Source organism: Henckelia pumila, chromosome 3, assembly GCF_033568475.1.
Source record: "Henckelia pumila isolate YLH828 chromosome 3, ASM3356847v2, whole genome shotgun sequence".
Lineage (NCBI taxonomy): Eukaryota > Viridiplantae > Streptophyta > Magnoliopsida > Lamiales > Gesneriaceae > Henckelia > Henckelia pumila.
In genome coordinates, this window is record NC_133122.1 from 39,971,126 (window position 1) to 40,043,214 (window position 72,089).

Below are 72,089 nucleotides of genomic sequence, written 5' to 3' on the forward strand. Positions count from 1 at the left end.
ATTGATCGAGTTCGCGTACAATAACAGCTATCATACTAGTATTGGGATGGCACCTTTTGAGGCGTTGTACGGGCGACGTTTTCGTACTCCACTCTTCTGGGAAGAAGTGGGGGAGAGACAGGCTGAGGGACCAGAGTTTATACAGCAAGCGATAGACATTGTTGATCAGATCAAGAAACGGATTAAGACTGCACAGGATCGTCAGGCCAGCTATGCTAATATCAAGCGTAGGCCTTTGCAGTTCGATGTCGGGGAGAAAGTGTTTCTGAGAGTGTCACCTTTCCGCAAGATTCTCAGATTTGGCCTTAAGGGCAAGTTATCTCCCAGGTTTATCGGTCCATTTGAGATTTTGGAGAGCATTGGCGATTTGGCTTATCGACTAGCTTTGCCACCGCATCTATCCAGTATTCACGACGTGTTCCACATATCTCTGTTGCGACGGTATGTGGCGGATGAATCTCATATTCTGCAACGGTCTGAGGTTCAGGTGAACAAGGATTTGACCTATGTTGAGAAACCTATTCGTATCCTGGATTATAAGGATAAGGTTTTACGGAACAAAGTTATTTCTTTGGTTTTAGTTCAGTGGCAGCGCCGAGGCACTGAGGAAGCTACTTGGGAGCTTGAAGACAGGATGCGTGAAGACCATCCTGAGTTGTTTTGATTTCATTCTTAAGTTGTATTCAGTTGCAAACTCTGTAAACGTTTGATTTGAATAAAGAATATTTCTGATTTCTGTAGTACATTCAGTACTTAAGATCTGATTTCGAGGACGAAATATCTTAAGTGGGGGAGAATATAATAGCCCGTAACCGCAATCAGTAATTAAGGAATTAATCATAATTACTTGGATAGAGTTCGGAAGCTCTGAAGGTGAGTTCGGAAGTTCCGAACAGGATCAAAAGCTCCGATCATATTACGTCAGGCATGACGTGTGGCAAGATCGGAAGCTCCGATCAGGATCGGAAGCTCCGATCACCCCTATCCGGAGTCAACAAGTGATATTTTGACACATGGCAGATCAGGATCTTCGGAAGCTCCGATGGCAGGATCGGACGTTCCGATCGAGGTTCGGACGTTCCGATCGAGGATCGGAAGCTCCGATCGTTGTCTATAAATAGAAGGCCGAGAATTCAGTTTTAATTGCCAATTCCGGATTTCCTCTCTACTCTAGTCGTATTCGAGTTGTTCTAGCCTTCCTAGGCTTGACCCGGGAGTCGTCGAGGCGTTCGATAGTCGTAGCAGAGTTGTGCCCAAGTTCTGGAGGCATCGACATCAAAGGGCTAACGACGGACGAAGGTATAGTTTTTGCTTCCTATAAATATTTAGGAGTATGCAATAGCTTAGTTAAGGCTTTTAGAGCACTTTAATGATAGTAGTATCATTTGGAAATGTAGAGCAGACTATAGGCATGGACCTAGAGTTGGTAGAGCTTGCACTGTTTTGAGGTACGGAAGTACTGTTCGAGATATCCTGACTGAGTATGCATGTATTATGTGACTGCATAGTTTATATGTCATTGATTTATGCTGCATTCATTTGCATACTGAGCTATCTCCTTCGAGATGTCTGTTAGTAGGATTGTACCCTATCCAGTTAGTGGATGGACTTCCATGGCTTTGGGTCCGGTAAATCCACTGGTATTATGGTATGGGAGCCACCTCCTGAAGCGACGGCACAGCGTGCTACATACCAGGGCCCGGTCTGTCTCTGTTATCTGATCCTTGACCTCGAGTTTATAGGGAGTTCACTTTGCATGCATGTATACTCATACTCTCGTACTGAGTATTTTATGCTCATGTCTCGTACTTTATGTTTTTGGACACTCTATTCCATGAGCAGGTTTGCGATTGGACGAGGCGGGTGGATCCAAGAGGGGCTAGTCAGTGGTTGACCCGCTGGAGCTTCGTCTAGGTTTTTATTTCTGTTGTTTTGAGGTTGATACAGCTATTCGATTTGGTTGTATATTATTTGGATAAATTACAGATTCCTTTACTTGGGATTGTATAATGTTTATGGTTTCCACCAGTTTATTTTGATATCTATTTAATTAAGTTAATTGCATGCCTAAGTTCTGTTAGTAGGTGATCCGGGTAAGGGTCACTACAGTTGAACTGAGCTGAGCTCCCTAAGGGGAGCAAAGTTCTTAGTTAAAAATAAACCAACACCCGGAAGTGTTGAACTGAACTGAGCTGAGCTCCCTAAGGGGAGCAAAGCACTTATTTAAAAATAAACCAACACCTGGAGGCGTTGGACTGAGCTGAGCTTCCGTAGCCGAGCTGAGCTCCCAGAGCCGAGCTGAGCTACCGTAGCCAAACTTCCGACCTGACCTGACATATGTTCTCAGATCGCCTAAATGGGCTTCCGAGCTCCCGAGCTCCCAAACCAAATTGCCTTGATTCCCAGCTCATCTAAATGAGAGCAATGTGAAGGGACTCCTCATAATTACCAAGTGTGTGTTTAATTAACCTGCTAACACCATTTGTACTTGAGTATCTAAAATGGGCTAAGGGCTGAAATCAAAGTGCTGTAACTGAGCTGAGCCCAAAAATCAGGGTCGAGGTGACGTGACTAAGGTAGTAAGCTGAGCCAAAGTCAGGGGTCTAAGAGGCGTGACTAAGGCGATGAACTGAACCAAAGTCAGGGGCCTAAGAGGCATGACTAAGGTGATGAGCTGAACCAAAGTCAGGGGCCTAAGAGGCGTGACTAAGGTGATGAGCTGAGCCAAAGTCAGGGGCCTAAGAGGCGTGACTAAGGCGATGAACTGAACCAAAGTCAGGGGCCTAAGAGGCGTGACTAAGGTGATGAGCTGAGCCAAAGTCAGGGGCCTAAGAGGCATGACTAAGGTGATGAGCTGAGGCAAATTTACATCAATATTTCCGAAAAAGTAACTGCTCATAGATAAAAATCGAATGTAACTTGCATGAATTACAACTTAAAGAAAAATTGTACTTGCAACATTAAGAATAATATTTTCGTAAATTGTAAGCGCTCCAAGGCCTCTTCATCATCTTTCCCTTTAAATCTTCCAGGTAGTAAGCATCCGAACTGAGCCTCATCACCACCTTGTACGGTCCTTCCCACTTAGGGTCGAGCTTCCCTACAGCCACCTCCTAAACTCTCCTGAGCACCAAATCTCCTACCTGAAAACCCTTCCTACGCACCCGACGATTATAGGACCGAGCTATCCTGTTCTTGTATGCCTCCATTCTGATAGCAGCAACTTCTCTCTTTTCATCCAAAAAGTATAGGTCTTCTATTCTCCTTTCTCCATTTTCCTCATCATAAAAAATGATCCGAGCCGACTCTTCTCCAATTTCTGCTGGCAGGACGGCCTCATTTCCGTACACCATACTAAATGGAGTCTCTCCAGTCCCAATTCTCAGTGTGGTACGATATGACCATAACACACTAGGGAGCTCTTCCAACCAATTTCCCTGGGCTTTTCCCAAGCGCGTCTTCAAGCTTTGCACCAAAGACCTATTAGTCACCTCCACCTGACCATTACTCTGAGGATAATGGACAGAGGTGAAGTGTTGCTGAATTTTCATTTTTTTACACCAAGCTTGCACTCGAGCCCCTTGAAACTGTCTCCCATTATCAGAAATAAGCTTCCTGGGTACTCCAAATCTGCATACTATATTCTTCCATAGAAATTTCAGCACTTCCCCCTCAGTAATTCGATTCAAGGCCTCCGCCTCCACTCACTTAGAGAAGTAATCAATAGCGACCAACAAGAATTTCTTCTGAGCTGGAGCTGGAAAGAAAGGACCCACAATATCCATTCCCCACTGATCGAAAGGACACGCTGCCACAATTCCTTTCATTAGCACTGCTGGCTGATGCTGAAGTCTGCTATGTCTCTGACAACTGTCACAAGAAGTCACCAAAGCTATGGCACCTTTTAAAATAGTAGGCCAAAAATATCCTGCTAAGAGAACCTTACGGGCTAGAGAATAAGACCCCAAGTGATTGTCACAACACCCCTCGTGTATCTCCTTCAGGACATAATGAGCTTCCTTAGGGCCTAAACACTTGAGAAGAGGTCCAGAAAATGACCTCTTATAAAGAACTCCCTCCACCACCACAAAGCGGAGACTCCTCTGCTTCAACCGATATGCTTTCTTTGGATCTTTTGGTAACTCGCCCTTCTCCATGTATTCCAAAAGCTCTCTTCTCCAGTCACTCTCTTCCTGAGCTAATGGTGTGAGCTCAGTAAGAGGTGGTAATTCCACTTGCACGACTACGTCTCTGTTCTTCCAGTTATGAAGTGAGCTAGCCATCTTGGCAAGATAATCTGCTTTTTCATTGCTCTCTCTCGGAATTTGTTCAAATATTACCTCATCAAAAAGGCCCCGAGATTCCTCTATTGCCCTCATGTATTCCTTCAACTTCTCATTTTTCACTTCATAAGTTCCATTAACCTGCTGAGCTACTAACTGTGAATCAGAGTAGAGATGCACCCGAGCTGCCCCAGCTTGCTTAGCTGCTCGGAGGCCGATTAACACAGCCTCATACTCTGCCTCGTTATTAGAAGCTCAAAAATCCAACCTAACTGCCAATCTGATCTCATCTCCACGAGGAGAGATCAAAAACACCCCCACTCCACATCCTTCATTATTAGAAGAGCCATCAACATATACTTTTCACAAATCCTCTGCTTCCACATGTCTCGTTTCGGCCAGAAAATCTGCCAATGCCTGAGCCTTAATGGCTGACCTTGGTTCATACTGGATGTCATACTCACTGAGCTCCGTAGTTCATTTCATCAATCTTTCCGAAATATCAACTCGAGTCAATATCCTCCCAATAGGGCTGTTGGTCAGTACCACAATAGGATGTGATAGGAAGTAAGGTCTGAGCTTCCTTGCTGTCATAACCAAGGCCAACGCTAGCTTTTCCACCTCCGAATACCGGAGTTATGCACCCTTAAGGGCATGTGAAAATAAATAGATAGGGTGTTGAGCTGCTCCCTCCTGCCTAATAAGTACTGAGCTGACTGCCCCTTCCAAAGCTGATAAATAGGTGTACAATGGTTCACCAGAAATTGCCTTAGCCAACACAGGGAGTTCAGCTAAATACCTTTTAAGGTCATCAAATGCCTTCCCGCATTCATCATCCCATTCAAATTTCTTGGCTTTACGAAGCACTTTGAAGAAAGGTAGACTTCTATGAGTTGATCTTGATATAAATCGAGACAAGGCTGTTATCCTTCCTGCCAACCTCTGAACTTTTTGCAGATTACGAGGAGCAGGCATGGATCGGATAGCCTGCACCTTCTCAGGATTGGGCTCTATCCCCCTCTCAGTAACCATGCACCCCAAAAACTTACCTCCCCTAACTCCAAATACACACTTCTCCGGATTAAGTTTCACCTGATAAGCTCTTAAAGTCGAGAAAGTCTCCTCAAGGTCGGCCAACAATCCCACATCATCCTGAGACTTCACCAGAATATCATCCACATAAACTTCCACATTTCTGCCAATTTGGGAGGCGAACACTCTGTCCATGAGCCTTTGATAAGTGGCCCCTGCATTCTTCAAACCAAAAGGCATCACTCTGTAACAAAAAGTTTCATGAGAGGTAGTGAAACTTACTTTGTCCTGATCTTCCTCCGCCAAAGGAATTTGATGATACCCCTGATATGCATCCATGAAGCATAAGTACTGATGACCTGCTGTAGAGTCAACCAACTGATCGATTCGAAGCAGTGGATAACAATCTTTGGGGCATGCCTTATTCAAGTCTCTGAAATCGACACACATCCTCCACTTGCCTGAGCTCTTAGGGACCAAGACCACATTTGATAACCAAGTAGGGAACTGCACTTCCCTAATGTGTCCTGCCTCAAGGAGCTCATCCACTTCTTTTTTAATAACCTTATCCTTTTCTGGTCCAAAGTGTCTCTTCTTCTGTTTTATCGGCCTCACTCCCGCAAGAGTGTTGAGTCGATAAACCATAATTTCCGCACTAACCCCTTTGAGCTCTGACACAGACCAAGCAAAAACATCCTTTTTCTTCTTCAAGCAGTCAACCAATCTTTGCTTCACTGATGGAACGAGATCAGCAGCTAATTTAACAATATGAGCCCCCGGGCTTAATTCCACCTTCTCATTACCTTCTTCAGACATCAAAAGCACCTTCTGACCAAACATCCTCGATGTCCGACCTACTGAAACCATTCCTACTTCCCTTCTCTTTTTCTTTGCATCAATCTTCACTTCATTCACATAACACAACCGAGCCGCCTTCTGATCACCCCGAACAACCCCCACTTCTCTTCCACTTGAGAACTTCAACTTCTGATGATAGGTGGATGTCACGGCTCAGAAATCACTCAGGTCAGGGCGTCCCAATATTTCATTGAAAGAGGACGGTGCATCCACCACGGTGAAGCAAGCCATTTTGGTTACTCTCTGCTCTCCATTTCCAAGAGATAATGGGAGCACTATTTGTCCCAACGGTTGCAAAGCATGACCCGTGAACCCATACAAATCCGTGGTGATTGGGTCCAACTCAAATCCTTCCAACTTCATTTGATCAAGGGTTTTTTTAAGATAATATTTACTGAGCTACCAGTATCAACAAAGATGCGAGCCACATCATAATTGGCTATGGTCAAGGTGACCAATAACGGATCATTATGAGGTACCACCACATCCTTTAAATCTTCCCTTCCAAAACTAATGTTCGGATCAGTAGGACAGCTAAGCTGAGAATTTACCTCAAAAGTTTCCAATCTGCGCCCGTGAGCTTTGCGAGCCCTTCCTGAATCACCATCTGTAGTGCCTCCTGAAATCATATTGATCATGCCCCTATGGGTGATTTGCAATTTGTTCAACCCTATCTTCCTGACCATTTCGTGGAGCTCTTCTTTGATGATCAGGTTGGTTTCCCCTTACTTCATTTCTCTGATCCCTCCATTGAGGAGCTCGGCCTTGGCGAGGAGGATTTGCCCTCTGAGTCAGCTCAGCCCTGAGTCGAGCATCCTCAGAAATAATTCTCTGCACCTCATCGCCTAGCCTTTAACAGTCATTAGTGATATTCCCATACTCCTGATGAAAGTCGCAAAACTTGTCGGATGGCGGTAACCGCGGGCCTTTCTCAGCATTTCGAGGCCTCACAAGCGCTCGCTTATCCTCACAGACTTGCATTGCCTTCTCCAGGCTTACCGAGAGTGGTACGTAAGGGTAGGGTCCCTTAGCCCTGTTCATCTCTTTCGCAACACTTTTTCTTCCAACATCTGCCTTCCCTTCTACCTTTGCTCCTATCTTGGTACTTGGCTTACTCCCAGACGTTCCTTCATGTCTCATTTGCCTTTGTGCATCCTCCAAATTCACATACTTCTCAGCTCGACTAAGGAGCTCGTCATAAGTCAAAGGAGGCTTCTTGACCAAAGATTTGAAAAACTCTCCTCCCCTCAACCCTTGAGTGAAAGAGTTTACCAAGGTATCTGCAGTGGCCGCAGGTACTTCCAAAGCTGCTCTATTGTAGCGCTGAACATACTCCCTCAAAGGTTCCACCTCAGATTGCTTCAGATTAAACAAACTAAGAGAGGTCTTCAAATATTTTTTGCTACTCGCAAATTGGTGTAAAAAGGCTGAGCTGAAGTCAATGAAACTTCGAATGCTACCAGGCTGTAAAAGGTTGAACCATTGCTGAGCTGATCTCACCAGAGTAGTGAGGAAGACCCGGCATTTAATTGCATCTGTATATCTGTGCAACAGGGCTGCATTTTCAAACCTTCCCAAATGTTCCTCCGGATCTGAGCTCCCATCATACTCCCCTAAGGTGGGTTGCTTAAAATTCGCAGTGAGTTCTTCATCTAAAATAGCCCGAGCAAAAGGGCTTTCTCTCTGTATCGGCCCAGGCCGACCTCCGACTTGCCGACCCAATCTCCTGATCTCTTCCCACATCACATCCATTTGGTTTGGCTGACCTCCAGGCGGAGGGGGGGAGGTGGTGGATTCTGACCCATGGCTGTTTGCACCGTTTGAGTGATGAACTGGCTGAGCTGACCTACAGTCATGTCCGCCACATTTCCTCCCCCTCCCTCTTCCTCTTCCTCTTCCCGTCATATCTACGCCTTAGCTTAAATTTTCCACAGACGGCGCCAATTGATATACCTCAATAAAGTGATCTTCTTGGATGAGCTAATTAGCCGCGCTAACAAAACTCCTCCAATAAATGATGATCTGTTGCTAACCTGAAACCACAAACAAGAGTGTTAAAGGGGGGGCCGGAAGGTGTTCCGGCATATCCCCTCCGACGCTCAAGTCAGATGCTAGGATAGCGAAATATAGAGAGTGGTGTGTGTACACGAGTGAAAATTAGGATCCAAATAATGAAAGTGAACCTGGTATTTATAGGAGAGGACTCCGAATCTTACGCTTACCTTCCTTATCAGGAACCCGAGAATCCCGGGATTGCAATCCCGAATATATAGGCGGATATATCGTCTGAATCTAGCTTGACCTGTGAAAATATCGACATGTACATTTTATCCGAGCTGGCCTGTCATCACTAAGACTCTATATTGCTGCTCTCCCGGGGGTCATATGAAAAGGGGTGAGTGAGTTATTACTGAACTCTTGAACTCGCCCTAAACATTGATCCTAACATTTTAACTAGCTCACCAAGGTTGTCGAACCCATTTACTAAGCTAACTCCCTACTAATAATGGGGCTGAGCTGAGCCCCCAGCTCCCGAGCTGAGCTCCTGACCCTAGCTGGAAATTATGGTGGGGGAGCTTGGCCGAGCTCCGAGCTCCCGAGCTGATCTCCCGACCCGAGCTGGGAATTATGGTGGGGGAGCTTGGCCGAGCTCCGAGCTCCCGAGCTGAGCTCCTGATCTAGTTCTGGTTGATTAGGGATGTTTTTTTTATATTAGGGTCATCGATAAGGTGAAGTGGTTTCCTCCTCCGGGTATTAATATATATGTGTATTCAACGTGATAATTAATGCATGTTTTTAGCATTATTATTATTATTATTATTTGAATAAAGCATTATTGAGTAGCATATATATTGTTAGTTTTGTCATGAAGCACTAGCAAGTTCGCTTTCATTACCGTATGCAATTGATCATGTTATTGTTATCCTTCAGTCCACTCAACGTCTACTTTTATATACTACACGAGTTCGATTGGTGCCTGGATATTATATATACTTTATCCATTCTAATTATACAAGTTTGTTTTTTTTTTATACACATTAAGAAAATAATTAAAATGCAAATTCTATACAAACTTCATATTTTATTTTTATTTAATTCACTCAAAAAATTATTTTATGTTTTTCAAGACGTAATAATAAAAAGGTGCAATCTATCAAAAAATTAAAAAATATTACTAAATATAATACTGAGTCTAATTATTTATATAGGGCACAAAAAAATATGACATTTATAATTGGAACGGATGTAGTAAACTATTTGTTCTAAATTTTTTTAAAAAAGTAAAAGAATACAAATTAATTTATCATATAATTTAGTCGTTCTTTACGACGATGATCATAATAATAATAAACTAAAAACCCCTAAGAAGGGTGCTGCTCAACAGCTCAAGAATCAAACAAACGACGAATCATATTCTTAACCTGTTTCTATATTCTAATATTCAAATTCCATTACGGGTGACTCAAAAAATTTAGAGGGTAAAATTTTATTTTATATTTTAAAAAAAATTATATTTTATAGTAAAAAAATGACATTTGCCTACCAGTATCAATTCAGGTGTCAATGCATAAAAGGGATTAGGCATGCTTCGTGTTTGGGGTGGCCTTCTCAAAATAGTAATACACTTGAATTTTTTTAAAATAATTTTACAAAACTTAGAAACATAATGTGTCAAATATCGACATCATATTAATTTTTTTCACATAATATTTGGTCTTTAATTTTTTTCTTCTTCCATCCCCTTCATCTCCCATTCTCGCGTACGGGCTAGAACTTTCACATCAAATTTATGTGTTCCTTTTTAAAAAAAAAAATAATTATTGATTTATATTTAAATTTTCGTGCGACATTTATTTTTTTAAAAAAAAAAATTATCTACTGCTATTATTGTTCTATTATGGGATTTCGAAATTAACTTTCATTGTTTATTTTATTTGTAATATGTACGAGGATGACTCTTGATGGTTTGAAAATATATTGATTTTTTTTCTTTTCAAATTTCGGCCTTTACTATAAATATACTCAAAACGATTAATGAGATCCTACATTAAGAGTAATACACAAATCATGTATCCAATAGTTAGTATTTTTACACATAGATGAAATTAATAATATATTGTTGATGTGACAAATCATGAAATATTAGATCTATCATTTTGGGGTAATAATCATATGTTAGGTTGAACTCAACCATTCAAAAGTCAAAACAGGTAAATGTGATCCTACATATACAGGTACTGGCTCAGCCCAAAGAAATATAAAGGTGTAGATTTATTAATACTGTAGGGTTCACTATTTTTAAGTAGACCTCACATATATTGATAAATTTTTACTATTAGATTCATTATTAAAGCAGTGCCTGAACAAATAGGCTGGAATTTTCTCTCAAAATACGCTTCAAAATATGACGAATGATGAATTTCGTAACGATTGTTTTGTTAGTATATTGTGATAAGCAAATTGCTGCAACGTTCAATGTATATTCTATTTTCTTGATATGCATCATAAAAAATTCATTATTTCTATAAATTCGTTTGTAGATGATTGTCGTGATATAGGAGAAAGAAGTATTAAATTTTTATATATTTCGGAAATACATTTTATAATATTTTATGATGGATATTGATTAATTATTCGATCCAAATTTAATTATTTAAACTTTATTGTTATATATAATAAAAATTTGATCTTCCTTAGATTTGTTATTGGCCCCTAATAGTTAGTTCAAACTCTGCCCCTCCCCTGCTATAAACACATTCTTGGACTAGTAAGTTACACTAACATATTTAGCAGGCTATTGCGTTAGTCCGATATTTTACCCAATACGCATCGAAAGGTAGCGACTGGAAATTCCCACGTCGTACAAATATATGTGTGTGTACTAGTAAAGAGCCCGTGAGATTCATGTAAGATTTAATTAAATTTTTAATTTTTAATAGGAATTAAATGTGTACGTTTTTTTTCGAAAAACAAATTAAATGACATTCTCATTTTGCATAATGTGTAATTGCCCTATTTCAACAACTAAAATTAGTGAAATTATTTTTTGTTTTTTCAATAAAATTTTCAAATAAATAATAATGATAATTGTCGATGATGAGAACAAAAAATTATTAACTCAATCGACTATAATATAAATACGGTTAACACCCTTATTTCTTCTTATGTGTCATGTTATGTATTAGTTTAAATGGTTAATTAATATTTTCCTACTAACACATTGAATTCTCCAAACGAAAATTTTGCTAATCCTCCCTCAAATTTTATCTTATATTATTAAAAATTTTATATAATAGTTGTGACAAATGATAATTTATTAACTTCTTCTCAAATTATTATCATAATTTTTCTAGTCAGAAAAATTATTTAAGTCATTTACTTTTGATTATTTTTCCTTCTTATGTGGGTTTTTTTTTCTTTCAAGTGCCCACCTACCATACCCACCACCATGCCCACCAATGATGTGGCACTATTCTATTGGATGTGATAAAGATGTGATAAATTGTAGGTCCAATAGAATAGTGTCACATCATTGGTGGGCATGTGATGGGCATGGTGGGTGGGCACTTGAAAAAAACTATATATATATATATATATATATATATATATATATTTTTAGCATAACCACGTTGTCACATTTTTATCCCCCGAAAATATTTGCACATTTTTTTAGAGAAATCTCATTTTAAGTACTTGCCTCAATTCAAACTTTAACCACTAACCAAAAGGCAGAAACAAATGTCTTTTTTGTTTTTGTTTTTTTTGAATGGACAGAAACAAATGTCTTGTAATAGCAAAGTTGCACATTTCAAACAAGTATAATTTTGAGCCATTTCAGGCTACATTAATGTAAAATTTACTCCACATGTCAAAATATGTGTGCGACCCAAATTAAAAAAGTGACGCAAATATAATTTTGGATAAGTGGGTGAATCGGATACTATGTGAAAATGTATTATTCTTAAATAAACCCTGTATCCCTAGTTGATATGGATGCTTGGCTCTATTGGTGATATCCCGAGAAGTTAAGGGTATCAAGGCTGATACTCGGAAAAGAAGGTAAGAATTCCAGGGTCGAGCCGTTAGCTCGGGGTTGGACGGGTAGCTCGTCTCAGGGGATATTTGAGGAAGAGGGGGCCAGAAAGACCAAGTCATCATTATCCAGTTAACACCTATTTTCAGGAGCATGTTCCCCACGTTGTCATGACCCCCGACATCCCGGCCTGTTCACCCATAAAGCAGGGACGTGGCCAATTTAACCATCCACGATGCAGATCGTGGCCACTACCCAGGAAAAGGCGGAATAGTCATCTCACTCTAAGGCCTATAAATATCTTCCAACAGTATTAACAAGGCACTACAAGAAAAATGGGTTTCCGCGGCACAACATCAACGGCGTTAAATAAGCTCACTTCCCTATCTGAATTTGACTTAAGCATCGGAGTGGCCCCGTCGAAAAACCTTTCGGTGCCCCACTAACGAGCTTTTGGTGTATTTTCCTTGTGCGCAGGTGCATCACGGAAGGAAAGTGGTAAAGCCAGTGTATTACTCATCTTATAATATTTTTAGCTCGGTCAATTAGTCAAGCCCACCTTTTCTACCTTGTTGGCCCGGGCATCTGGTTTATCAAAACCACATCATTGACGTCGTCTGTGGGAAGCTTGTTTTATATACGTAGATATGGCTTCTCATTATCAACCCCCACCCGAGAAAACTCAGCAGAGACAAAATCTTATCATTCCTATTGAGCAACTCGAAGCATATATCTATGGAGTAGTGCAGAAACTCTTAGCATCTATGGCACCACCAAAAGCGAGGGAAGCAGTAATGGAGGAGGAGGAGGAGAATCAGGGTAACTCAAAGTCTCAAACCCTAAAGTAAAATCTAAAGGAGGCGAAGAGGAAGAAATCTCTTGGATACATTCCATGCAGCCCTCTGTGATGGATGAATTACATGAGTTAAGGAGAAAGATACAAAAGATAGAGGAATCAGGTCCCAGCATGGCTCGGCAAGCCAAGGTTCAGGGGTGCCCTTTTTCTCCAGAAGTGATAAGGGAGCCCCTGCCAACCCACTACAAATCATCAAAAATCCGGGAGTATGACGGGAGTACTGATCCCGAGGAAAACTTGGCCCGGTTTGAAAACGTGATCATGTTGTATTTACAAGGACAAAATTAAATGCAAGATCTTCTTGACCATCTTGGTGGATTCAGCCCAATGGTGGTTTGAGAAGTTGGAGCCGCAGAGCATTCAGTCATTTTCCGAATTCAAGCATGTGTTTTTATAGCATTTTCAGCAGCAAGAAATACAAAAAAAAAACTGCCTACAGTTTATTTGAGGTGAAGCAGTCGGGGGAGGATCCTATGAGAGCTTACATCAGAAAAGACCAATAAGGCTGCTTTGGAAGTCCCGACTTGTGCCCAGGAAACAAATATTACTGCATTCACTCAAGAACTCCGGGAAGGGGAGTTTTTCAAGTCATTAGTGAAAAAGGCACCTCGGACCTTTGAGGATTTGTTGGCCAGGGCTGAGAAATACATCAATATGGAGGAGACTCAGAAGCAGAAGAAGGAGATGGCCCGGAGAGAAGTAAGTCGGGATAGGAGAAGACAAGGGAAATCAGGGATTCGATGGGACGATTGTCCCAGTATGCACCAATTGGGGGGCCCGAGACAGGGCCGTAAATGTGTGAAGAGGAAGTTGAAGCACGGAGCCCTGTTCCTAAGATGAATCCTTTGAAATATTGTGTCTTTCATCAAGAAGGCACTCATGACACTTGTGAATGCAGGATGCTTCAGCAGAGGCAGCGGAAACCTTATGTCGGGGATGGTAGGCCGGTCTAGAAAAATCCCCGGGGTCCACCTTGGATCCAGGAGTCATAGGTGTTGGCTTATCTTAGATCTATAATTGGGATAATACTCATATGTTAGGTTGAAATCAACCACGCAAAACAGATAAATGTGATCCTACATATACAGATACTGGCCCAACCCAAAGAACATCTAAAGGTGGAGATTTATCAATACTGTAGGTTCATTATTGTTAAGTAGACCTCATATATATTGATAAATTTTTACCATTAGATTCACTATTAAGGCAGTGTCTGAACAACTAGGCTGAAATTTTCTCTCAACACGTGCTTCATAATATGATGAATGATGAATTTCGTAACGATTGTTTTGTTGGTGTATTGTGTTAAGCAAATTGCTACAGCGTTCAATATATATTCTATTTTCTTGATATGCATCATAAAAAATTTATTATTTCTATAAATTCGTTTGTAGATAATTTTCGTGATATAGAAGAAAGATGTACTAAATTTTTATATATTCAAGAATACATTTATATTTTTTTATGATGGATATTGATTAATTATTCGATCCAAATTTAATTATTTAAACTTTATTGTTATATATAATAAATATTTGATTTATATTTGTTATTGGCCCCTATAATATTTAGTTCAAACTCTGCCCCTCTCCTGCTATATAATATATATATGTGTGTGGTCGTGTGCCCCCAAGGGAATGTTTAGTGGAATATGTGAATTCTTGGCCAGAGGTTATGAGTTCAATTCTCTCTACCAACATCTTCTTGGACTAACCTGTCACACTAACATAGTTTGCAGGTTATTACGTTAGTGTGTGGTCGTGTGCTCCCAAGGGAATGTACAAGTTAGTGGAATAGGTGAATTTTTGGCCAGAGGTTATGAGTTAAATGTCCCCCGTGTGGGACCCACATTAAAAAAAATGAAGCAAATATAATTTTGGGTAGGTGGGTGAATCGGATACCATGTGAAAATGTATTATTCTTGGATAAACATGCATTCTAGTTGGTATGGATGCTTGGCTCTATTAATAAATAGCAGCGATTTCCCATTCTTCTGAGTCTGTATCCCAAGAACTTTGGATATGGGCACTGGCCAAAATTCCTGAGACTGGAATCAAATGATTCTGATTCTCATATATATAGTGCTAGTATTCGCGTCGAGTTTATAAACGTTGCTGGCTCTCATTGATCGAACCATATCTATCTATACTTCCAGTAATAAGCTAGCCCGTGAGTTACCAATCTGTTTCGTTTAATTTCAAGGCAGGATCAGCCATGTTTAATGTGGAACATATATATTCTTGTTTATGTTTTGTGTTGTTTTATGATGATGTATATCATGTTCTATATGTCTCATTAATAGTGCTTCTCCTGATCATTACTTTGTTTGTATGTGTGATCAGAAGAATCATGAACGCCTTAGCCGCGACCAACCGGAACTTCAAACTGGCAGCCCGGCTGTTAGGATTGGACGCAAAACTTGAGCAGAGTTTACTTATACCATTTCGCGAAATCAAGGCAAGCTTGCATGCTCTGATGCTATATATATATCTAACTGATGAAGCTGTTCGTAAAGATGCATGTATGTATTAGTATATAATGCAAGTGGTGCAGGTTGAGTGTACCATACCAAAAGATGATGGGAGCTTGGCGTCTTTTGTGGGATTCAGGGTCCAGCACGACAACGCTAGAGGGCCGATGAAAGGAGGCATCAGATACCATCCAGAGGTGAAATCGAAACTTTGTTAGTTGATTGGATTAAGTGAATATTGATTGTTGATGGTAGTTGTACTGGTACATGGGTCGATCAGGTCGAGCCGGATGAAGTGAATGCCCTGGCACAGCTGATGACTTGGAAGACCGCTGTGGCGAACATTCCTTATGGGGGTGCCAAAGGGGGAATAGGATGTAACCCATCGGAGTTGTCACTTTCGGAGCTGGAAAGATTGACAAGAGTTTTCACTCAGAAAATACACGACGTGATCGGAGCTCACAGGGATGTTCCAGCTCCTGATATGGGTACCGGTCCGCAGACAATGGCTTGGATACTGGATGAGTACTCTAAGTTTCATGGCTATTCGCCTGCAGTAGTGACAGGAAAGCCCATTGTGAGAATCTCCATCAAACTCTCATGATAAACTGATTATATTTCATTGTTAAAGAAGTTTTACATGGTAAGAGTACATCAGGATCTTGGTGGATCCCTCGGCAGAGATGCAGCTACAGGAAGAGGCGTCCTGTTCGCAACACAAGCACTACTCGAGGATTATGGCAAAACCATCGCTGGCCAACGAGTTGTTGTACAGGTACAATATAGCAGGGATTTTCTCTATTCTATTTTGCTTTTGAAAAGCAGTATGTTTGCATGTATGTGATATAGGTAAACTGTGCCGCCTGCAGGGGTTTGGAAACGTGGGATCTTGGGCTGCTCGGCTCATTAGCGAGCAGGGAGGAATAGTAACTGCGGTGAGCGACATCACCGGAGCTGTAAGGAACAGAAATGGACTTGACATACCAAGGCTTGTGAAGCACGCGAAAGAAAACAATGGCGTGAAAGGATTCAACGGCGGGGATTCCATTGATCCTAGTTCCATTTTGGTGGAGGATTGTGACATTCTTATCCCTGCAGCCCTTGGAGGGGTGATCAACAGGTCGAATTTGTGATTCTTTTCGCGTTTAGCATGAGTTTGTACATTATTTCAGAAGTATGTGTTAATTTGTGTTCTGATGAAGGGACAATGCCAAAGACATCAAAGCCAAATTCATCATTGAAGCAGCTAACCATCCAACTGATCCAGAGGCAGACGAGGTAAACACACATGTATATAAATACATGTTTGCTTCTTATCATATTCTAGCATATAATTAACTTATGACATGTAACAACAATACACAGATCTTGTCTGAGAAAGGAGTAGTTGTCCTTCCAGACATATATGCAAACAGCGGGGGTGTGACAGTTAGCTATTTCGAGTGGGTTCAAAACATTCAAGGGTTCATGTGGGACGAGGATAAAGTGAACGCGGAGCTGAAGACATACATGAGAAAGGGATTCAAAGATGTTAAAGAGATGTGCAACACCCTTAGCTGCCATCTTAGGATGGGCGCCTTCTGCCTCGGGGTGAACCGAGTTGCCAGGGCCACGATACTCAGAGGGTGGGAAGCATGAGCATTCATATGATAAACACTGCTGTCCACCTTAACTTTATTTGCTTTTGGACAAATTTTCTTTGTCTTGATTGTTGTAATAAGATCATCATATTCTGTCTCCCCCCGAGTGATCCGGCCCGACAAACTGGATGTTGGTGATAAATTTTTCATATCAATCCGATGTATATTTGAACTTTGGTTCCAAAAATGTGCAAAACAATAATAAGAGCAGAGAATAATAGACATGAGACCCACAAATTTATGTGAGCTTATACCAATACATGGTAGATAATACACCATATACTTTTCACTCGGGATAACATAACATGTACCTCGTGTCATGGTTCAGTGAGTTTTCACCTCTGCTGCAAGAGAGAAGAAATGAATATAATAACCTTTTTCCCAATTGGTCAACTACGATAAAAGCTAGCCATCTGCACCATAACATACACCTGCATATTATTTGTCTCAATTTTTTTTTCCCTCCATTCCAAGTACCTACTATTATCAGGCAACTGAGCGTCGAAGTAATAATGCAAAAGAGGGGAAATTTCGACAAAATCAATTCCTTGTACCATTTTCTATGCACGTCCACATAATGTGCAATGCCATCATCTAGGACAATTACAACAAGAAAATCATCTTTTAAAAATCATAAATTGCACATTCCAGTTGTTCCAACTTCTCACTTTTTTGAAAAACCTTCAATTATTGAAGAAATCCCACCTTCCTAAAATCACCATCTTATCCTTCAAAACATTAAAAGATGATCTGCACCATATCCAACGTCATTATTCATAGGATCAGATACCATATATGTTCTTTCCAACTTGATCTTCATACATTCCTATACAACTGTTTCCGACATTTGTAACCACTTGTACAAACATCAAAGCATCATGAATCTAAACATCGTCAAGAAAACATCACCGGAATCACCGGAAGCTTATGACCATATTTTTCGGACACTCTTTCCATCACAATAACAGCTTAGAGCTCAGCTGGGATCCAGATTGGTCAAACAATGTCATTCTGATTTTGAGAACAAAAAATTAAAATAAGCAGAGGTTCACTTGACATACGTTGCCAATTTCAATGTGAAATGGGGAAGCTGTCATATAATCAAGGGTCAAGTTTAGGTAAAGATCAACCACAATATTTCTCCCCCTCTCTGAGTTTCAACTCTCGCGTCATTTTGCATTTAGCAGAAGCGGAGGCAGTAAATTTTACAGTTACATAACACGATTTCTGAGACAAAAGAGTAGAGAACCTAATACACACATTGGTAATCAAAATCGGAGCCAAATAATATGAGCTTCCAAAATTTGTATCTTGTCATCTTCAGCACCCTGCACCAGTATAGATTACACAACACCTTCAGCAAACGGTTCGACCGTAGCATATTGATGCTATGTAGAGATTTTTGGACCACTTCTCCTGCAAACAAAATCAAAAAGGAATATCAGGCGCTTATTATACCTTCGTCAAGTTTAGGAAATGGTAAAGAACTGATTGGGTTAAACATTGTCAAAATTCTCCAATGTGATATATATTTCCAGGCCAAACTGTTTTCCGACTCCAATCCATAGTGTATCCTAAAAATCTGCAGAGAAATTATCAAACGAGTAGCTATTACCTTTACGTGGGTGCTAGGGAAGGCAGATGTGCGAAGGGTCTCCTGAGCCTCATCCATGATTTTACGTCTAGGTATACTAAGTATGAAGGCTGCTTGATCAGCCGTAGCAGCCATGGAGGTTATTCTGTAGCCATTTTCCCATCGACGATGTATTCCCTCACTAGGATAGAGAAAATCTAGCTCCACAACCTAAGAAGCCACCGGCAACATTACTTAGATTCGTATAAACTCAAAGTACAGGAATTGCTCTGGTTAACTCTGTTCAACTTAATAATACAGGAATTGCTCTGGCTAACTCTGTTCAACTTAATAATACAGGAATTGCTCTGGTTAACTCTGTTCAACTTAATAATCAAGTTTTACCTGCTCGGAAAATCCAGAATTTCTGGACATTACAACACCCCAGCGACTGCCAGCGGTAGTCATGGATGTGACATGGAAACCTTCCTTCCACTTTTTATTAATCCACTTGAATGGAAATGATTCGCTAACTTTATATGACTGTTGGGTGTAAGGAGTTCCTGAAAAATTCCCAGAGCAAAAAATATTAGATCAGAAGCATCGTGTGCAAAATCTACATGTTACACTAACGGACATGCATCGATGGACACACGCGAGATGCGTGTGTAAACCAAAAAAAAAATTGTTTGTGTTAAATGAGTATATATGAAAATAGTACGGAAAACCAAATATAATTTTAACCTGGTTAAATATTTATAATCTTTAACCTTTCTCTAATATGTGAGCCAAACAAATTAAAGGGAAAAAAAAAATCAAAACCTGAATCTGATTATTTCAGTTGAAATTGCAAGTTTTACCCTCTTCGAAAATAACAAATAGTAGCCAAGCAGTCCGTTAACGGGTACTATATCATTTAATATATTTATCCAGTTACAACCCCTAGCAATTACGCACATGCACGGCGTGTACGCACAGAAGGGGCACTACATTGCATATCTGGGAGAACCAACCAATTGATACAGCATGTCGTTAATCACAAAAACATGGAACACACAAAAGTAATAAATATGAGATTCATGGCGTCGATAAGTAATAAATATGAGATTCATGGCGTCGATGAATGATATATCCATAAATATTAAAAATACATTTAAACAAAATACCAAAATTGGGTATTTTCGGAAGAGATTAAACAATTTCTATTGACTAGTAGCAATGTCAAATAGCCAAATTAACTATCCGATATTTGTTCCTAATTTATTGTTAATGTGCACGTGTTCATGATGATGAAAAAATGCACAAATCTTGAATTCACAACCTATAACGTGAATCAAACCAACATAAAAAGAATATATGATAGATTAACACCAAGGTGGAGAAGAAGTTACGAAATCATTTAATCACCAAATCCAATCATCAACCATATTCGTTGTAGGAAAACACGAATTTCCATTGAATCATAACATTAATAAATAGAGAAAGAAAACGTATCATGGCGACTTGAATAAAATCAGTAGCCCCATTTGTGGTCGGGTAACCAGTGAGGCATTTTCGAACAACATATTAATCTTCTCAAGTTTGGAGATCAATTGAATTTAGAATATGGGAGTAGAAATTGCATTGAAACGTACGATAACGAAAGTTGAGAAGGTTATTATGTGGAGGAGAAGATTTCAAATTAGTGAATATTTGCAGAAATGGCACTTAGAAAACGTGGATGTAGTTATAAAATTTAAGGGGTCCTTGGAAACTGGGGTCAAATTTGTAATTTCATTTCTTTTCCGTACCAACATACCAAAAACAGTTTTTATGGTATCCTCACTCTTAATAAGATACAAGTGGCACCTCGTGCATAAATATAAATAAAACGAAGTTGGGTCAATTTGTATCTCAAATTATTTATATAGGGATATTTTGTAATTAATATGGGTATTTGGAAATTTTTATAAACCATAGGGGTATTTTTGAAATCTTTTATAAACCACGGGATATTTTGACAATTTTGATAAACCATACGGATGGTTTGGCAATTTCTATAAGTGCCATACCAAATTTAGTTGACATACCAAAGTTTTGTCTCTATTATCCGCAATCTTAATTTATAGTGTGTGCGTGTGTGTGTGCATATATATATATATATATATATATATATATATAGCATAGATAAAGATAAAGAAAGAAGATCAAGAAAGATTACAAGTTATTGGTGGTCAGAATGGACCAGTGCAAGTATGTACCAAAGAGAAGTGACCAACCAATTATTTTAATGGTGGACAACTAGGTATTCAACAAAGAAAACATCTTTACAGAGTCCAAAATTGCATGACAAAAAAATGAAAGTGAGCTGGCATAAGACATAAATCACAAGAAAAGAGAAACTTCAACCCACCTTTAGACATAACCACCAGCGAACTTCCATTAGCTGCACCAGCTATTGCACTGATGTAATAATTTTTCTCCCACTGCTCCATGATCCAATCCTAATAAGAACCAGGAAACATTATTGTTGGGATAGGAAACAGAGCCAGGCTAGGACATGACACAAGAAGTCATAACACAAAACATTAGTTTAATAAACAACCTTGTGAAGAAAGACAGCAGAAAGCTCATACACTTGCGAACTGAAACCTGTCCCAGCATCCATGATCAAGGCCCAGAGGTTTAAAGCTGATGCCACACAGCTAATATGTAAGCCATCTTCGTTCCCCTTCTCAACATGTTGACGGAGCCTTGAGTCTGCGACATTGTAGTGGTATCTACACAAATACAAACCATTTCTTCACGAACAGAGAAATTGCAAATATGACAGAAATCTCAGATATAGGAAGTATTATAAAGGATGAGAAACAATCTAGGTCAAAATCTTAATCTTTCATGTTAATGGAAACAGCAATTGACGTATCGGTCAACAGGAATTCCAATTGCTCTATCACTTTCAGAAGTTAAAGATTTTCTGATATTCAAATTTGACAAGCATAGACAAATTCAAGGACAGTAACTTCCCAAAAAAATTAAATAAATGAAATGTACAAATGAAAAATCTCTAAGAGATTGAAAATTCACAGAGAGATAGAAGCACACATGCAATGCACAACTCAAAAACAACAAAACAAAAGAACATCAAGTCTCCAGAAGCTTTATCGTCCACTGACTTATTGCTGCATACTTTTGATGAGACGTTTAAACATGAGCCCACATAAAATAAATGGAACGAGTAAAATTTCAAGTAGGAAAAGTTGAATGCCTACACTAAATCAAGATTCACAAATAAAAACCAGCAGCTAAAAAGATCACTCAAATATCAGAGTTCTGGCACTCATTTTAAAGACATAAATTGCAAAGCAACAGGATAAAAATCCATGAGAAGTGAACAAAAAATAGCAAAGGCGTGACAGAACAAGCTTATAAGCAAATCCAAAGTTACTTGCCTCTGTTTCATGGGTCGCCGAGCATTATAAACTGAAATCCACTGAGTAGCTGGGCTACCAAGTCGTACTTTCTTCTTTGGTTGCTCATCTTCTTCCAAGTTAATGAGCATCCTCCCACGCTTTTGCCCAACCTAATAAAAGATTAAAAAATTAACACAAATGCTTTCTAAACCAATACAAACTTAAAAAAATAATATACAGTACACATTCTCTGCTAAAATGTTACCTTGAGTGCTCCATCAATTCTTATTGGTCTCAGTGATGTGCATGGTTCAATGAGACTCTCAAAAAACGATATCAGTTTTGGATAATTTGGCTCTTCGTCAAACTTCATATTAGTAACAGCCTCAAGGAACTGCTTAAATGGACCGGGGCAAAAGCAACACATCAACTCTGGAGACGTAGCCATTTTCTTTTTACAGACTAGGAAACTTTTGTTCTCACCCTGCGATCATCCGAATAACAGTAAACAACAAATTACATAAAAATGGAATAAGCTGTCACAGGTAACAAGGAAGAGTCATATCAATTGACCTGGTAGCCTTGCCAAGGTAACCTTCCCTTAATAAGAAATATCAGCGTGTACGCTAATGACTCGAGATCGTCCCTTCTGCTTCCTGTGCGGCCCAAGTGTGCATGTACACTAGCATATCTTATTGTGCCTCTGTGAACAGACCAATAGAGTTTGTAGGTTCATAACAAGCATAGCTCTTGTGATAATATTGCATGAACTTCACAAACCTGAATATATCTGGCCTCTGATCATATTCAACATGCTGACCAGATGATGCATCTTTCCACTTGGAAGCTGCATCATTGAGGAATTGCGAGTATAAAGCCAACTAATCAGGATATCCCAACCAGTAAAATAAAATTACGCAAAAAACAATAGCAAAAAATTGCTTTCTTTGTCTTTGAACATCTATTGGCGCTAACCAAAATTAGATGGTTAGTCAGCCATCACACAAAATAAAAGAATAGGAACAACAGCATCATACCCAGACCAAGATCGATGAGATACAGCTTTTTCTCATCAGCGCTTCCAGGTTGACCAAGTAAAAAGTTCTCCGGCTTCACATCTCCATGCACAAATCTAGAAAAGTGAATGGGAGGGTGAAGGTAATCAACTATCTTTTAATGAGGAAAGTAATGTAATGCAAGGAGAATGAAGTTCGTGAACAACTTCATATTATCAGGGAGCCAACACATAATTATAAAATATTAAAAAATGTAAGGTTTTACCCCTTAAGATGAAGCCTCTCAAGAATAGATATAGCCTCAACAGCGATGCAGGCCACCATATTTGGAGACATTCTGCTCAGAGTGATAATAATTAACAAAGAAATAATTGGCATGGAAATAATAAAACAGCTACTTTGTTGCACATTTGAAAACGCAACACGCATTAACAAGTTAATGTAAAGAGAATGATGGAAAAAAAAAAAGGGAGAAAAGCAGGCAAAGAGATAGATCTTTACGACTGGCCCAAGGAATTCCAAACATCCCAAAGACTGGGTCCAAGCATGTCCATGACCTGAAACAGAATATTCCTTTGAGATCATACTGAAAAGTCCACTGAAAAAATACAATCAAAACTCACCAAGATGTAAAAATCTCCTTGACGGCCCTTGTAGTGAACCCATGGAATCCCATAGCAGCCGTTCAGTGTGCTTTTCAATAAATAAGACAAAAGGAGTGATGTGAATAGTTGTAATGCGAAAAAATGAGAACATCCTCTACTCAAGAACAACGAACTCACTTGTACACTTGCCATTCGTATGGAGGGCCATAATTGCAGCCTTTACTATTTCGGTGTTCAAACTTAAGTGCGACCTAGAAAATTATAATCCATGCTAATCAAAATTAGAGAAAGAGAGATTGATGAAAATTCTCCAACTGTCGAAAACAGATGCTCGTTGATACCTCGATTGCATCTGGTCCTGTTCTTTCAGTGCCACCGCTTACCCTTCGGCCAACATAAACTTGGCCAAATCCACCCTTACCTAATTTCCTTTCAGTCTTATACATGGGAGAATTGCCCACTTGTACCTGAACCAACAAAAAGCGCTCCATCACTAAGAATGCTGCTAAAATGTGAAATTAACTAAATAAGTAAATAACAGGAAAATAAATCATGCATCTCGAGATGTTTAAAATCCAATGATCCGTCAATAACGGATCATAACAAGATTTCATAGAACATTGTTCGATATGAAAAGAAATTGAAAATTACCCTATCTGGTACTGGAGTAGCGCTCGCTTCTTCTTCAACTCCCACTACTTTATCTGCACTCCCACCGTCCATGCCAATTTTCTTATCTTCAACACCCTCTATTACGTTGAGAGGCTGCTCCCCAGCACCAAGGCCAACAGGTTGCGGAAGAACCTCGCAAGGTGGCTCTGGGTCTAAATCTATCAACCTAATGCCCCGACCTCGACCAGCAGCAGTTGGCCTAGCTGGTGTTACTGCAGATGGCCCTTTAGTTACAGCAGCTGCATTCCCTCTACCTCTGCCTCTCCTCCTCGCTCTGTTCTGAACAGGTGCAAGATAATTCTCTTCTGGATTAGCAGGTTGATGTGCAGGCTGGAGATCAACAAGCCGTTTTGATCTCCGTGCTCCGCTACGCAATTCTGGCATCGTCACCCATGCAAAATCACCTCCCACTCACTACCCCACCTTCGGTTCAGAATCTTCGGTCGCCCTATTAAGAAGTATCCCAAAGAAGTAAAGTAAAATTATCATATAAAATAGCCGAGGACAGAGATAAATTGACAAAGCCCATGTGGCAAAAATAAATTCCTAAATTTTCGAGGTGGAACAAGAATGAGCCCAAGACAATTAAATGCAGCATATTTAAAAGTTGTATCTTCTTCTTTGGAATGGATACACGATAAAGATGCGGAATTTATTTTATTTGGCAATGGTTGAGGACATGAATGAATGTAGTATTCAGTGGGTTTCCAAATCTGGATTTCTCCAATAATTAAGGCAGCAAGTAAATTTCAGAAAAATGACACATCCACAAAATAAGCACGGTGAATCATCAAGTCTTGCAAGAAATCGTCACGCAAAAATAGCAAGAAATAAATTAATGAATAGTTCCTCACATAAAATTAACAAGGAATGAGAGCAAAAAAAATCTAATGCGATGACATACATCCAGCCAGAAGAGCTCAAACCGAAAGCCAGAAGCAATTATTTACGTAAATTCAACAAATAACAGTAACACCATGGCATATTAATTATTGATAATTATCCACGATTAAAGAACAAGGCAGACACTAATCTAATCTGTACCTTATGAAACAGATGAAAGCAGAAGGATCGTAGATAATCGACAGCGATATGAACTAGAAAAACTCAACCGATCCACAGCAGATCTTCGGAAAAAACTCTCCAAACATATTTTCCTCTCAAAGAAACCTCCTTTTTTTGTCGAAAAATCAAGAACAGTTGGGTAATCTTACACGAATATAGAACAAAAAGGATCCAATATTACAGATTTTGATTTGGGAAAGAGCGGTGCCTCGCGATTGATTCTCAGCCGTGGCGGAGTCTCCTTTTATTGTTTCCCACACTGCACAGGCGTCTATATAATGCTGCCTGCCCTATCTCTACTCGGATGTCCAATTTTATCATCACTGTCTTTTCTTTTTTTCTTTTTTGTTTTCTTTTTTTTAATATTATATATATTATAAAATTTATTCAAATAATATCCCATATAATATAATTTTCAATAATTTTCTTTGACATTGACTTATATTCTATTAAACCATTGTATTATATGTGTATATATATATAAAGGTATAAATGATATTTTTAAGTTTATATTGTATTTAAGTTTTGTCAAAAACTAAGTGATTTTGATCTTGATATTTAATATATGACGATGGTAACATATGGTTAGAATAGGTAAATGATGTAGTAATAAATCAATGTCTTTCATCTTGGTATTTGAATGTTGATATTTCTACATTGGTTGATTTACATGAGATTTTCAATCCTGAAATGACTTAAATTATCGTTATCGTAACTGAGTTGTGATCGACACTTCAATTGACCTGAAATCGTCTCTCAAACAAACTACGTCTTATAGTGAGAAATGTGTCTATGCTACAACGTTCTTTTTCGCGGATATGGTAATGGATAAGGATTGATACAATCAACTTAGATAACATATATATGTTAAAATTTTGTATGTTTTAAACACGACAAGATCTTTGAGCATTAATATCAATATTTACGAGTTCATATTACATATATGTAAGATTTGTCAAAAGTAGTGATTTTAATCATTATATTTAATATTCGACGATAGTAAGAGGATCATAATAGGTAAGTGATGTGGTAATAAATACATGTATTCCATCTCGGTATTTGAAGGTTGAGTTTTCTGCATTGATTAATTGTCACGAGGTTCTCAATTTTGAACAGACTTAAATTATCGCGATAATGATCGAGCTGGATCGATACTTCAATTAACCTGACATCGTCTCTCAAAAAAACATCTTATGGTGAGAAATGTGCCTAGGTTACAACCTTCTTCACAGATATGGCGAGAGATAAGGAATTAAGGTTGATACAATCACGATAAAATTTTAAACATTAATATCAATATTTGTGAGTTCATATGATATACATTGTTGGGTTAAAAAATGCAAGCAATATTTGTTTTGATGATAACAAAACTTGTTATTGTGTTTCTAACATATTTACTCAAGTGTGCTGTTGATAGATCACATTTTGGAAGTTTGAGATAGTGACTCGAATTCAACCAAACTGGACCAATTCGAATGTTTTCTAGGCCAAAACATCATCTCAAGATAGAGCTGGACGAAATTATAACAGCAAATAGATTGACAGACCAGCTCTGGTTTAATGGACATATCTCTCGGCTTTGTCATCCAAATGGAATGATTCAGTCTTTGTTTCAATTATAAGAACATGATGTACAAATCATCTTCACAAAACAAAGTCTAAATCGGAGCCTAAGAAGATGATAAATCATGTTGAAGTTTCCAGTTATTCACAGGCTGCTGAGAGCTTAAGATTGTACACATTTTGATATTTCAAGCATATATCTCTCATACAAACTAAAAATGTATGCTTCTTGATTCCATGGAAATTTAAGACAAAGGGCTACAACTTTCATGTTGCTCACTTTGCCAAAAATCAACGAATCAAGAGATATAATCATTCGATCGGACCACATTTACTCGTTTGTTTTGTCTAGATTATTTTTTAGCGGGCTTGGTATTGCAATCGTATATTTCTCATATGAAATCTAAACCAAGTAATTCTTAATGCGTTGGAAATCCAAGACAAAATTCTACAACTTTTATGTTCATCACTTTACCCATAAATCAACATATCAAGATCTATAAGCACTTGACCGACAACATCTTCTCTTCCGATGAAGCTCACTCGATGTGTTTGAGAAGGTCTGGTACTTCGAGCATAATTTCTAAGATGTGCTTCGAATTGAGTGATTCTTGATGTGTTGGAAAGATAATACAAAGGGCTACAACTTTTATGTTCACTACTTTTCCAAGAAATCAACGAATCAATAATTATAAGAACCCGAACAGACATCATTCACTCACCCGTTTTAGCTCTACTCGACCGGTGAAGCTATTCTCAATCGGTGTGCCTTCTAAACCAGTTGAGTACTCACCTGTTTGAATTCTTATCCACCGGCCAAAAACTGTCCAGAAGCGCAAATATAACCGTTTTGTTGACAGAAACAGTACATAACATTTTCCAACGATCATATTCGTGTATCTAACGTTCATATCATTCTTGGAGGCTATAAGTACAAGATATTGAAAATCAAACAAGAGCTTTTGGATGTAGATCTAAAGCATGGGCAGATTATACAAGAAAAAAAAAGTTAGAACGAGAGTAAACTCAAGAAGTGTGGTGTGAGAAAAAATACAAGAGATGGGTTTTTATAGATCAATCTTCCACAACAAAAGTAGAACACTCTTCTTTGTCCAAGCGTTGAAGAAAACATCATTTTAAGAGAGTTCACTTGCACAAAAGAGAGATATAGTTGAGTGAGAGTATTTGCACAAAGACATTAAAGAATGTGTAATCTTTGTATTTGGTTGTGAGACTTGTTGTCCAAACCATAGTCGAGAGATGCTAGGAGTTTCGATTTAGGTGACGAGTAAGTTCTAAAGTTGGAGTAGGTTGTTACAAAGAGTTGTAAAACCAAAATCTTATAGTGGAATCCTTTCGAAAACGGAAAAAGGAAGATGTAGATGGATTTGGCCTTCGAACTTTCATAAACGAATTCATGTCTCTTTATTTCGTTGCGTTTACTTATTGCTAATGTTTTTGGATAGTTTGTTGAAGCGTTTTATGTGTTATTTAAAATACCAAAATTTTGCATACAAAGTATTTTGAGGATATGATAAAAATTTATCATATATTTATTTATATTTTAGAGATATATCAGAATATTGCATAAATATTCATAATTCTAGTTGACTTATACATTAAAATTCTATACGGACTAGGACTTTGTTCCTATAAATAAGGGATCTCTAACTCTTATTACGGTAGGTTGTATTTTTTTCATAACGTCTCACAACCCTTTTCTTACAACTCTTATTTATGTCTTTACACGTTTTTTGCATGTTTTCTATCTCTTGCAATTTCCATACATTTTCTATTGAATCCTATACTGACTTGAGTGTCGGAGTGACTTTTCCTTCGGGCGAGCCATCTCACATGTTTTCTTTTATACACAGAAATATTTTGAGATCATTCGGCTCGGTTTATTGAAGAAATTGGTTCTCTGATTACCGGTTTGAGTTAATTTATTTGATGTAAAATTTTAGAACGCATCAATTGGCGCCGTCTGTGAGAACGAAAACTAAATTCACGATTACTCTTCACGGTTGACTCAAGAACGGAAAAGAGAAGCAATAATTTTTTGTATGAGTTTCGGATTTTGCACATCAGCTCACTTACAAAAGACGCTGAGATGAATTGAACCGTCGGATTGGGTTCAAATTTGGATTTTTGAAAAAGCGATTACAGAAAATCTAACCACTATATTTTTTCAAAATTTATACAAGGTGCTCATAATATCTTTACACTCATTTTGGACGGTGGAGATCATTTTTCTCTTGCTAAATCAAGTCGATTATTTGATCAAAAAATAGAAGATGTTATCTTGCTATACATCCAAAGTTATGTCATCGACAACGCATGACGAGATAAGTATTTCAATTATCTTTATGTTGGAATTAAATTATCTAAGTTTTATTTTGGAAATTTATTATTATTTTTGAAATAATATTATAAGCATCTCCTACTATTAAAATTATATGTTTTTTTTCTTGTGATCGGATTTGTTGGACTTCTATTGTCTTGTATTTTTTGTTTGGGTTTTTTTACAGACAATCTTGCAGTATGGCCCAATTATATTATATTGGGCGTACGATCTCGTTATAAGGCCCCGTTTTACGTCATCGGGCATGCAATCTTGCAGTAAGGCCCAATCCTATTATATTGGGTGTGCGATCTCGCTGTAAGACTCTATTCCATTATAGCAGACATGCAATCCAGCAATAGGGCTCAATCTACGGCTCGATACTCTCAAAAGCCCGACCAAGTTCGGCACCAATCACGCAACTCGTGGTTGTCTCAAAAGCCCGATCCGTTTGGCACCCTGTAATTCCACTCAATTCGTGGCTATCCCAAAGCCCAACCAACTCGGCACTATAAGCCCATTAACTTGGCAATGAAGACAAGTCCATTAACTTGGCAAAAATCACAAGCCCGACCATCTCGGTATTTGAAGGTTGAGTTTTCTGCATTGATTAATTGTCACGAGGTTCTCAATTTTGAACGGACTTAAATTATCGTGATAATGATTGTATTATCCCATATAATATAATTTTTAACAATTTTCTTTGACATTAACTTATATTCTATTAAACCATTGTATTATATGTGTATATATATAAAGGTATAGATGATATTTTTAAGTTTATATTGTATTTAAGTTTTGTCAAAAACTAAGTGATTTTGATCTTGATATTTAATATTTGACGATGGTAACATATGGTTAGAATTAGTGTTATTAAAACCGGACCGACCGCCGGTCCGGTCCGGTTCTCTCCTAAGAACCGGAAAACCGGTCCAACTGGTCAGAACCGGTCAAGAACCGGTTGGACCGGTCAATAACCGGAAAACAGGTTCAACCGGTTTTCCGAATTTTTTTTTATTTTTATTTTGAAAATTTAAATTTTTATTTTTAAAACTTTAAATTTAATTTTTTTTTATGTATATACATTATTATTTAAAATTTTTAATTCATTAAAAAAATTTATTTTAATAGTTATTTGTTTTTTTAAAATTAAATATTTCATTATTTAAATAATTTATAACTATAATTGATATTTTGAATATATTAACATCTTTATTTAGCTTTCAAATTATGACAAATATATATATTTTTTGTCTATTTAAATATATTTTTGAGTTTTTAAAATTCAAAATATATTATTTATTATATTATATTATATAAACGGTTTTTCGGTTGGACCGTCCGGTTAAAACGGTCTGATCGGTTGGACCGTTTTTTTTAGGTAGGCCGGTTCGATCACCGGTCCGGTTATGAAAACACTGGTTAGAATAGGTAAATGATGTAGTAATAAATCAATGTCTTTCATCTTGGTATTTGAATGTTGATATTTCTACATTGGTTGATTTACATGAGATTTCCAATCCTGAAATGACTTAAATTATCGTTATCGTAACTGAGTTGTGATCGACACTTCAATTGACCTGAAATCGTCTCTCAAACAAACTGCGTCTTATAGTGAGAAATGTGTCTATGCTACAACGTTCTTTTTCGCGGATATGGTAATGGATAAGGATTGATACAATCAACTTAGATAACATATATATGTTAAAATTTTGTATGTTTTAAACACGACAAGATCTTTGAGCGTTAATATCAATATTTACGAGTTCATATTACATATATGTAAGATTTGCAAAAGTAGTGATTTTAATCATTATATTTAATATTCGACGATAGTAAGAGGATCATAATAGGTAAGTGATGTGGTAATAAATACATGTATTCCATCTCGGTATTTGAAGGTTGAGTTTTCTGCATTGATTAATTGTCACGAGGTTCTCAATTTTGAACTGACTTAAATTATCGCGATAATGATCGAGCTGGATCGATACTTCAATTAACCTGACATCGTCTCTCAAAAAAACATCTTATGGTGAGAAATGTGCCTAGGTTACAACCTTCTACGCAGATATGGCGAGAGATAAGGAATTAAGGTTGATACAATCACGATAAAATTTTAAACATTAATATCAATATTTGTGAGTTCATATGATATACATTGTTGGGTTCGAAAATGCAAGCAATATTGGTTTTGATGATAGCAAAACTTTTTATTGTGTTTATAACATATTTACTCAAGTGTACTGTTGATAGATCACATTTTGGAAGTTTGAGATAGTGACTCGAATTCAACCAAACTGGACCAATTCGAATGTTTTCTAGGCCAAAACATCATCTCAAGATAGAGCTGGACGAAATTATAATAGCAAATAGATTGACAGACCAGCTCTGGTTTAATAGACATATCTCTCGGCTTTGTCATCCAAATGAAATGATTCAGTCTTTGTTTCAATTATAAGAACATGATGTACAAATCATCTTCACAAGACAAAGTCTAAATCGGAGCCTAAGAAGATGATAAATCATGTTGAAGTTGCTAGTTATTCACAGGCTGCTGAGAGCTTAAGATTGTACACAGTCTGATATTTCAAGCATATATCTCTCATACAAACTAAAAATGTATGCTTTTTGATTCCATGGAAATTTAAGACAAAGGGCTCATGTTGCTCACTTTGCCAAAAATCGACGAATCAAGAGATATAATCATTCGATCGGACCACATTTACTCGTTTGTTTTGTCTAGACTATTTTTTAGCGGGCTTGGTATTGCAATCGTATATTTCTCATATGAAATCTAAACCAAGTGATTCTTAATGCGTTGGAAATCCAAGACAAAGTTCTACAACTTTTATGTTCATCACTTTACCCATAAATCAACATATCAAGATCTATAAGCACTTGACCGTCAACATCTTCTCTCCCGATGAAGCTCACTCGATGTGTTTGAGAAGGTCTAGTACTTCGAGCATAATTTCTAAGATGTGCTTCGAATTGAGTGATTCTTGATGTGTTGGAAAGATAATACAAAGGGCTACAACTTTTATGTTCATTACTTTGCCAAGAAATCAACGAATCAAGAATTATAAGCACCCGAACATACATCATTCACTCACCCGTTTTAGCTCTACTCGACCGGTGAAGCTATTCTCAATCGGTGTGCCTTCTCAACCGGTTGAGTACTCACCTGTTTGAATTCTTATCCATCGGCCAAAAACTGTCCAGAAGCGCAAATATAACCGTTTTGTTGACAAAAACAGTACATAACATTTTCCAACGATCATATTCGTGTATCTAACATTCATATCATTCTTGAAGGCTATAAATACAACATATTGAAAATCAAACAAGAGCTTTTGGATGTAGATCTAAAGCATGGGCAGATTATACAAGAAAAAAAAAGTTAGAACGAGAGTAAACTCAATAAGTGAGGTGTGAGAAAAAATACAAGAGATGGGTTTTTATTGATCAATCTTCCACAACAAAATGAGTTTGTAGAACACTCTTCTTTGTCCAAGCGTTGAAGAAAACATCATTTTAAGAGAGTTCACTTGCACAAAAGAGAGATATAGTTGAGTGAGAGTATTTGCACAAAGACATTAAAGAATGTGTAATCTTTGTATTTGGTTGTGAGACTTGTTGTCCAAACCATAGTCGAGAGATGCTAGGAGTTCCGATTAGGCGACGAGTAAGTCCTAAATTTGGAGTGGGTTGTTACAAAGAGTTGTAAAACCAAAATCTTATAGTGGAATCCTTTCGAAAACGGAAAAAGAAAGATGTAGAAGGATTTGGTCTTCGAACTTCCATGAACGAATTCATGTCTTTTTATTTCGTTGCGTTTACTTATTGCTACTGTTTTTGGATGGTTTGTTGAAGCATTTTATGTATTATTTAAAATACCAAAATTTTGCATACAAAGTATTTTGAAGATATGATAAAAATTTATCATATCTTTATTTATATTTTAGAGATATATCAAAATATTGCACAAATATTCATAATTCTAGTTGACTTATACATTAAAATTCTATATGGACTAGGACTTTGTTCCTATAAATAAGGGATCTCTAAATCTTATTACGGTAGGTTGTATTTTTTTCATAACGTCTCCCAACCCTTTTCTTACAACTCTTATTTATGTCTTTACACGTTTTTTGCATGTTTTCTATCTTTTGCAATTTCCATACCTTTTCTATTGAATCATATACTGACTTGAGCGTCGGAGTGACTTCGCCTTCGGGCGAGCCATCTCACATATTTTCTTTTATACACAGAAATATTTTGAGATCATTCGGCTCGGTTTATTGAAGAAATTAGTTCTCTGATTACCGGTTTGAGTTAATTTATTTGATGTAAAATTTTAGAACGCATCAATTGGCGCCGTCTGTGAGAACGAAAACTAAACTCACGATTACTCTTCACGGTTGACTCAAGAACGGAAAAGAGAAGGAATAATTTTTTGTATGAGTTTCGGATTTTGCACATCAGCCCACTTACAAAAGACGCTGGGATGAATTGAACCGTCGGATTGGGTTCAAATTTGGATTTTTGAAAAAGCGATTACAGAAAATCTAACCACTATATTTTTTCAAAATTTATACCAGGTGCTCATAATATCTTTACACTCATTCTGGACGTTGGAGATCATTTTTCTCTTGCTAAATCAAGTCGATTATTTGATCAAAAAATAGAAGATGTTATCTTGCTATATATCCAAAGTTATGTCATCGACAACGCATGAACGAGATAAGTATTTCAATTATCTTTATGTTGGAATTAAATTATCTAAGTTTTATTTTGGAAATTTATTATTATTTTTGAAATAATATCATAAGCATCTCCTACTATTAAAATTATATGTTTGTTTTCTTGTGATCGTATTTGTTGGACTTCTATTGTCTTGTATTTTTTGGTTGGGTTTTTTTACAGACAATCTTGCAGTAAGGCCCAATTATATTATATTGGGCGTACGATCTCGTTATAAGGCCCTGTTTTACGTCATCGGGCATGCAATCTTGTAGTAAGGCTCAATCCTATTATATTGGGTGTGCGATCTCGCTGTAAGGCTCTATTCCATTATAGCAGACATGCAATCCATCAATAAGGCTCAATCTACGGCTCGATACTCTCAAAAGCCCGACCAAGTTCAGCACCAATCACGCAACTCGTGGTTGTCTCAAAAGCCCGATCCGTTCGGCACCCTGTAATTCCACGCAGTTCATGGCTATCCCAAAGCCCAACCAACTCGACACTATAAGCCCATTAACTTGGCAATGAAGACAAGTCTATTAACTTGGCAAAAATCACAAGCCCGACCTTCTCGACACCATATAAGTTCATTCTATCACGAACGCTCAAAGAAAATTGCAAACAACCATAATGTTGTCTTTATGCTCTAAAATATATATTCAACCACTTCAAAGTTCCTCTTCATTTCACTCGTCGTCACTTCTCTCCGGGAGGTAGTATTGATGATATGATAAAAATACTATCATATATTTATTTATATTTTAGAAATATATCAGAATATTGCATAAATATTCATAATTCTAGTTGACTTATACATTAAAATTCTTTATGGGCTAGGAATTTGTTTCTATAAATAAGGGATCTCTAACCCTTATTACGGTAGATTGTATTTTTTCCCATAACGTTTCTCAACCTTTTTCTTACACCTCTTATTTATGTCTTTACACATTTTTTACATGTTTTCTATCCCTTGTAATTTTCATACTTTTTCTATTGAATCCTATACTGACTTGAGCGTCGGAGTGGCTTCGCCTTCGGGCGAGCCATCTCACATGTTTTCTTTGATACACATAAATATTTTGAGATCATTCAGCTCGGTTTATTGAAGAAATTGGTTTGTTGATTACCTATTTGAGGTAATTTATTTGATGTGAAATCTTTGAACGCATCATATTTGATAAAATGTTTCAACCAAACTGTTTTTATTATTTGATAAAATGCTTCAACCAAATTGTTTTTTTAATTTCTACTTGTATTATTTCCAAAGGATTTCTAAATATTTAATCAGTTTTTAGAGGGTTATGTTGAGTGTCTTCCGCTTGGTTTTGTAACCAAACTCAATATAATTTCTCGATGCTCGATTCATTTTTAAACATTTCAAGAACGAGCTATTGTAGCTCAAATGTTTTTAAAAAATTTGTATTCACCCCCTCTACACACACACCAAATTCTAACATATACGTGTACATGAGATTTGTAAAAAATGATTGATTTTAATCATGACATTTAATATTCGATGATAGCGAGAGAACTAGAATATGCAAATGGTGTGGTAATGAATAAGTGTGTTATATCTTAGCATTCAGGGGTTTATATTATATTTTTGCATTGATTGATTGACATGAGGTTGAGATTCTCAGTCTTTGAATAACTTAGATAAACTTATATTATACATATCAAATTATCATAAATGATTGCAGTAAAACATACGGTATTCATGAGCGATTATGTTTCAAATTAAATGAGACTTCCACAACCAAATTTCCTTAATCTTTTGTAGGATCGATCACAATTTATCACTTAAATATCTTGTAGAATATATTTAATCCTATATCGAATGGGAAAGAAAGATGAATAACTCATTTGTTTTTTTTAAATTATGTTTTGAGACTACAACCCTTCAAGATGTCTATTCACCATGGTTTTCAAAGTACCAATTAATAATGACAATATTTCAATATCAGAATATAATCAATCTTAATAGTATATGGTTTCTACATATTAAATTACATACTCAAATATAAATATTAATTTGATTTTATAAATCAATTATCTGACTCAATTGAATTACATGGTTATAATGAAAATTTTATTTAAATATGTAGGCCTAGTACAGAGAACAAAAATTTTAACAATCTCATACTTGATTTTCATATTTCTTGACAAATTATATTATATATTCTTGAATGCACATAAAATAACTATCTAATTTTAGTAGCATCAATATTGTTCATCTAATATATACACCAGTATGGAATCAAATCGATTTTTTTTTTACATTTATTTGTGATTGTATCCATCAATGGTAATCCTACTAATGTATTCAATGATATATATCAAGAATGAATGTGTACCATGAAAATTACATGCAATGTGATCATCAACACACCTATTTCCAACTAGCCTAACTTTATTCTTTAATGAGATCAAATAAACCATAGGTAGAATATTCTAGAGTTTGAGAATTGAACCATACAGTTTATTGTGTAGAATACAAACATAAACATGTATGTATGTACTAAATAACATCAAATACAAACTCTTACTAAACATGAATGTTGCCAAATAATATTATAACACTCATACGAGTAGTGTGCTCACGAAATACCTTAGGTGTTATTCCCTCAGTAAGTGATCAACATTTATAAAGTTTTTTCCAACTTGTTATACAATAACCTGACGACTCTAAACTATTTTTTAACAACAAAAAACATGATGTCTATGTGCTTTGTTTTGAATAGCTTTTATTGTCATTATAATAAAGTACCGTCTATTTACTGTCACAATATATCTTCATTAGTCTTTTAATATTTGTTTGTGACACTCAGCCTAGTGACAAAATTTCGCAACCATATTCCATTATTTGATGTTTCGTAATAAGTTGTGAATTCTACTATCATAGTGGGTGAAGTTATGGGTGTCTACTTAGAACTTTTTTATAAAATAACCACTTCGACTAACAAGTAAACATAGAATTAAGTGGATCTTTTATTATATTGGCATCCAACAAGATCAAAATCAGAATACCCGATGATCCCCAAATGATCTGATTTCTGATAAGTGAGCATATGATATTTTGCTCCATGCAAACATGCAATATCATGGATTACATAGATATATGTCTCACATTCCCATAGTGGGAGACAATATTGGACTTGTACAAACATGGGCATACATCGGGCTGATGCATGAGGAATTTTCAATATATAATTTTGTTCCAACTTGTTTCCAGGACACTGGATCAAACTAATTTATCGCCTTAGAAACATGAGTGTCTCTTGGAAGACATCTTTCACGCCGAATCTATCAAGAATTATTTTGATATAGCTTTTTTGTGATGACTCAATAATGTCTCTGTTGTGACTAAAACCAAAACAAAGATAGAAGTAGAAAAAATCATAGCAATAAAAACACATGATTTACTTGGTTCGGATTGTAAACAATCAAATATCCAAGGTTCTGAGAATACCCCAATCAAATTCACTATCACCAAATAAGTTACAATCGTCCAATTCTCATAGGAGCTAAAACACAAGCTCATATACAGAAAAGTAAGAAGGAACGATATATACACAGCTCTCTCGCTTGATTCTTGAACTTGTAAAGCAATGAAATCTCGCATACCCAATAGTATTCAAACTTGTGCCCTTGTTTTCAAAGATTCCAATTTCTTCAATAAGGAGGTGATTAAAATAACTAACTAACTCACTTTACCAACCCTTACTTAATATAAACTAACGAGAGGGCTTGTGAGCCGTTGGATCAAGGCAAAAGATCTAATGAAATCTGGGCCATACAAGTAAGTCACCAGATTTGAGTCAACAATAGTCTTCACAGTCTCGATGAAGATCTTGATGTATTTGTATACCTAATACAAAATAGGCGCCCCGAGATATTTCATCTCAAATTTTTTGGTCATAAATCTCTTGTTTTCGTACAATAAGTCCATATAGCAACAAACAAGTATGATATCATAAACATACAATACCAAAAATATATATCAATCATACTAAACATATTATATGTATAATTGTTAACTTTGTTTACCCCAAAGCCATACGAGATAATCACTTGATGAAATTTGTGATACCACTGACGTGACTCATGTTTGAGATCGTGAATGGATTTTTTTGGATCACCTGGTACAAATTTTTATAGTTGCATCATGTATATCGTCATAACAGAAGTGGTTCTAAACCGTTGCCGCTGATAGGATACAGAAGCGGTATCAACCGTTTCCGTAGAGTAACAGTAGAAACGATAATCAAACTTTCACCACCGGTGGGCTAGTACCGAGTCTATAAGAATTAGCACCGCTAAGTACCAAAGCAGTTGCAAAATCGCTTCAAAATATTTTGCAGTGGTCAGAAACCGCTTCTAAAAGTACTAAATAACCGCTTCTAAAGGCTTTTTTTTGTAGTGTAAAAAACACAGTCTTGATATCCATATGATGTAACTCTAAAAAAAATGAGCTACAAATGTCATTATGATTCGAAAAGAGTATTTCGATGAAACATGAGAAATAGTTTATTTGTAATCAATGTCTTCCTTCTGAGAGAAAACCTTGACAACTAAATATACCTTGTATTTCTTGATTCTGCCTTCTGGATTTATTTTGGTTTTATATATACATTTGCAACTAATAGATTTAACACCTTCAAACAACTCAACAAGATCTCCAACGTCATTTTCCATCATGAATTTTATCTCATCATTTGTTGCATCCATCCACTTTTGCGAATCAGGACTTTGTTTGGCTCCATGAAAGAACTTGGATATTTCATCATGTCTATATTGTTTTCATGTTATTTGAGAAAAAAAACAAAATAGTCATCCGAAATTACAGTTCTCTTTTTCTCTAGCGGATCTTTGTAATAACACATTTTTTCGAGATTGTCGAGTTTGCACCACATATGTAACTTTTATATTTTGCGGTTCTTCAATTTTACCTTGATAATTCGAATTTGCATTTTGAATAACGTCTTGACCATTTTGAATGACACATGATCTATTATCAATTACAACAATGTCTCGACCATCTTAATGATGTCTTGACCGTTATCAATTTCAATAAAAAAATCAACAAATAATTCTTAAAATGCCATTTTCCAACCTTATCTCCCTCCACAAACTCAACCCCTCGAAGAAATATTGGATTTCTCGTCTCAAAAAATGATTAGTAAAAAATGTTTATCCGTTAGACGAGTCGATTCAATCAATATTTGGTTCAATTGATAGGATTATTGAATGATTATTAAATGAATGATAAAAGAAATGATAAATAAGGATTGATAATTTGTGTTAAAAATAGTATTGTGTTTGATTTGATTTTTAGAAATAAGATTAAATAATGGTTTAAATTTTTTTGCCAAAAATAACATTTATATTTTATTGGATAGGTGATTTTTAGATTGGAGGGAAAGGGTAATTATGGAATTTATGAGTAAGATAAAAACAAGGATAAATAATACTAGGGTGAGAGGAGGGTTTAGTTAACCTACTATAAAACAACTTTATCCTTTCTAGGTTAGATTAGCTTGTTTGAATAAAAATCCTACCAAACAATGGATTAAATAAAATATCACACACAAACCTACTTAATCATTTGTACCAAACACTGCGTATCCTTTGAAGTGACATGTTATTAATCAAATGATAATTTATCTTATTCAATCACATGTCTACTATGTCATATTTATTTATCTATCTACTAAATATTTATCGCCAATCAAATCGTTAATTATTTAGATTACATCAAACAAATCATTGAATTTAAATTACTATATTTTCTTCAATAAATAATATTATTATTATTATTTTATTATTAATTTTTTAAAAATACAAAATAATAATATATCATCTTATTTAAAATTAAATCAATCAAATCAAATAAACTACTATTTATCAATCAAATCATCTTACTATATTATTAAAGTAAAGACCATTTAATTAACAAATTTTCAATTAATTGGTGAAGCATGATTTGAAATTACCATTATCTCCTAACTTAATTTTTACGTTATATATTTTATAAGATTTCCTCTTTTTTAGCCATTAAAAGCTTACTTTGTGCCCTTTGATATTATTTTATTTATAAATATGACATTCATTTTATAGAATATTTGTTTAGAAAAACATTATATTATATTTTTTTAATTTTATAATTTATAATTTATTTTCTTTTTTTAAAAAACAAAATTTGCGTGCAACAAAAAACTAATAATTTATTATTATTTATGATATTAGATTATTTATGTTTAGATTATTATCATATCTTTAACTTCAAAAATAACTTAGCGTAAAAATACAATATTTTTATAAATCAAATCATATAAAAAAAATCATATAACGAAATTAACCATGTGACGATCTCGCAAGATTCTGGGTGCAAAAATATTGCTTTCAACTCATATATGGATCGACATGTCTTTAAGAACTATTTTCTTATTATTTTAAAAAAAAAAAAGAAAAACACAGAAAGATTAAGCTCCCTGTTTATTTGTTGCCCCTAATTCCGGAGAGTGTGAATACAGCCAATTAGGTTAATAATAATTTAATTATCATGTAACTCTGAAGGTATCTCAAAAAGCATTTTCGAATCAACTGGGACCATTTGGTATGCTCTAGAATTCTGCATGGAGAAATCGGGGGAAATGGTGGTGTTGCCGGTGTTGATGGAGCAAAATTACAGAGCCTGCACCATTCCATACAGATTCCCTTCCGACAATCCTAAGAAGACCACCCCCACCGAGCTATCTTGGATCAATCTCTTCGCCAATTCCATCCCCTCTTTCCGGTTTGTGAACTTTCCTTTCTTTTTCAACTATTGGATTGTTAATTTGTCCATATGTTCTCTCTATCTGTCTGTCATATATGTTTCCGATGATTGATGCTCGTGATTATGGATGAATTTACAGGAATCGGGCTGAGAGTGACGATTCGGTGGCAGATGCACCCGCCAAAGCTGAAAAGTTCGTTCAAAGGTAGTATCTGAGTTGTGTATTTAGTTCAACTACTGAGACACGAGATTACCTGTGCTGGATTGGTTGCATTTGTTTTGTTTTGATTTTCTTGATTACTTTGTGTGTCAACCCTCTAGATATACGGAAATACTGGAGGACTTGAAGAAAGATCCAGAAAGTCACGGTGGCCCGCCTGATTGCATTGTATGCCAATACCCTTGCAAAATTGAGCTATCCTGTTAAGTTTTCAAGCTATATTGTATATTCAATCTGTTCTATTCACAACGAATTGTTATCAGCTTCTTTGCCAGCTTCGTGAGCAAGTCCTTAGAGAAGTGGGATTCAGAGATATATTCAAGAAGGTCAAGGTCAGAAATTTTCTCCAATGTCCGAGTCAGTCTATGATAACACCAGTTTCGTACCTTTAGACCTCGAGATTGATGCTACTGATCAACTTCGTAGAGTGTGAGAAAAACAAATTTGTAAATGAGGGACGAGTTCACTTTGAGTATTTCTTCAGGCTGTGGTTGTTGTTTTAAATATTTACTAGAATGATTTTTATTAAATATTGACCATTTACTATGTTAGCTCACCTATATACGTATCAACTCCTCTGGATTTGATGAAGCAGTTCTCAGTCGAGCTTCATGTTTTGCATCCTTCTCTGTTATACTTTTGCTTAACGATGAGTGGAAATTGATCAGTTTTTTACAATGATAGGATGAAGAGAATGCCAAGGCGATATCCCTGTTCAATGATGTTGTTCATCTTAACGATGCCATAGAAGATGAATCCAAGCGTATTGAGAATTTGATTAGAGGAATCTTTGCTGGTAACATATTTGATCTTGGCTCAGCTCAGGTATGTCAGGCTCTCAGCTAGGATTTGCAGAACTTACACACCATTTTTGTTGGAATATTGTGTTTATGGTCATTTGATGCAAAGTAGTTATGATGACCACATGGTTATATGATTGATTTTTGTGGAATAATTTTTTCTCTCGTCCAACTTTGCATTTTTAAGCGACAATAGATTCCCCAGTTACCTTCAGTTTTTTTAAAATTTATTTATAGCTCTATCATATCGTAGCCTCTATCTCCTGATTGCAGTGGATTGTTACTGATGAAACTGAAAATTTACAGAGCTTCACTGGCATCATCCTTTTATTTTCTCACAACGATACGACTTTGGTGTTGAAAGATTGAAATAAAGTTTCAATTCAACATATAGATTTGAAACTTTCTACACTATTCACTACAAGTTAGATTTCGAACTAGGTTGTAGCCGGTGCTTGGAAATCTGATTCAAGCGTGTTGTTTTTAATCCTGCTGTCTTTCGGAAAATGTGGAAGACTCAAACTTCTGATTGCCATGCTGTTGAGCATCTATAAAAAGCTTTGTGGTTTTCGAGTTCAGAAGCATGCACAGTGGTAGCACACTAGCATTTAAGTTATATGGTTGGAATAATTCCTCGTCTGTGTTTTAAGTTATCTGGTTGGATTGATTTCTCAGCCTTTTAAATGACGTTAAATAATTTGTCAACTTACTGAACTCTTGAAGCTAGCGGAGTTGTTTGCAAAGGATGGTATGTCCTTTCAAGCTAGCTGTCAGAACCTTGTCCCACGACCCTGGGTTATCGATGATTTGGACAATTTCATGTCAAAATGGGCTCAAAAATCGTGGAGAAAGGTTAGTTTCTGGGGATAAATTGACCTGCAATGGTTTTGTCTTCCATTGTTTGTACTCATGCATTCATGTATGCACACTTACTCCCTCTAACTTGCTTTCCTATTGTGCAGGCTGTAATCTTTGCAGATAATTCTGGTGCAGATATTATTTTGGGTATATTGCCGTTTGCTAGAGAGCTATTACGGCATGGTGTACAGGTCTGATTTGATATTTTACTACTTGTCGGTCAAGTGTTTGGCTTGTATTGTTACTAAGAAAGTAGAAGTAAACATTTTATCTTGATTGGAGAGCAATTCATGCAATCATCTTTTATTCCCTTGCGGTAATGTCTGCAGAAATCGGGTGACTCATAGATTATTTAGTCAAACTCAGGAGTGAGAAAAGGAACACAGAGCGCGCGCACATATATATGATATATATTTATGTATGCATGTATGTATTATATATGAATGCATATATCCTATCTTATGATGGGATAGATGGATAGAAATTCTAGAAATTGTTTGGTTTTTCAAGGGGGAACACATCTTTTTTTGCAGGTTGTATTGGCTGCTAATGACTTGCCTTCTATCAATGACATAACATACACCGAACTGATTGAGGTTTTAGCGAAGGTAGTAGAGTTATTATAGTAATTTTTTTTTTTTGGAGAGTATAGTTATTATAGTATTGGTGCTACAATAATAGCTTAAAGGGTAGGTTGAGTTTGTCACCAAAAATTCATATGCGCAGTTGAAGGATGAGGATGGGAAGCTCCTGGGAGTTGACACTTCAAATCTTTTCATTGCCAATTCTGGGAATGATTTGCCTGTAAGAAATCCATTTCTTGAATTTTTCCGGTTTGTTTCTTGAAAAGAGACTTCCATAGATATTTCATTATGGTTTAATATTATAACAGGTCATTGATCTCACCAGCGTATCACAAGAACTTTCCTACCTAGCGAGTGATGCAGACCTCGTGATTTTGGAAGGGATGGTAAGTTCTTACCAAGTTATTACAAACAAATGACTAATTTTCCTGAGCCTCACATACTTGTCTTGATATTTTTTGGTCAGGGCCGTGGAATAGAAACTAACCTTTACGCACAGTTTAAATGCGAATCCTTGAAAATCGCTATGGTACGGTTTACCTCCCTTCAAGCATTCACGCAGGTTGCTACTTGTGGATATGCATTTATTTCTTAATCTGCAATTCAGGTGAAGCACCAAGAGGTTGCTGAGTTCCTCGGCGGACGGCTGTATGATTGCGTCATCAAGTTTAACCAGTACTCAGCCTGAAACATATCTATCTAGCATCTGAAATTGCCCAAAGTGATCCCAAAATCACGGTTCTACTATATTTCTTCAAATAATGCTTTCCAGTCCCACCCCCCCCCCCCCCCCCCCTATCTTTAAGCACCTCAAATTGAGACATCATATCGAGATATTCTGAAATTCAGATGTATGCAGAAAATCATATCACACATCATATGATGTATGCCTCTATTCCAATACAATGTGAGTTGATAAGATCAGGTCGATGGATTTTTTAAATGGAATTTTGAATAAAAAAATATAATTATATTATATATCATGAATCGAGATGTGGAAACTTAGTTTTATTGACATGAAAACTATCGAATAATTAAAATATTAAATTGGTCATAAAATATAAAAATTTGTTATAGTAGTAAATATGAGTCCTGACTTTTTCATATTTTTTTTTAAAAAAGAAAAGATGAGTGGGAGAAATTGTTAACCAATTGAAGGACTATGAGAACAAATGATTATTAACGTACAAACAAATATAAACAATTATCATAATAATTATTATTATCATATAAATATAAAAGTTCAAATTTGATTCAAAATTGCTTCCGTTCGAGTGCGATGAAAGGGCCCCGTAAGCCTTTAAAGTTTAACGCACACGCCACACAATAGTCCGAGTCTAACGGGCCAAAGCTTCGGTTTTTCTAAAAAGTTGTGTCGTATTTATGTGTATTTTTTGCCCATAAATTAATGTGGGGTGGAGCATTTGTAGAAGTAATTTCTGATCACTACTAAGGGAGTGTTTGCAATAGATTGTGATTTTGTTGAAGTGATTAATTTATAAATAATAAAAAAATTAAGAAAAATCAAAAGTTGGTAGTGTTTAGGGATGACAACGGGGCGGGGCGGGGCGGGGACGGGTTTGTCATCCCCATCCCCGGTTCTACATATTCGGGGAATCCCCATCCCCGAACCCGAACCCATTGTAGATATGAAAATGAGATTGTGATGAGGTGGATCCCCGAACCCGTGGGGAAATCCCCAAACCCGTCCCCGTAGACATCAAACTTAAAATATTCAATTTTTCAACAATTATCTTTTACATTCCAAAAATCATTAATATTACATTTTTGTGTACTGCCTTAGAAAATGCTCAAACTCTAACTCTAAAATTTTGACAAATATTCATAAATTCTAGATTTATATAAAAAATTTGAGACATTCCAAGTCTCAAATATCAAATAATTCAACTTAGTGATTCAAATATCTTTCACATATATACGCTGAAAATTCTAAATAAATTCAAGAAAAATTTATTATATGATGATGAGTGTGTGTCTTTTATTATTATTATTATTATTATTATTATTATTATTATTATTTATTTATTTTCGGGGATATCGGGGCGGGTTCGGGGGTGGGGATAGCATCCCCATACCCGCCCCACTCCACTTTGGGGATTTTAAAAAAATCCCCGAACCCGAACCCGAAACTCTCCCCCGAACCCGTCCCCGTTTCGGGTTTTCCCCGCGGGGACCCGAACCCGCGGGAAAAATTGTCATCCCTAGTAGTGTTTGGAAACAAATGTGAAAATCTAAAAATCAAAGTTGGGTAATATTTGATAAATAAGTGATTAGAGTGATTTTAGCAATGACCTTCTTATTAGAATCACTTTTGGAGAATCATAATTACCACATGACTAGCTTTTGGATTTAAATTAAGTTAAGCATAAGCTAACACATAACCTAGGTTTAAGAAACACACAAAAATGATTTTTTTAAGCTAAAAGCTAACAATCACTTTTTTTTAGTGATTGCAAACACTCCCTAAATATTGTAAGACATAAAATCGAACCCGAAATCATGTTCTAAACTCCAATTTATGTAAGTTCACAAAAGTTCATAGTCAATTCTCCGATTTAATTCGACTAATGGAAAAAATATTATTTTCTATTTTTCACTAGAAGTATAAATCAGGTCAACCCATCTTATAATCTAATGATATAATCCGTGAGAAAGGTCGACCTGATTCACATCTTTCAATAAAAAATAATTTTTTCGACATAAAAAAAAAACCCTTTCATAGATCGGACTGAATAAAATATTTGTATCATAGAACCGATCTCATAATCTCACAGAGTTTTTTTAGTTTAATACAAGTGATAAGTGTTGTATTAATGATATGGATTGATCAGAAGTTTTAAGCTGCTCAACTATTTTTGCACACCTCGTTCTCGACCACTAAAATTCGATATCGGATTTTAATTGTTTTTTTATTGATTTATCGCATCACTAAAACACGGTACCATATTTTAGTGGTTGGGGAAGAGTTGAATATTATTGGCTAGACAACCGAAAATTTCTAATAAATTGATTAATAAAACAAGTTTTATAATTAAAAATGGTTGATAGATAGCTAAAGGATGGTTAATGGTAAACACATGGTTGGTGTTGTGTGAAATCCAAATAAAAACAGGCTGTCTTGTAGCTGTGAGCAATACAAACTAGCTAGCTCTCTCCAATCCAAGCCTCTTCGATCTTCATTCTCATTCCATTCTCCTCCGAACCTCCTCTCTTCCACTGCCGCCATTGCAACAATGATGAGTTGCAGATCCGTCTTCAAGATGATGCAGCAGCAGGGTTCGCAGTCGCTCCCCGTGTCGGAGCCGGGGCTGCAGGATCAGCGTCCCGGAATCCGACGCAGGCTCTCGTCCCTCTCCCTCAACCTCAAGATCCAGCCGTCTCCCCCCTCGGCGTGGGCGTTCCGCCGCTCCAAGTCGCTGTCATCCATGGGAGAGAACGCCGGAGACTCCATCAGGAAGTGGTGGGATTGGGGGTGGGGCTGGATCCTCTCCAGGAAGCCCGCCTTCGCCGCAGATCTGGAGATGAACGAGGAGGAGACCACCACCATCGGGTTCCACAACAAGGGCAGCTGGCGCCACGTGTTCTTCAAGGTCACCTCCCAGCTCCGCCGCAAGCTCTCCCGCTCAGACGACGTCGGACTCCCCCAGACCATGCGCTACAGCTAGTAATCACTCACATCAATATCCTATACATAATTATGCCTGTACATTGTGCACCCAGAATAAACAAAAAGAATTCACGATCCGGCGGCTTCTTCCGAATCTCGTTGGGCCAATGTATGATAGATGTATGTATCGATCGGCGTGTTGTTGGGTGTGAGTGATTCGTATATGAATTCCATTGATTCTTATTGTACGTTGCTTAAAATTGATGAAGATTGTTTTGTTGTAATCGTAGCTAATTTGATGGTGTTGGCGTAGAATACTCAGTTTTTGGTCGAACAAATTTGTCGGTGTTCATGTTCTTAATTGTTTTTTTATTATTTTTTTATTTGTTTGCCTTTCCAAGCAAAAACAGTTGGGATTCGTTTATTTTGCGGGAAGTCCCTCCAGCATTATTTCATCGTATATTCTCTCTCATGTAAAAAGTCTCAAATTTAAAAAAAAAAAACCAAAAAATATGAATAGGCTATAGAAGATCTATATCTTAAAAAAGTGCATTTAATTCATACATAATAACGATAGATTTGTCGGTAAAAGTAAATTATGATTATTGATGAGTGTTCATTCATTTAAATAAAGTGTGAAAGTTGAACAACGTTTCTCTTATTTGAAAAAAAAAGTTTTATATCAGATTTTTAAATTTTGGAGTTTTTCTTTATTACTCAAGCACCGTCGGTGCATAATATTGATTAATTGTTGTGGTGTGCCTTTCATGATTGCCGTTCTTCAAATTACATGATATTTAATATTTATTATATGAAGCAGACACTATAATATATCTATATTTATGGTTTTTTTTTAATACAAAGATTGTTGAAGGTTTATAAATATTTTCCCTAAAAAATAACTAATCGATTTAAAAAAAGGAAAAAAACATAACAAATTAAAACAGAACAAACTAGTTCTATTAAAAATTATAATAAAAATAAAACTGTTTAAAAAGTACATTATTTTATCAAAAAAACTACCTTGAAATCATTTTTTGAGTTAATTTCGTGAGACATGCATTTTATCGACCTAACTCATAAAAAAAAATTATTCTTATAAAAAAATATTACTTTTCATTCTATATATGAAGTGGACCGATCGACCTTTCTAACATACAATATTATTTTAAGAAAACATTTATTGTTGACCAAGAAACATCCAAATTAATTATGTTTGCCAACTTCTGTTTACCTTCTGAGAAAAATTTTTCTTTCAGAAAACAAAAATCAAATATATTTCGTATCTTCAACACAATCTTTTTATATCTTGAATATCATATTACTTTTCAACTTTTTCATCATTCCCTAAGATGTACGTTACATACTCCAATTTAATATCCCAACACATATTTCCCTAAAACAATCGGGAATACATCAAAACATTGCCCTTGCTCCACCATTTTCGCATTTCACATCAAGTAACATTTCTCCACAAGTAAAACATTGTTTTTTCAAAAGATATAACCCACTGTGTGATTTCTAAACCTGACTGCACTTTCATGGAGAATGAATGAGATGCCAAGAATTCCAGTTCAGACCAACCAACCAACCAGTCTACGAGTCTGCAACTTTAAGGCAAAGAAGGCCCTTATTCGATAACTGTGAGAACCGCCGCCCCCGCCACCGCCGTCACAGTCACCATTATGTATATATGCAGCATTATGTGAATCATCTAAAGGAACTCTCAGTTATCTAGCATCCTATCAACTCCGGGTCTTTCAGATGCCTTCTCAGCCCTCCGCTTGCGGGCCTGCAAACTCCCAAATGTTAGAAGCTCACTTCACTCGCAAAGTACATCATTTAAATATCACAAACTTTGACATGACACAATTCTCATTGTACTGAAACCAGAAAAAAGTCGAGTAGCTTACAGGCCACTAAATAGTTTGATGCTGTCATAGAAAAACCACTGCAGTGTAACGACCGGACCCACGATCGCAAATCGAACTGGAAGACTTCTTGTAAACAAATTGACAAGCCCAATGTTCTTCACAGCCTGAAACAAACCAAGATAAGACCATATGCCACTAACATAATGGAGAACAAACATCACAATGAACTCACATACAATACCTGAATCACAGTTGGAGATGTTTTATTGTAAAGAGATGAAACAATATTGTCTGCTGGATTAGAGATTACCGTACCAACAGCTCCAGCCGTATACCCAGACAAACATGTGACGGCAAGCTGTTGAGATTTTGAGCAATCTTCCTTCTTCCTTCGTATAATTTTGTCATACATCAGTTCCACGGTATTCTCAAATGTTGTAAACATAACCATTGAAACTGCCCAAGTATGTAATCATTTCCAAAAGTCAAACACTTTAACTGGTTAACAGATTATGCAATCCATACTCTTAACAACACGAAACATCTGGAAAATGTTGATCAAAAGTTTGACATCTTATAATACATGGCTCTCATTCTCCTAACAAATAAAGAGTAGATATAGAAGTGTGTAACAAACACTTTATTAAGCTAAAAATAACTTCAGAAAAAAAACGCACACCAACTCTCTGCAACATTCTGTAGTCTCCACAAGTTGTTTCAATAACCAGGAAAAATTCACCGAGGGCAAAAAGAGTCTTCGTAAATACAGAATATGAAATGCAAATAAGATTTACTAACATAAGTGATTTCTTTAGATAAGATGCATAAGTGATCCACAATTAAAAGTCTTGACGCAAATTGCCGATGCATACTATAACTCAGATGCACATTTTGACAAAAGGATAAATGAGAAGCTCATTAATGTAAATCATACATGGAAGATTACGGCCCCAAAGTGGAAGAAGACCTCTGTAGAATCTGCAACCAAATAAGAATCATGATAGAATCAGCATGGCACAATGGAACGCCTCAGTAAAACGTCCACCGTAATGGTGTTTGAAATTACCCATAAATTCCTTCATTGGCATAAATTTTCGGAAATCCATCAGTTAACCCTTTGGCAAAAGTTGGCTGAGTTTGAACTCTAATTTTGACAGCTTCAAATGGACAGAGAGCAACATCAGCAAATATCTGAGCAGATGCACTGCTGAGGAAGAATACAACCCCCTTCCTTTGATCCACCAATACATCTCCATAAAGCTTCTTGAAATATTCATAAAGACCGAATTTGCATCCACCTTGCAAACCATATCCAAAAAATTTCCCAGACCAACCTCTCCAAAGAGCAGAGGCACCTTCCTCTCTGAACAGAGTTGTAAGTCCCGATAGGATGCCGCTATACTTTATCGGGTTCACCTGCAATGTACACATCGTACCCAGCAGACATATTATCATTAAGACAACAAACATCCTTATTCAAGAACTTGTTCTACTTAACTGGAAGCAGCATCCCAGTAAGCAGTTAAATGCCATAAAAAACTTCGACAAGTTACCCAGAAAAGCAAAGTGAATACTAACTACTAAGAACAGAGGTTTACACAGCCACGGACCAAAAATTAAGAGGCACGAACAAATCAACTAATGTAAATCACAAGAAAATGTAACGGGAATCGGATGAATCGACCATTTCTAAGCAAACCTGCATGTTGACCTTCAAGACATCGAGCGGGGTGATCGAGAGATGGGTGACCCCGGCGCTCAGCATACCTCCAGCAGCACACAGACCGTAGTACCCGGCCGTGAACTCCTCAACCCTGCGCCTATTATTCATGTTTCCTTTGCAAAAAATATGCAAATGCGCAATGGGTAGGCTCCATTAGCGTCTTTGAGGCGGCCGATTTTCAAGGGTTGGCTCCCGCAGTCTTGTTTGGAAAGTGGAAAGCCATTTTCATGCTACTGATCATACCCACGTTCTTGCTCTCTGCGCCTCGCAACTGATTCACATTTCCCGACCCGAACCCGGATGGGTACGATGACCCGGAGAGAGTTGAACCCTAAAAGGCTAAAATTAATTTTGGTTTGGGCCACTTCCCCACCTACTTCCTAAGCCTGATAAAATGTTGGTCGCGTAAATGGGCCTCTTTCAGCCTAGTACATTTTGTTTTAGTTGTATGTAATCTGGTGGACCAAGTCCATTTTCTCAATTTTTTCTTTTGGTGTTAATTCAATAATTCATTTCTTTTTGTGTTAATTCAATAATTCATTACCCAATAATAATAATAATAATAAAAATAATGATAACAATAATAAAACTGAAAAAAATTTCACAATTTCATGAGTAAATTTTACGAGATGTATCTATATATTTGACATGTCTATGCAAAAGTGTTATTTTTTTATTGTATATATGATTCATGTCAACTAGTATTCGTGAGGCATTTTCATTGGAGAAATACTCAATACCATGTTTTCAAACCGGATCAGAATGTCCAAGTCGACCAAGAACCGTTCATTGTTTTGGTTCGAAATTCTCCCAAAAACTATTTTAACGATTGAACCGGTCAGAACCGGTCAAGAACCGACCAATAACTGGTCAAGAACAAGTTCAACCGATTTTTCGAATTTTTTTATTTTTTATTTTAAATTTAAAACCTTAATTTAATATTTTATTATATATATACATGATTATTTGGAATTTTCACTTCATTAAAAATATTATCTATATATATATAATAACTGAGTTTTTGCCAAAAATAGTAAAATCCCGCCAAAAAAAATTAACTTAAAAAGGAAAACAAACAAAACTTATTTCTATTTGTGTTCTATATGCAACAAAATTTTCCATTCTTTTCATACATTATATTATATATATATATATATATATATATATACACAAATATATAATTTATGAAGATAACTCATATAATTTACGAAAATTACATATTTTATAACGCTTTGTTTTGCTAAAAAATTTCACTTTTAAATGTAGATAAATAAATACTACAAATATAATAATAAAAAATTATAATTTTAAATTTGCTTAATTACTCTACACAAATTCAATAATTTTAGGAATACTTACATATTAAATAAATGTTTTAATATATATAGTTCGTAATAATTAATATATTTCTTTAACAATACAATAAAATTAGAATATTTAATAATTATTACATATAAAATGTACCATAAATGAAAAAATAAATTAGTTTATTTTTAACATTTAAAAATTCTTTAATTTCGGAGGTTGATTTTTCTTTATTAAAATACAAAGATTATATTTAAAAATATGAAAGTTTGAACACAAATAGAAATTGAACATTATTAACAGAAAATTTTTTAGTTTTCAATAATTATCATATTTTTGAAGGTGAAAATTTTAAAAAAATATATTAAAACGATTTTCCATAATCATAGCATATATAGAGCTACAAATTTTTAATTTGCTATAATAGAATACAAGATAATCTACTTATATAATATTAAAGATTTCGAACAAAGATTAAAAGAAAAAAAATTACAAAAAAAATATATATGCAATAGAAATAGATATACGAAAATTTATAGATTTATATAAATATAATATATTTTTCTATAATATAAATAGATTTATTTATGTAATTTTCATAATAAAAAAAGGAATAAAATAAATGATGATATTTCAACCGGTCAATAAAATGATAAAATAAAAAAATAATAACAAAAATAGAATTATTTCCAATTTTGATTAGATCCCAATTATTATTGTATAAATAAACAAATATTAAACATCTAAATTGTGAAGAGTTTAACTTATTTAGATTTTCATGCAGAATTATCAATAAGTATACATAATCACAGTTCAATACATTTTTAGTTTGCAATATTTACCATATTTATAAAGGTTAAAATTTTAAAAGAAGATATTCAAAAAAATTCCATAATCATTGCATATATAAAACTATAAATATTCAATTTGTTATGATAAAATAAAAGATAATCTATATAGATATAATATCTATATCTATATCTATATTATATCTATATCTATATATATATATATAAGCAGAGTTTTTGTCATTTTTGGAAAATTCCGCCAAAACTGTGTTTCTAAAAAAAGAAACTTTTTCCCAAAACAAAATATAAATTATGTTTTAATAAAATTGATACTTATACATAATATATTCAAACGTGTACATATATAGAAACTTTTGCCTAAAAATTAAATTGTCTAGGCCAAAAACGATAATAAAATTAATTTTATTAAAATTAAACTTATTAATTATATTCATGAAATGTATATAAATATATATACATACATATAGTAAAATTTCGTAGATTTCTATGATTTTTCAATTATTATTATAAACGATAATAAAAATAATTTTATAAAAAATTAAAATTATTAATTTTAATCATGACGTATATTAAATTAAATTGACGAAATTCAAAATACAAATTTCGCTTTATATTAAAATTCAAAATCAAATACTTAATAATTGAAATTGACGAAATTCGATTATTAAATTTGAAAAAACGTTGACACAAACATTGTGTAAAAACACTAGCACAATCCCAAAAAATTTGTATTACTTCCATTATTTTAGCTTTTCAAAATAATTAAAAATCTACCTTTAAGATTAAAAATTATAATGCGTGTGATATGTTTTGTACAATCACAAGATTTCAATATTCCTAAAACGCAATCACTTATTTCCAACACAAGATTATACATTCTAAAAATTAACAAACAAAATATTTAATAATTTGACTGACAAAATTCGAATGATTAAAGAGTGATTTAAAAATAATCATGTCTGTTGTTAAATACAATCAATTAATCAATTGATTTAACATTCTCATGATATAACTTTACGTGCATAAATCCAACTTTAACATTTTAAAAATGTAAATATATATCCGAAAAATCCGATCAATGTTATATATATATGTATTTTATCATATATTTATGTGTATTTTATAAAGAATTTACATTTTACCAAATTTAGGTATTTTTTCATATTTGTAACAATGTACGTACGTATGTATGTATGTATGTATGTATGTATGTATGTATGTACGTGTGTGTGTCTATATATATATATTATAGAGTTTTGTTATGTTGCCCACTAACCGTGCCAACCTCTGTGTCCACCATGTGCAATAGTTGAGTGTTTTATATATGGTGGGCACAGAGATTGACATGGTTTGGTGGGCAGCATAGAAAAACTGTATATTATAACCTAAAGATGTCCATATAAAATAAAAAATTGTCTAAAAAATACCCAGGATATTTTTGCCTCGGTATATTGATACATTTCTTATAACAAAATCTAGAATTGCCAAAAAAACAAACAAAAAATCCCATAACTTTGGGATTCAATCACATTATATTTGATTTCCAAATATACATCATATCAATTAACGATAAAAAAAAAAATCAATCAATCTAATTCCATAATTAATTTAAAATTCAAAACAAAGTCCATATATCTCAAATATCTCATTAATGTTAAATATACACATATTTGATCGTATAGTATGTTTATATATATATATATACATATATATATATATATCTCTATATATATATATACGTAATATGTATGTGATATATATATATACGTAATATGTATGTATATATTTAAATATATGTATGTATATACAAAATATAACAGAATATTTAAAATTCAAATAAACCACGCCTTAAATATTGCATGCCATTAAATTTTTTAAAACTTAACATATATACCAAAATAATAACCAACGATTTTATTTTGAAATCAAAATAAAATCCATTTCACAAAATAAAATAAAATAAATAGTAATAATAATAGTAATCAACATTTAAGATTAAAAAAAACAAAATACAACCGAATTTTTAAAATTCAAAATTAGAAATTCAAATAAATCACTGCTTAAAATTTGCATGCCATTAAATTTTTTAGAACTTAACATATATGTCAGCACAATGTCCGTCGTGGATTGGAACACAATATATATATATATATATATATATATTTTGTGCATCACTATAAAGTAATATTTTATTTCAAGAAAAAAAACAATGAATTTATTCTGAAATCCAAATGGCTCAATTGTTTAAATTTTATCTATGAACTCGATCCTTCAAATTGTTACTCGGAGCTGAAACTATGATCGATTCGTTGTTACAAACTATCTCCATATGAAAGCAAGAGAGATCCCACAATGGAATCTATTAATATATAAAAGAACAGTTTTTACTAAATATGGAAATTTCCCGCCAAAAAATTGTTCCAAAAAAAGAAATATCATTTCTATTGTAACACCCGGTATTTTTAATTACATAAATCCGCCTGCATAATTAGGATATTTAATTATTTAAATTTATGATTTATGGGTTAAATAATTATGTGAATTATTTATGCATGATTTAAGTTATTTTTAAGCATTTAACCCATAATTAGTGATTTTTATGATTTTTAGTATTTTTATTATTTAATCGCGTAGACGGGACCGTGGACGGACGAGATGACAACTTTCTAGCCAAATTATTTTATGAGTCTTTTTAGAGCCTTAAAATATTATTTTGAGTTTTATTATCTCAAAATTTTAAGTATTTAATTTTATTTAATTTTAGGAGTCATTTTTATCCAAAATTAGTCAAAATATTGACTTTTTAATATTTTTAAAATTCCCCTAAATTATTATTTCGAGATTTTATTTAGGTGATCAGATTTTTAAATGTTTATTTTAGAGTTAAGTTGTATTTTAATTATTTTAAAACCTTTTTATTTAATTATTTAACCTATATTCTAATTAACCTAAAATTTAAACCTATTCTACCCAAACCCCTTAGCCGATCTCCCCACCCCCATCAGCCGCCACTCTCATAGAAAGTCTTCATCATCTTCGACCTAGCAACCTTCAAGACTCCATAGCCATTTTTCGAAGGTTCCAAGCAAGCCAAGGCATCCCGTCGTCGCCCTGTCGTCCCGGAAACGTCCTACGCGTGTGCTAATCGTCTTCTACGGTATTAAGGCATGATTCTCTTCTTGTTTTTAACATCATATCAGTATATATTATGTAGGTTAAGGTAGGCATCGAAATTCTTTTGGAAATTTTTTTGAAAATCGGTTGATGATGTGTTGTTGCGTGCATATTCATGGTTCACGATTGTTTTTGATGGCATGGCTTGGTTTTGGGCTGAGAGTTCGGTCAGGAGGGATCCACGGGTACCTAAGGATCGAACCATGGCAGGGCTTGAGGCTGAGAAGGGCTGGACCGATCGGTATTGGGGCAAAGGGTGCAGCCGAAGCAGTTTAGGGTTTTAGGATGGAGAGGCTGCGGGGTCGGTTATGGGCGTGCATGGGGCTCGAACCATGGCATGGTTCGAACCGGCAGGACCCTGGGGAGGTCCTGCCGGCGGCGCTCCGGCCGGTCGTGGCCGGAGCAGGGCGGCAGCAGGCGTTGAAGGCCTGCTGCCCAAGCCCTCGGCGGCCGAGAGGGTAGGTTAGGAAGAGGGTTCGGGTTCTAGGGTTTATGGTACCGGGTCGGGTCGTGGGGGCTCGGGTCGGGTCAGTAAGTTAGTGGGTCGGGTTAACCGGGTCCGGGTTTGGTGGGCCGGGCTCGAGTCTTTTTATTTTTAAAATATTTTATGAATTTATGAGTTTTTGAGTCAATTAAATAAAAATAAAATTATTTGGACTCCCAAATAATTTTATTTGGACTTTTAAAATTTTAATTAAGTTAGTCCATTAATTTCATGGGCTTTTGGGCCCATAAAAGTTATTGGGCCAGTCTTTGGGTTTTTGGGCCCATTGGGCCAGTTTAAGTGATATTGGGCTTGTCATAATTTTAATGGGCTTAATTAATTAATTGGGCTTAAAGTTTAAGATATGGGGCTTAAGTATGTTAGTGGGCCAGATTTAAGTTATTGGGCTTGAGTGTAGGGCCAGCAGTCCAGAACCATCCATGAGAAAATTGCATGTGTCCTGATTATATATTTAATTATTTTTATGCATTTAAGTTATTTTAATATTTATATGTTAGTAAGAAAAATTAAATTAAATATATATGAAGGACACACAATTTATTTAAGTACATGCATTCATGAAATCCATTTTTATGCTATGATTTAATTTGTATGGTTGAGTAAATAAAATATTTTAGGTGGAAATTGAAGTAGTGTGGCCATTTATGTATGGGCAGTTTCTGCCATTTATGTATGGGCAGTTTTCTGCCATTTATGTATGGGTGGTTCGCCACCAGCCTCGTACGATGGTTCTTAGACTGATCAGTCGCACTATGGGTCACACTTACGGATAGGACCATTCGATGTTAAGAAAATAAATGCTCAACAACTCAAGTATGTATGTTATGTATTATGTATTTATGTTTAATTAAGTAAGTTATGTTATGTAATTTTTAAGCATGCTCATTCATGTATATGTATGTATTAGTATTAAATTGTTTTAAATTATTTTGAACCCTTGTTAGTATGCATGTTGGGCCTCTAGGCTCACTACACTGATATGGTGCAGGTGAGTACGTAGAGGAGCAGGTTACTCCTACCGGTGGTGAGGACGTATGAGCAGTGCTGCAGTAGCCCCGTGACCGTGACAGCTTCTGAGTCACCATATATGTTATGTTATGATACATTTTAATATTTTCATGGGTTGATGTTTTTGGAATATTTTATTAAATATTTTAGGTGCATGCACACTTTTTATTTATTTTATTTATGCAGTATATTTTTAATTATGGGGTTGACTCAGATATTTATTTATTTATTTCAAAGAATGCAATTTTCCTAAGTATTTAATTGTTTATTTATTTAGTCATGTATTTATTTTAAATATTTTATTTTGTGCATATATGTATGGGCATATATGTACATATTTTATTTAGTAGAAAAAAAAAAAAATTTCCGCATATTTATTTAGTATAGAGTTAGGGTCGTTTCAGTTGGTATCAGAGCACGGTCCTTGGAGTGGTCACTACTGCTATGCTAGCTCAGAAATCCACGCTACCGGTCTGTAAGTTTTAATGTTTATAGTATGATTTAATTTCTAGAATTTAAAGTTAGCCTTAATTTTAAACACTTAGTTATGCATGGCGATTTACGTAAATAAATATGGGGTGGTGCAGAATGCCTCCCAAACAAGTGAACCGACGTGGGAGACCTCCACCTCCACCGCCACCTCAGCAGCACCCCATGACAGCACTGGAGCAGGCCAGTGCCACGATGATGGCGGGTATTACTGCCTTGCTGGAGCAGCAGGCTGCCCGTCCCAGACTGTCCCACGAGGAGGACGTCGCAGAGAGGTTCCAGAAGAAAGGGCCTAAGGAGTTTGTGGGGATCACCGATCCGTTGGTGGCTGAGGGATGGATTCGCTCTCTTGAGTCCATCTTTGACTATATGGGGATCACAGACGCCGACAGGGTGAGCTGTGCTACGTACATGATGCGAGGCGATGCAGCCCTTTGGTGGGAGGGTGCAGTTAGAGGGGTCCATTTACCTACACTGACGTGGGCTGAGTTCAGGCGTATCTTCTACGCCAAATATTTCACTGAGGATGTGCGCAGTCGCATGATCCGAGAGTTCATGAGTCTCCGTCAGGGGGACAGATCTGTTGTGAAGTATGTGAGCCAGTTTGAGAGGGGCTGTCACTTTGTGCCCATGATTGCTGACAGTCCGCAGGAGAAGCTGCGTCAGTTTGTGGAGGGCCTGAAGGCTGAGATCAGGCATGATGTGCGTATGGCAGACGTCTTTACATACGAGTCTGCAGTGAGTAGAGCCTTACGTTCCGAGGAGGGTCGGAGAGAGATCCAGAGGGAGCAGCAGGGGAAGAGGCAGCTTCAGGCTGCATATCAGCGTCCATCTTCGCAGCCTCCTGCGAAGAAACAGTCTACAGGGCCACTAAGGGCCCGAATCAGCAGAGGCCTCAGGGGAAGCCACAGCAGCAGACTAGGGGCGGGGCCCCTACTCCAGGGAGATATCCAGTGTGTCCGAAGTGCCAGAAGATGCATTCCGGGCAGTGTCTATTGGGAGCAGGAGTCTGCTATCGCTGCAAGGAGCCAGGGCATCAGATTGCCAACTGCCCGCAGAGGCAGAATGTCAGTGGGCGAGTAAATGTGATGCAGGCAGAGGAGGCAGACCCAGATACCTCCTTGATCACCGGTATACCTAACCCCTAGAACTTTTTCAATTCCTTGCTTTTGTTTATTGCGATTATATTTGAATGCCTGTTACGTGAGTTTAATTATCAGCATGCTAGAATAGGAATTTTGTTTCCTTGTGATTAGAATTAAGGAATTGTAGTGTTTTAACCTTGGGAGCATAGTGGTATGAATTGTTGGGAATCTTCTGCGTGCAGGGAGAATTCTAGTTGGAGGCAACTCCACGTTTGCGTTGCTAGATTCAGGAGCCACGCACTCGTTTATCTCCCGAGATTTTATCAGACGGATAGGCATTACACCGGAGGTTGTAGACAGTGGTTATGATGTTACCATGCCATCCGGACAGATTATCACTACCACTAGTGTCATCAGGGATCTGACATTGGAGCTGCAGGGACACTTCATTCGAGCAGATCTAGTGGTTCTTCCATTGACTGGGTTTGACTTGATTTTGGGTATGGACTGGCTATCAGTTAATGGAGCTTCGATTGATTTCCGACGTAGGACAGTATCAGTGAAGCCAGCAGGAGGTGAGATGTTTACTTTCTTTGCATCTCAGTCTAGCAGTATTCCTCAGATGATATCACTTGTCCGTGCGAGGAAACTGTTGCGCAGTGGATGTCAGGGTTTTCTGGCTAGTGTGGTCACTACCTCAGATGTTTCTAGCAGATCGTTATCAGATATAGAGGTGGTACGTGACTATCCAGATGTTTTTCCTGACGATGTTGCAGGAGTTCCACCAGTGAGGGAGGTGGAGTTCAGTATTGAGTTGTTGCCGGATACTGTGCCTATCTCTAAGGCACCGTATCGACTTGCTCCTACAGAGATGAGAGAGTTGAAGGAGCAGATTCAGGAGTTGTTGGAGAAGGGCTTTGTTCGTCCTAGCTTTTCTCCATGGGGAGCTCCAGTGTTGTTTGTGAAGAAGAAGGACGGCAGCAAGAGATTGTGCATTGACTACCGAGAGCTCAACAGAGTCACAGTGAAGAATAAGTATCCACTACCGAGGATAGAGGATTTATTCGATCAGTTGCAGGGAGCTTCGGTATTCTCCAAGATCGATCTGCGATCTGGTTACCATCAGCTGAGAGTCAGAGATTCAGACGTGTCTAAGACTGCCTTTAGGACACGGTATGGACACTATGAGTTTTTGGTGATGCCCTTTGGGTTGACCAATGCTCCAGCAGTTTTTATGGATCTCATGCATCGTGTCTTCCAGCCGTATCTAGATCAGTTTGTCATTGTATTTATTGATGACATATTGATCTACTCGAGGAGCATTGAGGAGCATACACAGCATTTGCATACAGCCTTGCAGACTTTGAGGGAGCATCGACTGTTTGCAAAGTTCAGTAAGTGTGAGTTTTGGTTGGAGCAGGTGGCGTTTCTAGGCCACATTATTTCTAGAGATGGGATTGCAGTAGATCAGTCCAAGGTGCAGGCAGTGAGGGATTGGGGGATTCCAAAGAATGCTTCGGAGATTCGTAGCTTCTTGGGTTTAGCAGGATACTATAGGAAGTTCATCAAGGGTTTTTCCTCTATTGCAGTACCCTTGACTTCCTTGACCAAGAAAAACGCGAAGTATAGTTGGAGTCCAGATTGTCAGAGGAGTTTTGATCAGCTGAAGGATGCACTTACTTCAGCACCTGTGTTAGCTATGACAGTGCCACATGAGGAGTTAGTGGTGTACACCGACGCGTCCAAGCTTGGGTTGGGCGCAGTACTTATGCAGAGTGGCAGAGTTATCGCATATGCGTCGCGACAGTTGAAGATTCATGAGCAGAACTATCCGACGCATGATTTGGAGCTTGCAGCAGTGGTATTTGCGTTGAAAATCTGGAGGCACTATCTTTACGGCGAGAAGTGCAAGATTTTCACCGACCACAAGAGCCTCAAGTACTTCTTCACCCAGAAGGAGTTGAACATGAGGCAGCGCAGATGGCTTGAGCTTGTTAAGGACTATGACTGTGACATTAGCTATCATCCGGGTAAGGCTAATGTAGTGGCAGATGCTTTGAGTCGGAAGTCGTCAGTGGTATCATGTTTGACTGTACAGTTACCACTACAGACCGAGATTCAGAGATTTGGTTTGGAGTGCTATCCGAGTGGCCATGCACCGAGCTTGTCAGTGTTGACGGTGCAGCCAGTTCTGCGAGATCGGATTAGAGAGGGACAGTCCACTGATGAGGAGCTACAGCGATGGAGACAGAGAGATGAGGCCAGAGGTAGTCTCTTGTACACAGTGGAGGATGGCATCGTTCAGTACCGTGGGAGGATGTGGGTACCGAACGTTGATCAGTTGAGAGCCGAGATTCTAGCAGAGGCTCATGCATCTCCGTACTCCATTCACCCCGGAAGTACGAAGATGTACCGAGACTTACAGTTATCGTATTGGTGGCCCGGGATGAAGAGTGACATCGGGAGAGTGGTGTCAGAGTGCTTGACTTGTCAGCAAGTCAAAGCAGAGCATCAGCGTCCAGCGGGACTTCTTAGACCTCTCCCTATTCCGGAATGGAAATGGGAGAATATTACGATGGACTTTGTGGTTGGCTTACCGAGGAGTACCAGAGGGTGTACAGCGATTTGGGTGATTGTGGATAGACTCACCAAGTCAGCTCATTTCTTGCCGGTAAGAACTACTTACACTTTGACACAGTATGCAGAGCTTTACGTCAGAGAGATTGTTAGACTGCATGGCATACCAGTGTCTATCGTGTCAGACAGGGATCCGAGGTTCACCTCAGCGTTTTGGAAGAGTCTGCACACAGCTTTGGGGACTAGACTTTTGTTCAGTACAGCATTTCATCCCCAGACAGATGGTCAGTCCGAGAGAGTGATCCAGGTTCTCGAGGATCTTTTGAGAGCTTGTGTCATCGATTTTCGAGGATCTTGGGAGACTAGACTGCCATTAGTGGAGTTTACCTATAACAACAGCTTTCAGTCGTCTATAGGTATGGCTCCATATGCAGCACTTTATGGGAGGAGATGCAGATCTCCGGTGCATTGGGATGAGGTTGGCGAGCGGATTTTGTTGGGTCCGGAGATTGTGCAGCAGACAGCTGACATAGTGACGCAGATTCGAGACAGGATGAGGACAGCGCAGAGTCGGCAGAAGAGTTATGCAGATGCCAGACGACGCGATTTGGAGTTCGCAGTCGGTGATCACGTATTTCTGAAGGTGTCACCTATGAAGGGAGTAGCGCGTTTTGGACGGAGAGGCAAGCTTAATCCGAGATATATAGGGCCATTCGAGATCTTGGAGAGAGTTGGCACATTGGCCTACCGTTTAGCTCTACCACCGGGGCTAGCGGCAGTGCACAACGTTTTCCATGTATCCATGCTTCGGAGATATGTCTCCAACCCGTCGCATGTGTTGGATTTCGAGCCCTTACAGTTGCCACCAGATCTTGTATACGAGGAGAGACCAGTGCGGATCTTGGCTAGAGAGGAGCGGAGGCTTAGGACGCGGGTCATACCGATGGTCAGAGTCCAGTGGCTGAATCACTCGGAGGAGGAAGCTACTTGGGAGACCGAGGAGGATATGAGGACTCGCTACCCGGAGATGTTCGGGTAAGTACTTTAATTTCGAGGACGAAATTTAATTTAAGGGGGGGAGAATTGTAACACCCGGTATTTTTAATTACATAAATCCGCCTGCATAATTAGGATATTTAATTATTTAAATTTATGATTTATGGGTTAAATAATTATGTGAATTATTTATGCATGATTTAAGTTATTTTTAAGCATTTAACCCATAATTAGTGATTTTTATGATTTTTAGTATTTTTATTATTTAATCGCGTAGACGGGACCGTGGACGGACGAGATGACAACTTTCTAGCCAAATTATTTTATGAGTCTTTTTAGAGCCTTAAAATATTATTTTGAGTTTTATTATCTCAAAATTTTAAGTATTTAATTTTATTTAATTTTAGGAGTCATTTTTATCCAAAATTAGTCAAAATATTGACTTTTTAATATTTTTAAAATTCCCCTAAATTATTATTTCGAGATTTTATTTAGGTGATCAGATTTTTAAATGTTTATTTAAGAGTTAAGTTGTATTTTAATTATTTTAAAACCTTTTTATTTAATTATTTAACCTATATTCTAATTAACCTAAAATTTAAACCTATTCTACCCAAACCCCTTAGCCGATCTCCCCACCCCCATCAGCCGCCACTCTCATAGAAAGTCTTCATCATCTTCGACCTAGCAACCTTCAAGACTCCATAGCCATTTTTCGAAGGTTCCAAGCAAGCCAAGGCATCCCGTCGTCGCCCCGTCGTCCCGGAAACGTCCTACGCGTGTGCTAATCGTCTTCTACGGTATTAAGGCATGATTCTCTTCTTTTTTTTAACATCATATCAGTATATATTATGTAGGTTAAGGTAGGCATCGAAATTCTTTTGGAAATTTTTTTGAAAATCGGTTGATGATGTGTTGTTGCGTGCATATTCATGGTTCACGATTGTTTTTGATGGCATGGCTTGGTTTTGGGCTGAGGGTTCGGTCAGGAGGGATCCACGGGTACCTAAGGATCGAACCATGGCAGGGCTTGAGGCTGAGAAGGGCTGGACCGATCGGTATTGGGGCAAAGGGTGCAGCCGAAGCAGTTTAGGGTTTTAGGATGGAGAGGCTGCGGGGTCGGTTATGGGCGTGCATGGGGCTCGAACCATGGCATGGTTCGAACCGGCAGGACCCTGGGGAGGTCCTGCCGGCGGCGCTCCGGCCGGTCGTGGCCGGAGCAGGGCGGCAGCAGGCGTTGAAGGCCTGCTGCCCAAGCCCTCGGCGGCCGAGAGGGTAGGTTAGGAAGAGGGTTCGGGTTCTAGGGTTTAGGGTACCGGGTCGGGTCGTGGGGGCTCGGGTCGGGTCAGTAAGTTAGTGGGTCGGGTTAACCGGGTCCGGGTTTGGTGGGCCGGGCTCGAGTCTTTTTATTTTTAAAATATTTTATGAATTTATGGGTTTTTGAGTCAATTAAATAAAAATAAAATTATTTGGACTCCCAAATAATTTTATTTGGACTTTTAAAATTTTAATTAAGTTAGTCCATTAATTTCATGGGCTTTTGGGCCCATAAAAGTTATTGGGCCAGTCTTTGGGTTTTTGGGCCCATTGGGCCAGTTTAAGTGATATTGGGCTTGTCATAATTTTAATGGGCTTAATTAATTAATTGGGCTTAAAGTTTAAGATATGGGGCTTAAGTATGTTAGTGGGCCAGATTTAAGTTATTGGGCTTGAGTGTAGGGCCAGCAGTCCAGAACCATCCATGAGAAAATTGCATGTGTCCTGATTATATATTTAATTATTTTTATGCATTTAAGTTATTTTAATATTTATATGTTAGTAAGAAAAATTAAATTAAATATATGAAGGACACACAATTTATTTAAGTACATGCATTCATGAAATCCATTTTTATGCTATGATTTAATTTGTATGGTTGAGTAAATAAAATATTTTAGGTGGAAATTGAAGTAGTGTGGCCATTTATGTATGGGCAGTTTCTGCCATTTATGTATGGGCAGTTTTCTGCCATTTATGTATGGGTGGTTCGCCACCAGCCTCGTACGATGGTTCTTAGACTGATCAGTCGCACTATGGGTCACACTTACGGATAGGACCATTCGATGTTAAGAAAATAAATGCTCAACAACTCAAGTATGTATGTTATGTATTATGTATTTATGTTTAATTAAGTAAGTTATGTTATGTAATTTTTAAGCATGCTCATTCATGTATATGTATGTATTAGTATTAAATTGTTTTAAATTATTTTGAACCCTTGTTAGTATGCATGTTGGGCCTCTAGGCTCACTACACTGATATGGTGCAGGTGAGTACGTAGAGGAGCAGGTTACTCCTACCGGTGGTGAGGACGTATGAGCAGTGCTGCAGTAGCCCCGTGACCGTGACAGCTTCTGAGTCACCATATATGTTATGTTATGATACATTTTAATATTTTCATGGGTTGATGTTTTTGGAATATTTTATTAAATATTTTAGGTGCATGCACACTTTTTATTTATTTTATTTATGCAGTATATTTTTAATTATGGGGTTGACTCAGATATTTATTTATTTATTTCAAAGAATGCAATTTTTCCTAAGTATTTAATTGTTTATTTATTTAGTCATGTATTTATTTTAAATATTTTATTTTGTGCATATATGTATGGGCATATATGTACATATTTTATTTAGTAAAAAAAAAAAAAAAATTTCCGCATATTTATTTAGTATAGAGTTAGGGTCGTTTCATCTATATCATCATGTAAAGCATATTATTTGACTTATATTAAATGGCAATTTGTCTTACATATCTGACAAATCCCACTCTTCAAGAATTCATAAATATATGATGTTGGGTAAATAATTACAAAAAATTAAATTTTTATCGAAAAAATAAATATAGCTCTTAGAGCTTTAATATTTGTTGAATCCGATATTTTGGTGATAACAAACAACAACTCATTGTATAGGAATGTGCTGCCAACCATTGTATTTCAGAAATCTACTACAACTTCTACCGGAAGCTTGTCAACCGCCTTTGCCCTCGACCGGCTGAAGTCACAAGCCTATCGACTGGCTATCAAAACCAGCAGAGGATAAATCTATCTACCGGAAGCTTGTCAACCGCCTTTATCTCTCGACCGGTTGAAGTCACAAGCTTATCAACTGGTTATTCAAACCAGCAGAGGACAAATATCTCTACCGGTAGAATGCCAACTGCCTATCTAGATATCTCGAGACAAGTACCTGTGACAAGATGTTCTTTGCAGGATCCTTTATTAAAAGCAGAACCGGCGTTTCAGAAGATTTGTTGACTCCTGCAAATCAAGACAACAGGTTGTACCAAAATGGCAAAAACACAGAATGACTGCAGATAAAGCATTCGACCGTTTATTCCAGTTTTGGACCCTGGAAGTTGTCTGCAGTGTACGATCCTCATGCAGAATCATCAATGCATTTATGAGCATTAAATGTGCATTCAATGCAGCATCAGAACGTTCAAAATAAAGACGTTGATGATTGACCTATATAAAGGGAAGATTGCTCAAAAAGAGATACACAACGTGAACAACAACAAGTGATACGAGACAACGAAGAGAGACAAGCAACTCAGAAAAATTTCAATCACTTGAATAATATCAGAAGTCCTCATCTGATATACTTGAGCACACTTACAAGATCATTCATCTGCTGCTCAAATAAACCCTCGCCTACAGTTCACATATCTGATCGTCAAGGATCATCCTAGGGTTTTCAAGCCTCTCGACCGCTCTGCAGTCTGAGAAGCTCAACTCAACTATACTCAGTGTTGAAGAGACTTGAAGCTGCTCTGAAAGCTTCCACCAGTCTGATAAGAACTGAGAATCTTATCTGTGTAAATCTAGGAGTTTCGGATTAGGCATTGGATAAGTCCTAAGTCTGAAGTGGGTGTATTACAAGACGTTGTAATAACCAAAGTCTTCTAGTGAATTCCTTCCTAAGTGGAAGAAGGGGAGACGTAGAAGGATTAAGCCTTCGAACTTCCATAAAATCGTGCTTTAGCATTTACTGCCATTTATCTTACATCCTGCTCATACACTGCATTATAAACTTTGCATCACTAAAACCTCTGAACTATTTCCGCACTATTTAAGTTGTTCAAAACGTTTTAGAAGTTGAGAAAACTGATTAAGTGAACTAAACCTCACTTGATCATTTTAAAGAAGAAGAAGAAAAGTTTCAGAGTGTATTCACCCCCCCTCTACCCTCTGAACCGATCCCAACAAGTGGTATCAGAGCGGGTTTCTTTCTCAACTGCTGATCTGAAGTTTTCAAATCATGACTTCTTTCAACAGAATTCCTATGTTTTCTAAAGAAGAGTATGATGATTGGAAAATTCGCATGCAGGCACATCTTGCAGCACAGGATGATGACATGCTATATGTCATAACAGACGGTCCTATCAAAATTATGAAGGTCAACCCAGCTCTAGCCGATGGTGCAGGACAAATGATTGAGAAACCAAGAGCTGAGTGGACCACTGAGGACAAAAAGAAGGCCAATCTTGACAATGTGGCCCGGGACATCCTATACAAAACACTGGACAAGAATATGTTCAGCAAAATCAAGTCATGTTCCACAGCAAAGGAGATTTGGGAGAAGCTCACTCAGCTGTGTGAAGGGAATGACCAGACAAAGGAAAACAAGCTCACTCTGGCCATTCAAAAATATGACAACGCCAAAATGAAGCCAGGGGAAACCATGGCTGAATTTGATGAACGGTTCAGTAATATCATCTGTGATCTTATTGCTTTAGGTAAAACTTATACTAACCGTGAAATTGCTGTGAAGGTTATGAGAGCTCTGCCCAAAGAATGGGAGATCAAGACAGTGGCCATGAGAGAGTCAAAAGACTTGAGCAAGGTTGAACTGCATGATCTCTTTGCAGATCTCAAAGCCTATGAGTTCGAGCTCAACATGAGAACAGAAGATGAACCATCTACTTCTCAACCAACCAAGGCCTTAACCTCAACCGTGATATGTCCACCGGTCGAGGTAGCTCCAAAGAGATCAGCTGAGCAAATCAGCAATGAAGCCATGACACTCTTTGTCAAGAAATTTGGTAAATTTATGCGTAAAAACAATTCTAAACTTAAAAATTATCATAAATCGGACCATACAAACGATGGTCCTACTTGTTTTAACTGTGGAAAGCCAGGCCACTTCATTGCAGACTGCACCAAGCCTAAGAACAATGATCAGAAGCAATTCTCCGAAAGAAGAAGGGGTAAGGAGGATAAAAGGACGTTTAGAAAAGGAAGAGACCAAAGGGTTCTAGTAGCAGACGAAAGCAAAAGCAAGTGGGCTGAGTCTGACTCTGACAACTCCAATACCGGAAGCTCTTCAGATGACAGCGATGATGAAAAAGTGGAATGCCTTATGGCCGACATCGAAGAAGAAGCTGAGGAGGTATTTGACTTTGGCTCACCTGAATTTACTCACAGTGATTTAGTTACTGCTTTACACGAAATGGCTAATGAATACAAAGCATTATCCAAGGAGTTCGAGGAAGTAAAGGCAGAAAGAGCTGACCTAAAAGATAAGTCAAGCAAATCAAGCTGCATGCAGCAAAAAGAGCTTGATGGTCTTAAGGTCAAGCTAAGTCTGCTGGCTACTGAGAACGACACCTTGAAAAGAGTATTCCAAGCTACCTTGATTGAGAATAAAAAACTACTTGAAACCATTAAGGCTTGGAATAAATCTTCGGTAACCATTGACAAGATTCAAGAAATCCAAAGACCGGTACATGATAAAACCGGTCTAGGGTTTGGAACAAATGAACAGTCTATGGAATCCTGTATTCAGTCAAGCCTGGACAAAGGCAATCTTAACAAAATAAGATTTGTCAGGTCCAGCACGATATATGAACACGATAAGTGCAGCTTTGACAAAAATCAGAAAGTATCGAACGAACGAAGCTCTAAGCATAGAGGGCTGGGATATGTGGATCCCCAGACCTCTAATCAAAGAGGAACTTGGATCAAACCAAAACCTAATGAAAGAAGAAAGGGAAACCAATCTAATTTCAAAAGGCCATGGAATGAGTCTAACTACTCTAAGAAAAGATGGTCAAAGGAGAAGCCTTACCAGTACTTTAATTGCAGGCCAGTTCAAAAGAGGTACAGGCTAACTGATGAAAATAAAAAAGGCAAGCAGCACACAGCAACCTCACAAGCACACACATTTACTGCCTATCGACCGCACAGATTTCTGGACACACACGGGCAAACCTGTAAGGGTGTTCCAGGTGTGGGTCCCGAAAGGGCTAATCCGACCTGGACCCTACTAGATATGGGTACCAAAAGTTCTTCACTCTTTGCAGGTACTAAAAGTCCAAACGGGCGAGAAAACCACTTCTATCAAGGACACTACCTGGTATTTAGATAGCGGTTGCTCACGACACATGACAGGGAATCCAGAACTTCTAACAGAAGTGGTGTTGTGCAAAGGACCAAAGATCAGCTTTGGAGACAACTCCAAAGGTAAAACCGTGGGTAAGGGTAAGATCATCCATGGTAACATCATTATTAAAGATGTGTTACTTGTTGACAAACTATGCTATAATTTGATAAGTATTAGTCAACTATGTGACAATGATCATTCGGTCGAGTTTCACAAACACACTTGCCTCATAAAAAATGACAAAGGTGAGACTCTTATGACCGGTGTACGAGACCTAAACACCTACAAGGTAAACTGGTCTTGCTCACATATTTCTTCACCTACTTGTCTTACTGCTCATCATGATAAACATTGGTTGTGGCATAAGCGGTTAAATCATCTAAATTTTAAGTCCATTTTTAACTTGAGGAAGCATGATTTGGTTTCTGGTCTGCCCGAAGGAGATTTTATAAAAGACAAAGTTTGTCCTGCTTGTCAACTAGGAAAGCAGGTGAGAGCAACTTTTAAAAATAAAGGGTGTATGTCTTCTTCCAAATGTTTAGACTTACTTCACATGGACCTATTTGGTCCTATACCAGTAAGAAGCATAGGGGGAATGAGATATGCTCTTGTTGTTATAGATGACTTTTCTCGATTTACTTGGGTCATCTTTCTCTCTTCAAAAGATCAAACTGCACCTCACCTGATTAAGCTTTTTAAACGCTTGCAAAATGAACAATCTACTGTGATAGATAGAATCAGGAGTGATAGAGGGACTGAATTTTTAAACACCACTCTTATGACTTATCTAGATGATCAGGGAATCAAGCATGAGTTGTCAGCTGCTAGATCCCCACAGCAAAATGGGGTGGCTGAAAGAAGGAACCGTACTTTAAAAGAAGCAGCCAGAACTATGATTGCTGATTCAAATGTTTCTCAAAGACTTTGGGCAGAAGCAGTTAACACAGCTTGCTATACTCAAAACAGATCTATGATTAATAAACGATTTAACAAAACTCCATATGAGATCTGGAATGGCACAAAACCTGATATTTCTTATTTCAAAATTTTTGGGTGCAAATGCTTTATCCACAACAATGGCAAAAACCATTTGACAGCCTTCGATGCCAAAGCAGACGAAGGAACTTTTATTGGTTACTCAGCCGTTAGCAGAGCTTTTCGAGTGTTCAATCAAAGATCACTAACGGTCGAGGAAACCATTCATGTTGTTTTTGATGAATCTACTCTATGTACAGAACAAACTCAAGGGAGCATAAATGATCTGAGTCACAGACTGGAAAACACAAATCTACAGGAAGAGAGTGACAGTGATCTATATCCTCCAAAGAAGGATGATCCAGTTCCCTCTACCGGGTGTGATCAAACAAGGCCAGAAGTGGATCCACCGGTTGATAACAATCCTCCAGCCAATGATGATCCAGTAAACGAGGACGTTCATCAACCAATTGATGACAACCCTTTAGGGAATTATTTTAGGTGGAACAAAGATCATCCACCTGGGTTGGTCATAGGTGACCCTTCTGCTCCTCGAAAAACGCGTGGTCAAATGATTAATGAATTCTTGCATGCCGCTTTCATATCTCAGGTAGAACCCAAGAAAATAGATGAAGCTCTATCAGATGCCAGCTGGATTGAAGCTATGCAAGAAGAGTTGAATCAATTCACCCGCAACAATGTTTGGCATCTAGTTCCTCGACCGAAAAATCAAAATGTGATTGGAACTAGATGGGTGTTTCGTAACAAGCTCGATGAACATGGCACTGTTGTGCGTAACAAAGCTCGACTTGTTGCTCAAGGATTCAGACAAGAAGAAGGCATAGACTTTGAGGAATCTTTCGCGCCAGTTGCAAGACTAGAAGCAATCCGCATCTTTCTTGCTCATGCAGCCTTCAAGAATTTTAAAGTTTATCAAATGGATGTGAAGTCTGCATTCCTCAATGGTCTACTTCAAGAAGAGGTGTACGTTGAACAACCACCAGGTTTTGTCAATCCTACTCATCCTCAATATATCTATAAACTTGACAAAGCTCTCTATGGATTAAAACAAGCACCGCGTGCTTGGTATGACACTTTGCTAAAATTTTTACTGGAACATGATTTCCAAATTGGAACGGTCGATAAGACCCTGTTTAAATTTGTAAAAGGTGATCATGTGTTACTAGTACAAATTTATGTTGATGACATTATATTTGGGTCAACTAACCCCAAGTTGTGCTCAAAGTTCTCTAAACTGATGAAGGAGAAGTTTGAAATGAGCATGATGGGCGAGCTAAACTTCTTTCTTGGACTTCAAGTAAAGCAACTTGAAACTGGAATATTCATCAATCAGTCCAAGTATGCCAAGGAATTGGTAAAGAAGTTTGGAATGGAACAATGCTCAACTGTATCTACCCCCATGAGTACATCAATTAAGCTTGATAAAGATGAAGGGGGAATTCCGGTCGAGGTAACCATGTATCGAGGCCTTATTGGTTCACTGCTCTATTTGACTGCCAGTCGACCGGATATCATGTATTCAGTTTGTTTATGTGCTAGATTTCAAGCCGCACCTAAGCAATCTCATTTCATTGCTACCAAACGAATACTTAAATATATTAAAGGAACTACTAATGTGGGTCTTTGGTATCCCAAAGATTCAAATCTTAATCTTATTGGCTATTCAGATGCAGATTATGCAGGTTGTAGAATTGATCGCAAAAGTACAAGTGGCACATGTCAATTCCTTGGAGATAGACTAATTTCGTGGTCAAGTAAGAAGCAGACATCAATTGCTACCTCGACCGCCGAAGCAGAATACCTTGCTGCTGGCAGCTGTTGTGCTCAAATACTCTGGATTCAACAGCAGCTTAATGATTATGGGATTCGGTCGAGTGAAGCTCCAATCTACTGTGACAATACAAGTGCCATAGCCATCACTCACAATCCAGTGATGCACTCTCGGACAAAGCACATTGATGTCAGACATCACTTTATCCGAGATCATGTCTTAAAGAAGGAAATCAGGCTGGAATACATCTCTACCGATCAGCAAGCAGCAGACATATTCACCAAGCCTCTACCGGACGCTAAGTTTTCATATTTTCGAAATATTCTTGGCTTAGTAG

The 72,089-nt window shown here is 37.0% G+C and overlaps 6 protein-coding genes across 6 annotated transcripts; 3 read left to right on the top strand and 3 right to left on the bottom strand.

The window, feature by feature from the left end:
* Positions 1-7,025: 7,025 nt before the first annotated feature.
* Positions 7,026-8,078, bottom strand: LOC140888528 (uncharacterized). Its single transcript, XM_073296218.1, has one exon. The coding sequence runs from the start codon at positions 8,076-8,078 to the stop codon at positions 7,026-7,028; it is 1,053 nt and encodes a 350-aa protein (XP_073152319.1).
* Positions 8,079-15,085: 7,007 nt separating this feature from the next.
* LOC140890923 (glutamate dehydrogenase B) lies at positions 15,086-17,312 on the top strand. Its single transcript, XM_073299090.1, has 8 exons — positions 15,086-15,232; positions 15,406-15,520; positions 15,617-15,730; positions 15,814-16,110; positions 16,192-16,308; positions 16,403-16,653; positions 16,736-16,811; positions 16,899-17,312. Exons 2-8 carry the CDS (start codon positions 15,413-15,415, stop codon positions 17,169-17,171), a joined length of 1,236 nt encoding a protein of 411 aa, XP_073155191.1. The 5' UTR covers positions 15,086-15,232; positions 15,406-15,412; the 3' UTR covers positions 17,172-17,312.
* A 930-nt stretch (positions 17,313-18,242) lies between these two features.
* On the bottom strand, positions 18,243-25,797 carry LOC140886959 (casein kinase 1-like protein HD16). The gene is made up of 17 exons (XM_073293920.1): positions 25,476-25,797; positions 24,411-24,879; positions 24,101-24,226; positions 23,937-24,010; positions 23,778-23,847; positions 23,656-23,711; positions 23,420-23,491; positions 23,176-23,270; positions 22,919-22,985; positions 22,712-22,841; positions 22,404-22,622; positions 22,178-22,308; positions 21,331-21,505; positions 21,139-21,229; positions 19,152-19,309; positions 18,789-18,977; positions 18,243-18,589 (listed from the first exon to the last, which is right to left on the bottom strand). The coding sequence occupies exons 2-17, from the start codon at positions 24,813-24,815 to the stop codon at positions 18,530-18,532; spliced, it is 2,118 nt and encodes a 705-aa protein (XP_073150021.1). The 5' UTR covers positions 24,816-24,879; positions 25,476-25,797; the 3' UTR covers positions 18,243-18,529.
* A 14,841-nt stretch (positions 25,798-40,638) lies between these two features.
* On the top strand, positions 40,639-44,283 carry LOC140888315 (damage-control phosphatase At2g17340-like). Its single transcript, XM_073295999.1, has 12 exons — positions 40,639-40,942; positions 41,064-41,129; positions 41,246-41,312; positions 41,408-41,476; positions 41,829-41,969; positions 42,668-42,796; positions 42,907-42,993; positions 43,336-43,410; positions 43,529-43,606; positions 43,695-43,772; positions 43,853-43,915; positions 43,994-44,283. Exons 1-12 carry the CDS (start codon positions 40,782-40,784, stop codon positions 44,072-44,074), a joined length of 1,095 nt encoding a protein of 364 aa, XP_073152100.1. The 5' UTR covers positions 40,639-40,781; the 3' UTR covers positions 44,075-44,283.
* Positions 44,284-46,523: 2,240 nt separating this feature from the next.
* LOC140892875 (uncharacterized) lies at positions 46,524-47,396 on the top strand. The gene has a single exon (XM_073301907.1). It carries the CDS (start codon positions 46,641-46,643, stop codon positions 47,070-47,072), a length of 432 nt encoding a protein of 143 aa, XP_073158008.1. The 5' UTR covers positions 46,524-46,640; the 3' UTR covers positions 47,073-47,396.
* Positions 47,397-48,328: 932 nt separating this feature from the next.
* LOC140892510 (mitochondrial phosphate carrier protein 1, mitochondrial) lies at positions 48,329-50,884 on the bottom strand. Its single transcript, XM_073301433.1, has 6 exons — positions 50,588-50,884; positions 49,955-50,304; positions 49,823-49,866; positions 49,130-49,344; positions 48,928-49,052; positions 48,329-48,806 (listed from the first exon to the last, which is right to left on the bottom strand). The coding sequence occupies exons 1-6, from the start codon at positions 50,717-50,719 to the stop codon at positions 48,749-48,751; spliced, it is 924 nt and encodes a 307-aa protein (XP_073157534.1). The 5' UTR covers positions 50,720-50,884; the 3' UTR covers positions 48,329-48,748.
* Between the last annotated feature and the right edge of the window lie 21,205 nt (positions 50,885-72,089).

What these genes read in the sequence shown, in the direction of transcription:
- LOC140888528 (XM_073296218.1), bottom strand. Translation starts at nt 8,078, where the DNA reads ATGACGGGAAGAGGAAGAGGAAGAGGGAGGGGGAGGAAATGTGGCGGA.
- LOC140890923 (XM_073299090.1), top strand. Translation starts at nt 15,413, where the DNA reads ATGAACGCCTTAGCCGCGACCAACCGGAACTTCAAACTGGCAGCCCGG. An exon ending in TAGTGACAGGAAAGCCCATT is followed by an intron (nt 16,111 to 16,191) that starts GTGAGAATCTCC and finishes AGAGTACATCAG; the next exon opens with GATCTTGGTGGATCCCTCGG. An exon ending in CTGATCCAGAGGCAGACGAG is followed by an intron (nt 16,812 to 16,898) that starts GTAAACACACAT and finishes AACAATACACAG; the next exon opens with ATCTTGTCTGAGAAAGGAGT.
- LOC140886959 (XM_073293920.1), bottom strand. Translation starts at nt 24,815, where the DNA reads ATGCCAGAATTGCGTAGCGGAGCACGGAGATCAAAACGGCTTGTTGAT. An exon ending in CAGAGGCCAGATATATTCAG is followed by an intron (nt 22,842 to 22,918) that starts GTTTGTGAAGTT and finishes GTCTGTTCACAG; the next exon opens with AGGCACAATAAGATATGCTA. An exon ending in TCCCTAGCACCCACGTAAAG is followed by an intron (nt 18,590 to 18,788) that starts GTAATAGCTACT and finishes TTTTGTTTGCAG; the next exon opens with GAGAAGTGGTCCAAAAATCT.
- LOC140888315 (XM_073295999.1), top strand. Translation starts at nt 40,782, where the DNA reads ATGGAGAAATCGGGGGAAATGGTGGTGTTGCCGGTGTTGATGGAGCAA. An exon ending in ATATATTCAAGAAGGTCAAG is followed by an intron (nt 41,477 to 41,828) that starts GTCAGAAATTTT and finishes TTACAATGATAG; the next exon opens with GATGAAGAGAATGCCAAGGC. An exon ending in TCGTGATTTTGGAAGGGATG is followed by an intron (nt 43,773 to 43,852) that starts GTAAGTTCTTAC and finishes TTTTTTGGTCAG; the next exon opens with GGCCGTGGAATAGAAACTAA.
- LOC140892875 (XM_073301907.1), top strand. Translation starts at nt 46,641, where the DNA reads ATGATGAGTTGCAGATCCGTCTTCAAGATGATGCAGCAGCAGGGTTCG.
- LOC140892510 (XM_073301433.1), bottom strand. Translation starts at nt 50,719, where the DNA reads ATGAATAATAGGCGCAGGGTTGAGGAGTTCACGGCCGGGTACTACGGT. An exon ending in TTGGGGCCGTAATCTTCCAT is followed by an intron (nt 49,345 to 49,822) that starts GTATGATTTACA and finishes ATACTTGGGCAG; the next exon opens with TTTCAATGGTTATGTTTACA. An exon ending in CATCTCCAACTGTGATTCAG is followed by an intron (nt 49,053 to 49,129) that starts GTATTGTATGTG and finishes GGTTTGTTTCAG; the next exon opens with GCTGTGAAGAACATTGGGCT.